At 40.0% G+C, this 54,454-nt stretch overlaps 1 protein-coding gene across 1 annotated transcript; it reads right to left on the bottom strand.

Annotated features, from left to right (window-relative positions):
• Positions 1-10,316: 10,316 nt before the first annotated feature.
• HPRT1 (hypoxanthine phosphoribosyltransferase 1) lies at positions 10,317-51,333 on the bottom strand. Its single transcript, XM_004064891.4, has 9 exons — positions 51,141-51,333; positions 37,964-38,070; positions 36,057-36,240; positions 24,915-24,980; positions 21,237-21,254; positions 17,894-17,976; positions 12,543-12,589; positions 12,295-12,371; positions 10,317-10,956 (listed from the first exon to the last, which is right to left on the bottom strand). The coding sequence occupies exons 1-9, from the start codon at positions 51,165-51,167 to the stop codon at positions 10,909-10,911; spliced, it is 657 nt and encodes a 218-aa protein (XP_004064939.1). The 5' UTR covers positions 51,168-51,333; the 3' UTR covers positions 10,317-10,908.
• Positions 51,334-54,454: the final 3,121 nt, after the last annotated feature.

Here is a 54,454-nt window from a genome sequence, read left to right as displayed (position 1 = left end):
CGGCCACAGAAGTGATTTTTATCGGATAGTGAATTCTGTCAATTCTTTGCCTTTATTGTCTCTGCCTTTGGTATCATGCTTAGAAAGGTCTTCTCCCAGCCGGGCACGGTGGCTCATGCCGGTAATCCCAGCACTTTGGAAGGCCAAGGCGGGTGGGATCACGAGGTCAAGAAATCGAGACCATCCTGGCCAACAGGGTGAAACTCCATCTCTACTAAAAATACAAAAATTAGCTGGCTGTGGTGGTGTGCACCTGTAGTCCCACCTACTCAGGAGGCTGAGGCAGGAGAATCGCTTGAATCCAGGAGGCAGAGGTTGCAGTGAGCTGAGATCACGCCTCTGCACTCCAGCTTGGGGACAGAGCAAGACTCCATCTCAAAAAGAAAAAAAAAGGTCTTCTCCCTGCCTCCCCCCAGCCCCCGCCCACCCCCGGATTAGAAAAGTGTTCACCTAAATTTGCTTCTAGTATTGTCATGGTTTGATTTTGTTTTTCATTTAAATTTTCAAGGCATCTGGAATTATTTGGTGATAATAGACATTTATAGAGTGCTTATGATGTGTCAGGTTCTGTTCCAAGTGCCTTATATTGATCATCTTATTTGAAAGCTGGTAGAAACCGTGTTTTCACAGGTGAGGAAACTTAGGGACAGGAGGTTGGGTACTTATCCAAGACCATACAGCTGGTGAAACCTGGTCCATCTAATGCTAAAGCCTACACAGCGTTCTTGTAAGGATTAGAATTGGTGTATGTAAAGTTTCTGGAATATAGGAGGCAGTCAACAGATGATAGAGTTTAATATTATTGCATAGTTCCCATAAATATAATTTTTGATGGCTGTATATTATTTTTCAAAATGGTATCTTTTAAAGTTCAGTTTATTTCTAAACTATTATTCCTTCACAAGTATGAAAAGCCTTTAGAATTCCATGGGAATAAATGAAATCTTTATGTCAAGAAAGTGTTCTCATAAACAGGGAGGGGAACAACACACACCGGGGCCTGCTGGGGAGCTGGCAGGGAGAGAGAGCATCAGGATCAATAGCTAATGCATGTGGGGCTTAATACGTAGGTGATAGGTTGACAGGTGCAGCAAACCATCAAGGCACACGTTTACCTATGTAACAAATCTGCACATCCTTCACATGTACCCCGGACCTTAAAATAAAATAAAAATAATTAAAAATAAAAAGCATGTTGTCATAAAAAGAAATTTTGGAAGGATGTACATCAACATGTTTAGAGTTTCATTGGGTAATGGAATAACTGGGTTTTCTCAAAAAAAAAAAAAAAATCTTGCCTCGGCAGGGTGCAGTGGCTCGCACCTGTAATCCCAGCACTTTGGAAGGCCGAGATGGGCAGATCAGAAGGTCAGGAGTTCGAGACCAGCCTGACCAACATGGCGAAACCCCATTTCTACTAAAAATACAAAAATTAGCCGAGTGTGGTGGCAGGCACCTATAATCCCAGCTACTCAGGAGGCTGAGGCAAGAGAATATCTTGAACCCAGGAGGCAGAGGTTACAGTGAGCTGTGATTTCGTTACTGCACTCCAGCCTGGGCGACAGAACGAAACTCCGTCTGAAAAAAAAAAAATATTGCCTCTATATTCCAGTTTTCTAGAAAGAGTGTTTTTTTATTTTGTGATCAGAAAAATAACCACAATAACTGCTATATATATGTTTTAAAGGCTATGAATGAAAGGAGGTGCGGCGTATGTAGAGAGTGACAGGCTTATAAGATTTTCTTTTTGGTAACATGGTAAGAACCTGAAGCTGATAGGAAGGATAAATGGAGAGAGGGTGGCTCTCCAGGAGCAGAAGGGCAGTGAAGGAGGGAGGGAGTTCTTTGAGGAGGCAGCAGGCAAGAGGAGGTTTATGCAGCATTTATACAATTATATAAAGACAGAAAGAATGAAAGAAAAGATGTAAAAACGGATACCCTGGTATCGGGGTAGTGGGATGATGGTTGCATTTTACTTTTATTCTGTATTTGTATCTTCTTGTGTATGTTTACTTCTTTTATACAATCCATTTCCCTCCATCCAGATACATAACTTTTTAAAATTTTTATTATTTTATTATTATTAAGATGGAGTCTCACTCTGTCACCCAGGCTGGAGTGCAGTGGCGCAATCTCGGCTCACTGCAACCTCTGCCTCCCGAGTTCAAGCGATTCTCCTGCCTCAGCCTCCTGAGTAGCTGGGAATACAGGCATGCGCCACCATGCCCAGCTAATTTTTGTATTTTTAGTAGAGACGGAGTTTCACCATTTTGGCAAGGCTGGTCTTGAATTCCTGACTTCAACTGATTGCCCGCCTTGGCCTCCCAAAGTGTTGGGATTACAGGCTTGAGCCACCGCTCCCAGCCTATTACTATTATTTTTGAGACAGGGTCTTACTCTGTCACCCAGGCTGGAGTACAATGGCACAATCACAGCTCACTGCAGGCCTGATCTCCTGGGCTCAGGTAATCCTCCCACCTCAGTCTCCTGAGTAGCTAGGACTACTGGCATGTACCACCACACTGGGCTAATTTTTTTTTTTTTTTGGTAGACACGGGTTTTCACCATGTTGCCCAGTCTGGTCTGGAACTCCTGACCTTAAGTGATCTGCCTGCCTCGACCTCCCAAAGTGCTAGGATTACAGGCATGAGCCACCATGCCTAGCCAAATCCATAACTTTTAAAATCAGGGGGAAATGTTATTTATCATGAAACCAAAAGTAGAAAATCTGTTTCCCAGTGCAGGAGGACCATAAATTAGAGGTAGCTGGGGCACCTGACTCTGGCACAGAAGCCACCCTGGAAGAAACTTTTTTTTTTTTTTTTGAGACAGTCTCACTCTGTCACCCAGGCTGGAGTGCAGTGGTACGACTTTGCCTCGCTGCAACCTCTGCCTCCTGGGTTCAAGCGATTCTCCTGCCTCAGCTTCCCAAGTAGCTGGGATTACAGGCGCAAGCGACCACACCCGGCTAATTTTTTATATTTTTGGCAGAGACAGGGTGAAACAGGAGTTGGCCAGGCTGGTCTCCAACTCCTGACCTCAAATGATCTGCCCGCCTCGGCCTCCCAAAGTGCTGGGATTACAGGAATGAGCCACCGCGCCCAGCCCACCCTGGAAGAAACTGCTAGGGCTTCCCACCCTCCAGTGTTCTATCTTTCTAGTGGCCTGTTGCGTCTGTTTTCTCTCTCAGGCCCTTGGTCCATTTCCCCACTTCTTCCCCTTTCTGATTAACAATAATTATAGAATTATCCATTTCTTCTAAGAGACTTCCATTTTAATATCTCAGACATTGGGTTGCCCCCCACCTCCCGGCTCTTATAATCAGTAGCATGTTGTAATAGACAATGTGTCATGCCACCTAGGTTCCCCTTCCTGGACAGGTCATCTTTGAGTAGTGGCTGAGAATGCTGCCAGCAGACAGCCCTCAGTGAGTGGGTGACTCTTTGGAATCACCTCTTTTGAAGAAAGCTACCTCTGCTGAAGAGATGCCCATTCCTAAGGGAGCCCACATCCAATGACCAGTCAACATGGGGATATGAAGACCCAATTCACTCACCACAAGGCAGGGCAACACTGAAGGGCCATCTCAGCTTCTCGAGCTCCCTGTGGGGTTGGCTGAGGCCTTTGTTGTGACTGCATGGCATCCCAACTTCTCCCTGTGCCCCACCAACCCTGCTTGGTTCTCCTCCTCCAGTATTAATCCCAAGGGTGTTCTCCCATAAATGTCCTGCATTCTCACCTCCTTTTGAGCCTGCTTCCCAGAGAACCCAACCTGCAATACATCCTAACTTCACTGATAGCATTTTTATTTCCTTGGTGGTACATAAAATAATGGTATATCTTATAATTGATAGCCTCTTAGATTTGATGAAACACTGGAATATTTTTTGGTCTATGAAACTTAAAATATTTTCCATGATCCCCATTTTTACCCTAACAAGCACAAAACGCCACTTTCTTGGCACTTGAGACAACAGGGGTTATTTTTGGTTGCCTACCCAACACCAAACCAATTCTCCGCTTCTTCCTTCTTCATCGAATCCTGATTCTGTTCAATGTGTCCCAAGGGAAATGGAGTCTAATCTTAGCTCCAGAAATGGACCTGATTGGGCAAACGGCAATCCCACCCCCAGTTGCCAGTGACTGGTTAAGAAATGGGTGCATGGGCCCATTCTGGCCAGTGGGACTTAAGGAGAGATTTTTCACCCCTTTTAAGAGAGTTGACACAGAAAGATTTTCTCAAAGAAACTTGCACCCAGGTTACTATTGGCAGCCCTTGTCTGACCACAAGGACTGGCCTTAGGATGAAGTTGGCTCTATGGACAGCAGAATAATGAGGTGGAAATCGCATGGGTCTTTGACATCATAATGGAGCAGTGGATCAAACTGATCTGGCCTGAGCTACCTCTGCACTTCCCAATTACATAGCCAATAAACCCCCTCATTGTTTAAGCCAGTTTGAGCTGGGCAACCTGACTGGAAGTCTAGAACATCCTAACTGGCACAAAGGCCCTCCTATCTGGCTTTCTCTCTTATCACTTCCTTCTACATCCTCTCTGCCACAACCAAATTAGAATACTCGCCATTCCCCACACTGCCCTGTGATTTTTTTTTTTTTTTTTTGAGATGGAGTTTCACTCTTGTTGCCCAGGCTGGAGTGCAGTGGCGCAATCTCGGCTCACTGCAACCTCTGCCTCCTGGGTTCAAGTGATTCTCCTGCCTCAGCCTTCCAAGTAGCTGGGATTACAGGCACCCACCACCACGCCCAGCTAATTTTTGTATTTTTAGTAGAGACAGGGTTTCACCATGTTGGCCAGGCTGGTCTCGAACTCCTGACCTCAGGCAATTGCCCGCCTTGTCCTCCCAAAGTGGATTTTCTTTTTTTACCCAGGCATTTGCCCAAGCAGACTTTCTGGCTAAAACCTTTCCCCTAGCCTTGCATCCTCTATATCCACCTGTCCAAATTTCCCTCTCTCTCCAAAGTCTCATTTTAAATGTTGCTTTTCCCTGAAGCTTCTCCTGGAATGATCCATCCCTCCCTTCTCATTCTGATCACTTCCTCTTTGAATTCCCATAGCATTAGATATGCAGCACTGAATCCAGCCTTGCCTCACATTAGAGTCACTTGTACACCTGACCTTAAGCCCCCTGAGGGCAGGGATAGTTTGTATTTATCCCAAAGTCCTGAAACAACTAGTACAGAACCTGAGACACAGAAAGGCCCCAGAATTGTCTACTGAATAGAACAATGATAGTGCTGAATTTGGTTACTCCTTTTAACCTGTATGACCCCAGACGTTCGTTTTCTATGAAGGCTCAAAACATGGTTATGTTTCCTAATTTACAAATAACTCATGTAAACCCGTGTTTTGAAAATGGGAGTGGGGAGGATCAACTGAAGGCAGCCTCTTCACCCAAGTTCCAAAGGCCAGGTGACCCATTGTGAACCTTGTTTAACCACACAGAACACATGAATAGCTAGAACAAGGGATTTAACAGTTACCAGAATGTTTTCAGAGAGGTGACTTCAGAAGTGCCAAGCTTCAGGAAGACCCGGACAGAGAAGGGATCGGACAACTTTAGGAAAGTAGGTGCCAAGCAGCCCCTTTACAGTTTACACACAGGCCTTGGTGTCAGAAAAATAGGTTTGAGTACTGGTTATGCATCAGAGATGTCACTCTGGACAAGCTTCTTATGCTCTCTGGGATTCAGCTTTCTCATCTAAAAAATGGGGATAATAGCTGGGTGCAGTGGTTCGTGCCTGTAATCCCAGCACTTTGGGAGGTCGAGGTGGGCAGATCACCTGAGGTCAGGAGTTCGAGACCACCCTGGCCAACATGGCAAAACCTCATCCCTACTAAAAATACAAAAATTAGCCGGGCGTGGTGGCTTGTGCCTGTACTCGCAGCTACTCAGGAGGCTGAGGCAGGAGAATCACTTAAACCTGGGAGGCAGAGGTTGCAGTGAGCCGAGACTGCGCCACTGCACTCCTGCCTGGGCAACAGAGTAAGACTGTCAAAAAACAAAAAAAAAAAAACAAAAAAAACAAAAAAAAAAAAAAAGAAAGAATGAAAAAAGAAAAAGGGGGGATAATAATAGTGCTTACCTCAAGAGGTTGCTGTGAACACCAAAAGAAGCAATACACACCAAGTGCCTACAGATAGTAAGCACTTGGTAAAAATGTAACTGCCATTAAAAATAAATATGATGCTCACAGGGTCAGTGGAAAGTAGGAGTGGTGGGAACAGAATAGGAGGGAACAAAGCACCTCTGAGTAGACCTTTCTGTATAGCTCTGACTCTTATTATGTTTCACCGTAATAATTCATTAAAACTAGGATATGAAGGCTGAGGGTGTATTTGTAATAAAAACACTAATGAACCAAACTGCATTATAAATAACGGCCACACTGAACGGGATGAAAAAGAAAATAAGTAATTTTGGAAAACATTATTTTGACTGGATACTGTAAGGCAAGCTTGTCCAACCTGCGACCCGGGATGGCTTTAAACGTGGCCCAACACAAATTAGTAAACTTTCTTAAAACATCATGAAATTTTTTTGATTTTTTTTTTTTAGCTTATCAACTATCGTTAGTGTTAGTGTATTTTACGTGTGGCCCAAGACAATTCTTCTTTTTCTAGTGTGGCCCAGGGAAGCCAAAAGATTGGACACCCCTGCGGTAACGCTTCGGACAACAAGATCTGTCCGCAAATAATGGACTGTAGTTAGTCGATCTGTTACAGGCATAAGGAACTACTTTATGATACTAGGGTCAAACAAATAAGAGAATAAAGTGTACATAACAAGAGCCACATTTCCCACTGCTGAAAAAGCTAAAAAGAAGAAGAGTGGCAGGCTAGGATGAAGGCTGTGGATTACAGCAGAAACATTAGTTATCAACCCATGTTTATTTTAATATGTATACAGACAGATACAGAAATAGATGTAGATGTGTGTGTATGCATGGTTAGTATGCATGTTTTATTTCCTAATCCTATCCACTGGGAGGACCTACAAACAATTTACAAATTGTTTGTATGACACTCCAATAGAAATGAGCATGCCTAGCACCAGATCCTGGTTTCTAATAGCATTCTCCAATAATGGAACCAGGGCTCCTTGAAGTAATGGCTGATTCTGGGTCAGGGTAGGGAAAACACAAGATGAGCCTGTTATGTCTTGTAGTGCCAGAAAATAGACACACTCAAAAAAGGGTAGGGGCATGACAAGAGGACACAGGGGGCAACGGGAAGATGCGGGGCAGAAAGTTCCAAGCAGAGGAAGCCACATGAAAAATAATCAAACCTTTGACTTATGTTCAGAGCTCTCAGATATTGCCATAATTAAAGGAACAGAAAAAATGTTGGGAAAGGAAGTTCTACTGAAAAGCTACCAAGTTTGAATGTCACTTCACTCATTAATCATGATGAGGAAGTCCATTATGAAGTACATCCATATTGTGTAAAGAGAAAACTTGAAACTTAATTTGGCAGTGTTTAATGCTTGAAGTTGCAAATAATAATGAAAACCATTAAAACATCATCACTCTTTCAAGTGGTTTAAAGTGTCTATAAAATTCACATTTGAAAATGGCAGAACAAGCTGAGCATGGTGGCTGATGCCTGTAATCCCAGCACTGTGGGAGGCCATGGCGGGGGACTGCCTGAGCCCAGGAGTTCTGAGACCAGCCTGGGAAACATAGTGGGACCGTATCTCTAAAAAAATAAATTAAAAACTAGCTGAGAGTGGTAGCATACACCTGGCCTGAGCCCAGGGAGGCAGAGGTTGCAGTGAGCCGAGATCATGCCATTGCACTCAGCCTGGGCAGTAGCAGAGCAAGGCACTGTCTCAAAAACAAAACAAAACAAAAAACCCAAACAACAACAACAACAAAAAAAGCAGAGTAAACACAATCCTTCATACCAGAAAGTTATTTTGTCTGAAGCTGTCCACAGGATCATAAAATAAGCCAGCAGAAAAATCTGAAGAGAATGTTGGAGAAACTCTCTTAACAGTCTTTGAAAATGCTTTTTAGTGCCAGAGGAAATCAGTTTACATTCTTAGAGATCAGCTGTGACCTCAAAAAGCTGTGTTTAATGTACAAGTCATCTGGACTTATTACATTCAATGAGCTTAATGTTTTCCTCTGTTATCAGTGTATTAATTTCTACACAAGAGCTGGGCATTATAGGTTAAGTGGCAATGAACTAAGAGGGCAGATGGTGGAATACAACTGCCTGGGTTCAAATTCCTCATCTGCTACTTACTAGCTGTGTGATCCTGGGCAAATTATGTGACCTCTCTGGACCTGCACTTCTTCATCTGTAAAGTTGGGACAATTACAAAACCCCAAATAACCTACCTTATAGGGTTATCATAAGGATTCAAAGGTGCTAAGTATCATTCCATTGCATATAGAATTCAATACATGTTAGCTATCCTTAATAAGTTTTTTTTTTTTGCTTAACATGAAAAATATTTTGCTTCTTTCTAGGTAATACAGACATTATAATTTTCAAGTATTTTAATTGCTTTTTAACTTCCTATCATTCTATCATTTATCCAACAAATATTTATTGAGCACTACAATTTTCCAGGCACTCTTGTAGGTGCTGGGGATATAGCAGTGACCAGGACTGGCAAGGTCCTGCACTCACGGAGCTGACAGCCTACTAAGGGAGACAGACAGTAAGTAAGAAAGGAAAAGATCAATTTAGTAGATGCTTCTAAGGGAACAGCTCTGCCATGAATGTCTTCACATACGCCACATAGACAAGGCCAACAGCAGTCTGACCCATCTTGGAGGAATGCCATGTGATCCTCCCAGGAACACTGTAACATAACCAGTCTTGGGAAGAAGCTGTCCCAAGGCCATTTGTCACCCACCTCCCTATGTTGTGGGAGCTGCCATAAGGCAGTTTCTCATCTGCCTCCCTGGTTCTGATAAGACATGGGACTTTCAACATTGCCTCCTCACTTAGGGCAGAGCTGCAAGGTTATACAATCATTTAGCTAGAGTCTGAAGCTGACTCCTCCAGGACATAGCAACCCACCACTTGTGGGTAAATTATATAACATGTTATTAGGTTATACGACGCCAAACTGCCTATCACCGGCCATTTTTTACCTGCAAAAATGGTAATTTCATATAGTTCAACTTACTAGAAGGTGGTAAGTGCAACTGAAAAAAAAAGAGTAAAGAGGTTCAGCAGTGGGAAGCTGGATGCAGTATTCAAGAGGGTAGCCAAGTGGACCTCAGCGGGCTGACATTTTAGGGGAAGAAGGGGATTCAGGAGTTCTGGATATTGCACTCACATGTGGTAACATCTACCTCAACCTTACATGGGTATGAAGATCAAATGAGGTAACAGAAGTAAAAATGTTTTGTGAACTAAGAAGTTCTAGGACTATAGAAAATTATTTAATTTGAGTCTCCTACTTTGTTGCTGGGAATTACAGCAAACTCTTTTTTTTGAGACAGGGTCTCACTCTGTCGTCCAGGCTGGAGTGTAGTGGCACTGTCAAGGCTCACTGCAGCCTTGACCTCCCAAGCTCAAGCAATCCTCCCACCTCAGCCTCCCAAGTAGCTGGGACTACAGTTGTGCGCCACCACACCCAGTTTTTTTTTTTTTTTTTGTATTTTTGTAGAGATGGCGTTTTGCCATGTTGCCCAGGCTGGTCTTGAACTCCTGAGCTCAAGTGATCCCCCACCCTGGGCTCCCAAAAGTGCTGGGACTACAGGTACGAGCCACTGTGCCCGGCCTACAGCAAACTTTTTAAGGAACACGTGTAAGCTAGATGGCTCCTAAGGTTGATAGTTCATACCTCACGTGGAGCAGATAAGCAATTAAGAGTTTTGGCTTAAAACTTTTCTCCTACTCCCAGAAAACAAAAGGTGTTGTTGTCATTGTTCTTAGTCAATAAAGCACTATCTACACAAAGAAGGTAATACGACATATCGGAGAACAATCTGTTGAGATGTACCTGAGATTACAATCTGAAAAACTGAACAGAATTCCAAAAGAAAGCCGTGTTATTTTAGCATAGTAAAATGTAATATAAAGTGTACCATGTGTCTGAAATTTAATGTCTCTGAAGTAGCTAGGAATTTTTGTAGCTCCACCAACCCATTCTACCACATAATCATTAAGATTACAATTAAACTAGCTACTAAAACTTAACAAACAAGGAAACTGGAACCAACAGAAAACTAAACTAGGTTAATTTGTAGAGAAATGATAACTATGCATAGGTTTTTTTAAAGAGACAGGCCTTATTTTAAGGATTTTTAAATTGAAGAATTCATAAAGCGGTTAAATTTTTGGGAATTTATTGATTTGCATTTAAAAGGGAACTGCTGACAAAGATTCACTGGTAATAATTTGAACAAGTTGGAAAATACAGTCAACATTACTGAAACACTACTAAAATAATTCCAGGACAGAAAAAAACTTCTTAGATGCTGTCTTTGATGTGAAAATTGACTGCTTCTTACTTTTCTAAACACACGGTGGTATAATTAACAATATTCAATCACTTCTATTCTTTCCTGCATATATAAAAATTAAAATACCAATTAAAAAACTAATATATCTTCTCTTTATTTCTTACAGATATGAGTTCAATGTTTCACTCAATAGTGCTGCGGTTTAAGAGAATTTTTTCATTTACAAGTTAAACAACAATCCACCCAAAGGGAACTGATAGTCTATAGGCTCATAGTGCAAATAAACAGTTTAGGAATGCAGCAACTGACATTTCTAAAGTACAAAACAGATAAAATTCTTAAAAGATACATGCAAAAAGCTCTACTAAGCAGATGGCCACAGAACTAGAACATTGATAATTTTACTGGCGATGTCAATAGGACTCCAGATGTTTCCAAACTCAACTTGAACTCTCATCTTAGGCTTTGTATTTTGCTTTTCCAGTTTCACTAATGACACAAACATGCTATAAAAAAAATCCAGAAATTCACATTTAAAAAGTATATTCTGAAATGAAAGGCAAGAATAGCATTTTACATATAAGAACACTATTAGTTGTCAGGGTTCTTACTAAACAAACAGAGATAGTACTACTGTATTTTAGATCAGTAACTTCTGGGGAGTGTATCTTTTGAAAACAAAGCAGTAGTCTATCACATTAGTTTAATTTGTTTCTTGTTTTTTTTTTTTTGAGACGGAGTCTCGCTCTGTCACCCAGACTGGAGTGCAGTGGCACGATCTCGGCTCACTGCAAGCTCTGCCTCCCGGGTTCACGCCATTCTCCTGCCTCAGCCTCCCGAGTAGCTGAGACTACAGGCGCCCACCACCACGCCCAGCTAATTTTTTCTATTTTTTAGTAGAGACGGGGTTTCACTGTGTTAGCCAGGATGGTCTCGATCTCCTGACCTTGTGATCCGCCCGCCTTAGCCTCCCAAAGTGCTGGGATTACAGGCGTGAGCCACCGCGCCCAGTCTGTTTCTTGTCTTAATACGTAGTTTTTTGTTTTGTTTTGAGACAGAGTCTTGCTCTGTCACCCAGGCTGGAGTGCAGTGGCGTGATCTTGGCTCACTGCAGCCTCTGCCTCCCGGGTTCCAGTGATTATCCTGCCTCAGCCCCCCAGGTAGCTGGGTTACAGGCACACACCACTACACCTGGCTAATTTTTGTATTTTTAGTAAAGGTGGGGTTTCATCATGTTTGCCAGGCTGGTCTCGAACTCCTGACCTCAGGTGATCTGTCCGCCTTGGCCTCCCAAAGTGCTAGGATTACAGGCGTGAGCCACCGCAACCAGCCTCAATATGTAGTTTTGAAAGACAAATCAAGGAGAGAATTTTAAGCATATCAAAGTGGGAGGCCAGTGTAAGTGGCAAAAAAAGATGGAGTAAAAAACCTGCTTTAGGTAGTGTGCTGTTGCAGTCTTCCTAAATCTTCCTCAACCATGTTCATAAACACATCCATGGGACTTCTGCCTCCAGAGTAAGAGGCAGGTATTCAAAGGACAGTGAATTAAAAGACTAAACTCGATCATTTATTTCTTACTTATGACCACATTTATCATCTGAAATAATAATGCAACAATTATTGTATATTAAAGCTGTTCAACTATTTCAGCCAACAAGAAGTGTCACCCTAGCCTGGCCAGGTTCCAGTTCTAAGGACGTCTGTACTAGACTACAGCTTTATGTGACTAATGGGAACCATCAGTCTGTTCAAATTATGAGGTGCTGGAAGGAGAAAACAATTCTCTTTCCTAAATTTTTATGTGTGTTTTGAAAAATGAGTGAGAAAAAGAAGCAATTACTTACATTCAAATCCCTGAAGTATTCATTATAGTCAAGGGCATATCCTACAACAAACTTGTCTGGAATTTCAAATCCAACAACTAAAAAGAATCATAATTCATCATTTAGATAAAGAAAACATCACTTTTAAATCTAATACTGGCAAATGTGCCTCTCTACAAATATTCTCTAAGCAATTATAAGCCATTTCACATAAAACTCTTTTAGGTTAAAGATGGTTAAATGATTGACAAAAAAAGTAATTCACTTACAGTCTGGCTTATATCCAACACTTCGTGGGGTCCTTTTCACCAGCAAGCTGTTAATTACAAAATGTGACATATAACATACAGAGAGACTACAGGGCATTACAAAAAAGAAGACTGACGTTTCTAAACACTGTTTCATTTCATCCGTGCTGAGTGTACCATGGTCACTTTTAACACACCCAAGGAAAGACTATGAAATGGAGAGCTAAATTATGGGGATTACTAGGAAGGGGCAGCAATGAGTTGACACTACAGACAAGGCACCTGGTTGATCACCTGGAACCTGAAGGACAGTTCTGAGACCTGCACCCTGACTACCCATGTGTCCATTGAAGGGGAGCTAATAAGGAGGATTAATGGGTACAGAGTGTCAATGAGCAAAGATGAAAAGGGCTCTCAGTCTAGAAACCTTGGAAATACAATCCCTAAACTGTAAAAGGGTGTGGGAGAGGTGAGCATCACCTTTTATCACAACATTCTTTTTTTTTTTTAGACGGAATCTTGCTCTGTTGCCCAGGCTGGAGTGCAGTGGTGCGATCTCCACTCACTGCAAGCTCCGCCTCCTGGGTTCACGCCATTCTCCCGCCTCAGCCTCCTGAGTAGCTGGGACTACAGGCACCCGCCAGCACTCCCGGCTAATTTTTTTTTGTATTTAGTAGAGATGGGGTTTTACTGTGTTAGCCAGGATGGTCTTGATCTCCTGACCTCGTGATCCGCCCACCTCGGTCTCCCAAAGTGCTGAAATTACAGGCGTAAGCCACCGCGCCTGGCCACAACATTCTTTTCTTTTCTTTTTTTTTTTTTTTGAGATGGAGTTTTGCTCTTGTTGCCCAGGCTGGAGTGCAATGGCTCGCCCAACGCACCACAACCTCTGCCTCCCAGGTTCAAGCAATTCTCCTGCCTCAGCCTGCCGAGTAGCTGGGATTACAGGCATGCGCCACCACGCCCGGCTAATTTTGTATTTTTTTTAGTAGAGATAGGGTTTCTCCATGTTGGTCAGGCTGGTCTCGAACTCCCAACCTCAGGTGATCCGTCCACCTCGGCCTCCCAAAGTGCTGGGATCACAGGCGTGAGCCACTGTGCCCGGCCTCACAACATTCTTTTTTTTAAAGAGATGAGTCTCGCTCTGTGGCCCAGGCTGCAGTGCAGTGGTGTAATCACAGTTCACTGAAGCCTTGACTTCTTGGGCTCTAGCGATCCTCCCACCTCAGCCTTCCGAGTAGCTGGTACTACAGATGTGTACCACTTCGCCCTGGCTGCATCACAACTTTTAGTAACTGGCTTACAAAGAGGAACTTTAGGGTAAAACAACTAGTATGCCAAAAGAACCAGTATTTATTTTTGGAACAAAAGCTGGAGGTGGTATAAGTCAACTCTACCAAAAGCTAATTTTATAACCCAAATGCTGCCTGTTGAAAAATATTCAGCCATTTAAAAAAATCTATAGAAGCTGCTTTGAAAGCCTTTATAGATGTTAAAGGCAGTCTCAAGAAAACTTATGCTTTCATACCTTCCTAGATAAATATACATGTTTAAAGAGCTGGAAAGGGCCCAAAGTGATCTCAACCTGGACTGCACATCAGAATCACCTGGGAGCTTTAAAAAAACAGAACTCAATAAACATACGTGTGTATGTTTATTGCGGCATTATTCACAATAGCAAAGACTTGGAACCAACCCAAATGTCCAACAATGATAGACTGGATTAAGAAAATGTGGCACATATACACCATGGAATACTATGCAGCCATAAAAAATGATGAGTTCATGTCCTTTGTAGGGACATGGATGAAATTGGAAATCATCATTCTCAGTAAACTATCACAAGAACAAAAAACCAAACACCGCGTATTCTCACTCATAGGTGGGAATTGAACAATGAGATCACATGGACACAGGAAGGGGAATATCACACTCTGGGGACTGTGGTGGGGTGGGGGGAGGGGGGAGGGATAGCATTGGGAGATATACCTAATGCTAGATGACGAGTTAGTGGGTGCAGCGCACCAACATGGCACATGTATACATATGTAACTAACCTGCACAATGTGCACATGTACCCTAAAACTTAAAGTATAATAAAAAAAAAAAAAAAAAAAAAAAAAAAAACAGAACTCAGCTACTCGGGCCACAGCCCTGACCAATTACATCAGAATTGCTGGAGATGAGACACAGGCAGAGGTTATCCTGGTTTTTAAACTCTCAGGTGATTCCAATGTGCAGCCTAAGTAGATAACCACTGACCTAAGCCGGAGATTCCAAGGGATCATCTAATTATGTCCCTCATGACTCTTCCAATACATGGATAGAGGAGACACTTCAATTCTATTTCCATTTAGAAAGAACATAACAAGCCAATCACAGCAAAAACCCTTCTCCCTACCTGAACTCAGGAATGCTCCAGAAAAGGTATCACTAAACTCAGTGCAATCTGTATTAGGAGTTCAAGAGAACTCAGCACTTCATATGCCTAGAGATCTGAATGTTTAATAAAGCTCCATCTCTAAGGCATGACTAGAGTTGCATCTGAAGCATTTTCCATAGTGTAAATGGGTAACCGCTCTTAAGAAGATATATGTAAATGGCCAATAAGCAGATGAAAACATGTTCAACATCATCAGCATCAGAGAAACACAAATCAAAACCACAATGAGATACCACATCATAGCCACTAGGATGGCTACAATAAAAAGGACAGTAACAAGTGTTGTCAAGGATGTGGAGATATTGGAATCCTCATATGTTACTGGTGTAAAACAGTACATATACCTTGTTAAATAGTCGGGCAATTCCTCAAAATGTTAAACACAGAGTTACTATATGACCTAGCAATTATATACTCAAGAGACCTGAAAACAGGTATTCATACTTGTACACAAACATTCAAATCAACATTATTCATAAAAGCCAACAGGTAGAAACTCAAATGTTCACCAACAGATGGATAAGCAAAATGTGATATATTTGTACAATGAAATATTATTCAGCCAAAACAAGGGATGAAGTACCGATACATGCCCCAACCTAGATGAACCTTGAAAACACTATGCTAAGTGAAAGAAGACAGGATATTGCATGAGTCCATTTATATGGAATGTCCATAATACACAAATCTGTACGGACTTTCTGTAGAAAGTAGATTAGCAGTTGCCGGGGGCTGGGAGAAGGGAGAATGACTGCTAATGGGTACAAGGTTTCTTTGGGTTCCAAAATGAAATAGTGGTAGCAGATGCACAACTCCGAATATATCAAAAACCACTGGATTGTACAACTTTAAAAGAGTGAATTTTATGGTACGTGACTCAGATCTCTGTAAAAAAGGAGTATGTTTACAGTTCCAGAACCAGCTACATATATAATGTGAAAAATATTACTATCTTCCCTACATTCTAAAACGCAATTAAGCAGCTGCTTACTACAATGAGCTCAATCACATTATAACCAACAGTGTGAAACAGTGCTTTGCAGTTAAAAAGATTTTCAAATATATTATCTCCTTGACTCATATAGTTTCCCTGAGAAAAAGATGTTAATAATCATTCCCCTTTAAAGATGAGTAAATACATTCAGAGAGATTAAATATGGAATAGTCGCTCAGATTAAGTGGCAGTGAAATGCCAGACTAAACTCCCAAGTCCATGTGTTTCTCACTTTACTGCTCTGCCTAGAACATGAAAACTGGAACTGGGTGGGAAAAACCTTAGAAGTCATCTAGGCCATGCATTCTTTTTTTTTTTTTTTTTTTTTTTGAGACAGGGTCTCACTCTGTCACCCAGGCTGGAGTGCAGTGGTGTGATCACAGTAGGCCACTTATTCTCAACAGAGGTGATATCACCTCCAAGGAAGCCAAAACTAATTCTCAGCAGGGAGAGTGGAAATATTAGACATTACAAGATTTGTGACCCTCCAAAACTCAATCCTACCTGAAAATCTTATTCCTTAGTGTTTAATTTCTGAGTATCATATAAGCAGCACTGACGTGGAGTTCAAAGAAGATACATGAAATGTATGCAAGGTCAGTGCTACAAAACTATGGTGAATAGATGACTTGGGTCAAGAAATGACCCAAGTATTCTTTGAGCATGTCCTACCTGTGGCAACACAAAATCTCTCGCTCACGAACCAGTCAATCTCAATTCCACAGCATATACCAGGAAAGAACAACAAAAGAATACCCAGAGGATTAAAGTCTATGCCACAGTAGGTTGACATTTAAAACCCTAAAGAGCATGTAGAAAAATAAGCAAGTGCACTGATTAGTTTCTATTTGGTTGGTGCAAAAGTGATTGCAGTTTTTGCCATTTCATAGGATACTAGTTAGTGTCCTATAACGTATCACTTATATACTCTCATAGTACCTGTCCCAAATCTATTTAAAAGAAAAACTCACTGATAAACACTTGAACTGGATATTAGAAAAGCCCATACAGTCAAACTGCTGACATATGACTCACTAGAAGGCTTACTCTGATTCAAAGATGCTCGACAGATACCGTGATTTTTTCAAAAGGGCTTATAAAAACCTGTTAATCACTTAGGAAAAAGCAGAAGTTAGAACATTACCTGACCCCTACATAAAAACTGCAGACTGATCAGAGACTTAATGTTTTTAATGAAATTATAAAAGGAAAAGAAAAACATATTCTTAAATGTTTGTTTGATGTCACTCTATTAAAAACTTAAGGTAGCAAAAGCATAAACTGTGAGCCAGGTTCCCTGGGTTCAAATCTCATCTCTATAGCGGACTAGCTCTGTACCTTTGGGCAATTCCCTATGCCTCAGTAACCTTATCTGAAAAGTGGGAATAATAATGCCACCCCAGGGTTGTTGAGAGATGAAACTAAAATGAGAAATAAACACAGGTAGAACTATAAAAGCAAAAGTAAAACAGCATAGGTAAGGTGAGGAGGTGAGGCTGACTTAATAAAAAAGGAAGCAGGCATTATAAAATTTCACTACAGACACAAAGAAGATGCAGCATACATCACTCAATTCCAGGAGGTCCAGATCTTCAGGGCCCACCCCTTCCTATCACTTCCTCACCCCCTTTGGAATCCTTATTCCTAATTTTGCAAGGGGGCCCAAAATCCTCTGCCATGCTACTCAGGACAAACTGATATAATTAGCATGCTGAAAAACCAAATGTTAATATTAGGCAAGGAAGTGACTGTAATTATGAGCTTTATTAACACATGACAAAATTATTTAAAAGGATTATATCTTAAGTCTTATATGAGATTACATTACTTTTTGAAGATAAAATGACAGTTGAAAACATTTATCCTTAAAAAGAAGCAATCACTTAATCCCCCTTCAAATGAGGAAAATATTCTGTGTCAAAATGTCATACATACCTTGCGACCTTGACCATCTTTGGATTATACTGCCTGACCAAGGAAAGCAAAGTCTGCATTGTTTTGCCAGTGTCAATTATATCCTTTCAAAAAAGAAGACATTGCATAGCTTTAAATTCAGAGTCACAATATAAAGTACCAAAACCCCCATGTATAACTGCAATACTGTCATTCTTTTCAGCACAGTAATTCTCACCAAAATCTACATGGAGATATTCTGGAATCTATAAATCATCTGGCCCTCAGCAAGCAGTAAGAATGCCAGCCCCCAGGACTGGATTTTGTAGGTGCAGGATCAATGACAGCAAATTTAAATATATACATGCACATTTTATTAGGGAGTTATGATGTTGTCCTTCATTATAAAAAGTATTTTAGAATTTTTCCCATAAATTCAAGATAGAGACTCTCTCCTCCCAATTCTCCAATATAGGTGGCTAACAGACTACACTTGAGAAACATGCTTTATACTATTTTTAAAGGCACCCAAATTAATAACGCTATAAAATGACTTTACATAAAAGTGAATCTCAGCTATTTAGTCAAAAGTAGGACTCTAAACAAACCCATCTTTGTTAGGGAAAATATTTTTTAAACCATAACCCTAATGCTTTTCAATAAAAATACTCTTTAAAAATGGAATAAAGCAGTGTGAGCCATCAGAAACATCATGGCTGGAGACTTGTGAAAAATGCAGATTTCTGGGCTGTGGTAGGCAGAATTCTGATGGCTCTCACAATTCCTGCCTCCTTTAGGGATAAAAGACTTTAAGACTTTTTAACAAAAAAGAAAAAGAAAAAAAAAATTCCTGCCTCCTGGTGTACACACCCGGAAGGGTTCCCTCCCCTTGAATGTGACCAGGATCTGTGAAAATAACGGGATAGCCGCTCCTGTGATTAGGTTATGTAGTAGACTAGAGCAAGATTCTCCTGCTGGTTTTGAAGAAGTCAGCTGCCATGTTGTGAGACTGTCATGGGCTAGGGCATGAGCCTTTAAATATCTGAGAGCAACCCCTGGCCAGCAGCCAGTGAGAAAACGGGCCCTCAGTCCTACAATCACAAGGAGCTAAATTCTGCCAACAACCTGAAGGAACTTTGAAGAGGATCGTGAGTTCCTTGATTCAGCTTGATGAGCCCCTGAGCAGAGGATACAGCTAACTTGTACTAGGGAAGTATAAAAAACATGCATGGGAATGATATATATCAACTTTAAGGATAATTATCATACTTCTGGGAATGAAGGGAAAGAAATGGGGCTTTAGTTGTATTATGATCTTTAATTTCTTAAAAAAAAATAAGATCAGAAGCAAATATGGCAAAATGTTAATACTTTGTGGTGGGTACGTAGGTATTCAGCATACCCTTTTTTCTGAGTTCAAAATATTTTATAATTAAAGTGAAACGCAGGCCAGGCACAGTGGCTCATGCCTATAATACCAGCACTTTGCGAGGCTGAGGTGGGAGGATGGCTTGAGGCCAGACCAGCCTGGCCAACATGGCAAAACCCCATCTCTACTTAAAAAAAAAAAAAAAAAATATATATATATATATATATATATGTGTGTATATATATGTATATATATTTATATATGTGTGTATATATACATATGCACACATATATACATACATACACACACACACACAATTAGCCAGGCATGGTGGCGCACACCTGTAGTCCCAGCTACTTGGGAGGCTGAGGCATGAGAATTGCTTGAACCTGGGAGGCAGAGTAGTTAGTGAGCTGAGATCATACCACTGCACTCCAGCCTGGTGACAGAGTGAGGCTCTGTCTTAAAAAAAATAAAAATTAAAATTAAATGCAAAAGGTCCAAGTGAATTGAAGAGGAAAGGGGTATCAAGGAAGGTTTTGTGGAGGTGACGTTTGAGCTGGGTCTTAAATGACTTAAACATGGGATAAGAAGGGAGGGAATAAGGACATTTCAGGTACGAGAAATAAGGAGCAAACAGTGGAAACAACCTAACGTCTGTCAACCAATGAATGGATAACAAAAATGTAATTCAGATGGTATCCAACTTACGATGGTTCAACATGAGATTTTTTTGACTTTAGGATAGATTTATCAAAGTAGTAAATCCATTTTCAACTTATGGTATTTTCAACTTCAGATGGGTTTATCAGGACACAGTTGAGGAACACCTGTCTATCCATACAATTTGGCAATAAAAAGGAAATGAGTGCAGATATACTCCACAACATGAATGAACCTTGAAAACATTAAGTGAGAGAAGCCAGATACAAAAGGCCACATACTGCATGATCCTATTTACACAAAATGTCCAGAATAGGCAAATCTTACAGACAGCAAGTAGGTAGATGATCAGTTTGCTAGGTGCTGGGGGAAGGGGAAATGGGGAGTGATGGCTAAGGGGATTGGGTTTCTTTGTGGGGCAATGAAAATGTTTTAAAATTGAACGTGATAATGATTGCACAATGCTGCATATATATATAATCTATAGATTATATATATATATATAGAGAGAGAGAGGCTGTTAGACAGTGATAAGTGATATATATATATATATAGAGAGAGAGAGAGAGAGAGAGAGAGGCTGTTAGACAGTGATAAGTGATCAGGAAAATAAAAGTATTGAGGAGGAATAGGAAATTGACGGTGTGAAAACGTGAGATTTTATATAGGATGGCCAGGGAAGGCCTTAATAAGAAAGTGACTTATGAGTAAAAACAAGGGATCCTAAACCTTAGCATGCATCAGAATCACTCGGAAACTTGTTAAAGCATAGCTTGCTGGGCCTCATCACAGATATTTTGATTCGGTAGGTTCTTGTCTGATATTAATACTTTTGGTCTAGGGAACCACATTTTGAGAACCACTGAGCTAAAGGAAGTAAAGGTTTCCCTTAGTTTACTAGCTGGTAACCCTAGGAAACTGCTTAGCCTCTCGGTGCTAAGATACAAAATACTTTAGCACATAATAACACATGGAAAATAGTCTATAAATTATAAATATTATTTTTTATGTACCAAATATTACATAAGACAAAATCTAAGCAAGATATATATATATACATAAAATATAAGATATATATGTATATATTATATATAGATAAATAGAGAGAGAGAGTTATGTTTAGAAAGAAAATATTTCAAACTAAAAAAAGAGAGGTAGGAAGTATACCATTCCATTATTGGTAAAAACAAATTACTAAGTAGTCTTTACAAAAAACCAATCTCACTCCTTTAGAACACAAGCCCACCATTAAAACTGATGCAGAGGAATTTCTCTCCCTGGCTTACCTTTAGGATGGTGCATACTAAGTTAGAAAAGTCATAAATGTTATATTAAAAGTAAATGTGAACTTACTTCCACAATCAAGACATTCTAGAAGAAAAAGAGAAATGAACATCAGTACAATGAATAAAACGGTATTTCCAATTATAAGTCAAATCACATCATAACAACCCTAAGGAATTATCCAAACTCTTGTTTTTAGATGCTTTATTATATCAAACTCTCCTTTAAACAAGTGGGCCATCTGCTGGGATTTGGAAGCCTGTAATACTGAAATTTTCATCATAATGGAAATTTTAAAAACAGAATTTGACCCACCTGTTTTTAAAACACTTTCATTACTTAACAAGAGGTCTAATCTTGGGCAAGTCTTGAAATTTCTCTGGCCTTAGTTTCCCATGTGTTAAATGAAACTTGAAGCAGTTGGTCTCTTATAGTCTCCTGACTCTAACATTCTAAGAATTATATTTGTACAATAACTCAAAAATCACATAATTTAATTTACCATATGGACTCCAAAATATATTTTCTCATTAGGCTAAACTTGATCTGCATTTTCTGGATGTGTCCATATTCTTGGACTACACTAAAACATGATACCAATGCTTCCTCTCACCATAAACCCTCACTTCGCTTTCTACATTTAAGAATTTTATAGCTGGAAGAGTCCTTAAGAGAAAATACCATCTAATTATTACCCCTCAAAATCGAGAAAGTCCTATCTGTTCTTATGCTAGTTATAAGAATGAGGCAGCATTTCACATAATGGTTATAAACACTGCCACAAGAAGATTCATGATGTATTGTTTATCTGTAGCTCTCATCATACTCTGTCATATAACTATAGCATTAAGATTTTAATGTTCTATATATTCTTCTAAGACAGTGTTTACCAGAGTAAGGCACAAAAGATCCACTGGTTTGCAAGAAAGATTAGAACTTTTAAATTTTTTACCTCACCTTGTTTAATCTATATTTTTGTATGTATTTTGTAACATTTATATTATTATTACCATAAATCATATATAATTTAAAATGCATATATTAGGGGTAAATGCTCAGGAAACTTTTTATAAATTGGGCATGCAAATACAAGTTTGAAGACTCACTGTTCTAGGTATTAAAAGTAAAGTTATAACCAAGTAAAGCTTCCACCTTTTCATGTCTCAAAGCAGTTTATTGTTGGAGGTAAGATCTCTTAGAAGCCTAAACAGGTCCAAGTACAGAATGAAGTAAGGCTAGCCCATAACTTGTGGCAAGCAATTCATACTATTTCTCTCATGCTGAGCTCTCCTCAGTGAAGCAGCTACTATAGACAACTGCAGCCTATTGGTAGCCTATTTTATAGGCAGGAAAAAAATTACTTTTTATTCAAAATGGAACTCAGGATATGGGGAGAAAATGAATACAAAAAATAGGGTCAATCCAAAGGCACACAGCAAATGAGTAACACAGTTATGTTTTTTTCCCATTTGTACGAGGTCCCAGTAAATTCTAAGTAAATTGCAAATTTAATAATACACTAAAAAAGCGATGCAATTGTTCAAATGAATCCCAGCATGGTACAAGGAGTACAGACACTAGAGTCTAAAAAATAAAAAGAATGCCATTATTGAGTTTTTGAATTATATCAAGTAGTTACATCTCTACTTAATAAATGAGAAAAATGAGGATAAGAGGCCATTTGATAAAATGAAAATAGCCAGGAAGTGGTATTAGAGACTTGAATACAGGTATTCGGGGTCCAAAGTTCATCTGCTCAAATACTAACTGGGAAAAAGAGGGAAAAATATTTATATACATATATATCTGCACACAAAAATACCCCCAAAAGACAAAATGAGGCCAGGCAGGGTGGCTCATACCCGTAATCCCAGTACTTTGGGAGGCTGAGGCAGGTGGATACCTGAGATCAGGAGTTGGAGATCAGCCTGGTCAACATGGTGAAACCCTGTCCCTACTAAAGATAAAAAAATTAGCCAGGCATGGTGGCGTGCGCCTGTAATCCCAGCTACTTGGGAGTCTGAGGCAGGAGAATCACTTGAACTGGGAAGGGGAGATTACAGTGAGCCAAGATCGTACTACTGCACTCCAGCCTGGGCAGCAGAGTGAGACTCCATCACAAAAATAAATAAATAAATAAATAAAATAAAATGAAACAAAGTTCAAATAATCCCATAATCTTACCACCAAGAAATAACTTTCACTCAAGTTATACTTATTGATTTTTCCATAATAAATGTACTTTACTGTGACTATCATGAAAAGAAAGTTATTTTAGAAACAGAGAACTGTTTCAGATCAAATCTATGTAGTAGAACAGAGCCATTAGGTGGGAAAGACGAGATCAAACTAAATCTCAGAAGGCCTAAAAGGCTAGGTCCATTCCAGCACTAAAAACTGACCAGACAAGTAATGGCTTCAACAGCTTCTAAATATGGACAAAGCATGCTGAAAGGGAAGGACAGGTCTAACAGTGGTATATGAAATGAACAGGAGGGGCAAAGCTCATTTCTCCTCTGAAGTTTTCCAAAGATGCTGAGGAGGACATTAGTTTGACATGACCCTGATATGGGACAAGATAATTTCACAGAAGTTTTACATGTTAAAGTTTTCTTATAGATACTCATTCAAGTAAGCAATGAACACTAAAATCTAAAGAAAGAAAAGAGCTTTAGAGTCAGGTCTGTATTCAAATTCAAGCTCTACCACTTACTGGTTCTGTGACTTCGGGCAAGTCTTTTAACCTTACTAAGTCTTAATTTCCTGATCTGTAAAATGGGGATATCGTCTCCCTCAGAGGATTGTTGTGAAACTTTTATGAGATTAATGCCTTTATATTTGGCATAGTGTAAGTAAACAATAACTGGCAGCTTCAAAAAAAAAGCAGTAGCATTCCATCATTTATTATTGGTTACTCTCAAAAAGTTTTTCAATGTACTAGAAGATAAATATTCAAATACCTTAATATCTCCATTATTTTCAGGTAAACAGCATGCTCCTGAACAACCAATGGGTCAACAAATAAATTAAAACGGGAATCTAAAAACATCTTGATATTAAACTACATGGAAGCACAATATACCAAAACCAATGGTTCACACTAGGAGAATTTTAAGGTACAAGAAAACTCTTTGAGATTTCTTAAAATAATAGTATGTCTGAATTTATTGAGTGCATTTATTTACCAGAACCTGTTGTAAGAGCTCTACTTGCATTATAGCACTTAATCCTCTTAACTCTATGGCTGCTATTATCAACCTCACCCTAACCACATATGGGACACAGAGAGGTTAAGTAACTTGCCCAAGGTCAGAGTTAGGAAGTACTAAGTCATGCTTTGAATCAGTTGTCAGGCTCCGGAACTCACACTTTCAGCCACTACATAATACTGCTTTGCTATCTTTTAGGAAACTATGTGAGTCTACCTCACATAGACTCACATAGTTTTTTTTTTTTTTTAAAGGCTATCTTTTCCCCCATCAATGTTTTTTGAAGGATCCCAAATTAGAGTCCCACAGAGGCAGACAGCAGTACTTGACAATATGGACATTTAAGGTTAATGTTGGATTCTACTGTCTTTTTACTACATGACCTAGGGAACGATAATTAACCTAGACTGCTTCCAAGGGTTAAATAACCCATTTAGTTATACTATGTAAACTATCTCTTAGTGATTGATTGAAAGCACACTGTTACTAATTGATTGGGTATGAAGTGCTTTTTTTTCTTCCCTTTCAAGATACATACCTTTCCAGTTAAAGTTGAGAGATCATCTCCACCAATTACTTTTATGTCCCCTGTTGACTGGTCATTCTAGTTAAAAAAAAAAAACTATATATATATATATCTACACACACATATGTATATGTATATCCTTATGTACACACACAAACTTCAAATTAAATGAGAACTAGAAGATTTGAGAAGTTAGCTATCTAATGTCCATAGCATTATGATATTCTAAATGATATGAATTATAAGAATTAGGTTTCCTGAAATGAATGACTAGAAAACTTTCAAGTAGAGATTAGTAAAAATTAAAAAGTCCTAATTGGCCATTACTGATTTGATGTTTTTAAGAGTCCTAAAAAATGGGTTACATCCATTTTTAAGTGGGCAGTATTATAACAGCCACCCATCTTCAATCACAGTGATTTCTGAATTGTGAGGGAAGTTATTAGCATGACAGGTGTCTGGTTCTGGCCCTGTACGATTCCCATGAGTCAAGCAAATTGTAAGGGCTGGTCTATATCACACCCAACCCCAAGGATATGTCCCTCAAAAGTCTAGCCCAGGCCCCGTCATCTTCAGCATCATCTGGGAAACCAGGTCTGATTAGTAGTCCTTTAAGGAATACCTCTTAGGCTCCCATTTTACTGCTATCACAGAATCCAATAAAACCCTTACAGGAGATTCAATGGGAAATGCTCAACATCCACTGTAGTTGGTGGTGACAATGACTATAATTTGGCTGTGCTGGATTCAGGACAGAAAATTTGGGTGAAAGAGCAGGTGAACAAAAGAGCTTCGACTTGCCCTAGCAGACAGCAAGCCATACCATACCACAAAGCCACAGCAATTACAACGGTGCAGTACCAGCACAGTAAATGAACAAAGTAGAGCCCAGAAACAGACCCAGAACTATATGAGGATTTAGTATACAATAAAGATGGTATTTCGAGTCAGTAGGGAAAAGATGAATTATTCAATAAATGATGTTTGGCCAACTAGTAACCCATTTGGGAAAAAATAAAAGTATGGTCCCTACCTCACAGCATACACAAAAATAAATTCCAGACGGATTAAAATCTAAATGTAAAAAATAAAGCCATAAGTGGACTGGAAGAAAATAGAGAATTTTTTTAACATCCGTAGAAAGGGTAAAAACCCAGGCATGACATGAACCAAAACTGAAGAGGTTCTATAACAAATACCCCCTTTTATATATTGAGCTCCAACAATAAGAACCCATAGGAAAATGGAGAATGAACACAAATAGACAATTTATAGAAGAGAAGGCTATAAGGTGTAAAATTATATCTATCTGAGAAACAAACACTAAAACAATGTGATTCTACTGTTCTCCCACCCATACTGGCAAAACTTAAGCCTGATAATATGCTGAGGGGAAATAAGCACTCTTGTTGGTGAGAGTATTAATTGGCATAGCTTCTTTTGAAAATGACATAGCAATACCTGTTAAAATTGCAAACATGCATGTCACTTAATCCAGTAATCCCACTTCTGGGAATCAATGCTACAAAAACACTGACAAGTTGACAAGTATACAAAGATACATTCAAGAGTGTTCACTGGGCTGGGTGCGGTGGCTTCATGCCTGTAATCCCAGGGAGGCAGAGGCGAGACGATCGCTTGACCCCAGGAGTTCAAGGCCAGCCCAAGAAACACAGCAAGACCCTGTCTTTTTTTTATTTAAAAAATAAATGTTCACTGTATCAGTTGTTCACAAAAACGAACCAACATGTCCATTAACAGGGAACCATTTAAATTAATCAAGTTCATCTACACAATGTAATACCATGCAACTATTAAAAAGCACCTGGTAATCCAATGCACACCGAGACAGAATAATGCTATTAAAAACACCAAGTAGTGGAACACTGTGTTGCCTATGACACCATTTTTATTCAACATTTAAACAAATTTGTAACAGCAATTACATGAGTAGTGACAATGGGGTTTATGAGACTTTTCACTTTTATGTGCTTCTATTTTTGTTATGCTTCTATATATACATCCATTTATTATGGAGTGTTACTTTCAAAAAACACAAATGGGCCAGTATTATTTGGTGTTGGAAGGTGAGCATATGACTTCTGATATCAACCTTTGCGTATTACTTCTCAATTTAGGGAAATTACAGACATCCCTTATTCTAACTAACTTAAAACCCAGCATTTCAAACATACAGAATTGATGGGGAAAAAAAAGAAAGAAGAAAGAAAGAAAAGACAACAAGCTTCAGATGACAGTGACTCACATCAAATTATTTATACTGTAAAGTCTGTTAAATAGTGCCATCTTCTGGAGATACCTGGTATTACAGTCCGACTCCAGTTGATGTCTTTACAGAGACAAGAGGAATAAAGGAAAAAATATTCAAGAACTGAAAAGTATGGAGTCATGGAAAAATTGCTGTGATCCAAAGGCTACGGTGATAGGACAAGAAACAAGAGAACTCCAAGCAGTAAGACACTGCTGTTCTATTAGCATCCAAACCTCCATACTCCTGTTTGCCCCAAGGCTTTTTTAAAAAATAGAGACAGGATCTCACTATTTTGCTCAGGCTGGTCTTGAACTCCTGGACTCAAGCGATCCTCCTGCCTCGGCCTCCTAAAGTGCTGAGATTACAGGCTTGAGTCACCATACCTGGCTATTTATTTTTTCTTAACTCTCTTGCCTGGCCTATAGCCACCATGGAAGCTAATAAAGAATATTAATTTAAGAGTAATGGTATAGTTCACTACATTGGAATACAGGTATAAGTGCCTACATTGTACACGAATGGCATACATGGATCAATTACCCCACCTGGGTGGCCAAAGGAACTGCGCGAACCTCCCTCCTTGGCTGTCTGGAACAAGCTTCCCACTAGATCCCTTTACTGAGTGCCTCCCTCATCTTTAATTATGGTTAAGTCTAGGATAACAGGACTGGCAAAGGTGAGGGGAAAGCTTCCTCCAGAGTTGCTCTACCCTCTCCTCTACCGTCCTATCTCCTCACTCCTCTCAGCCAAGGAGTCCAATCTGTCCTGAACTCAGAGCGTCACTGTCAACTACATAAAATTGCCAGAGAAGCTCTTTGGGACTACAAACACATACCCTTAATGTCTTTATTTCTATTTTGTCTACCTCTTCAGTCTAGGTGAAAAAATAGGGAGGATAATAGGGAAGAACTTTGTTTATGCCTACTTGTCCGCCCCTAGGAATTTTGAAAACCTCTAGGTAGCAATAAGAACTGCAGCATGGTATAGAAAAAGAGGAGGAAAGCTGTATAGAAATGCATAATAAATGGGCAGGAAAAGAACTGCTTGGAACAAACAGGGAGGTTGAACTATAAGGAGAGAAAGCAGAGAGGCTAATCAACAAGGCTGGGTTCCCAAGAGGGCATGATGAGACTATTACTAAGGTAGGAATTACTAAGGGCTCCATGTCCCCTTAGTGGCTTAGTACTATGTAGCTTGCTTTCTGCAGTGAACTTCAGACCTTTCTTTTAGGATCCTAGAATGGACTTTTTTTTTTTTTTTTTTTTTATCGGAAAACAGTCATTCTCTCAACATTCAAGCAGGCCCCAAGTCTACCACACTCAATCACATTTTCTCTTCATATCATAATCTCTCAACCATTCTCTGTCCTTTAACTGTTTTTCTATATCCTGATCAAATGCCAACAAAAGTGAGAATGTTAGAATCATATATTTTTAGAGGTAGACTGTATCTCAGATAAAAAAAAATGGCAGATATTCCATTTTCCAAAATATGTATGCAGAAAAAATAAGTATGAAAGGACATATGCTCAGGTAATAAGTTAATATGTTTACTTGTATTTTACGAATTCTTTTAAATAAACACATTACTAAAAAAAAACTAAAGGTTTTTGTCAGTTAAAAAATGACACTGATGAAGCACAGCCCTTACAGATCATCTAGTACTACACTGTCCCATACTGTAGCCACATGTGGCAATATAAATTAATTAAAAATTCAGTTCCTGTGTTGCACAAGATGTGTCAAGTGCTCAAAAGCCACATGTCACTAGTGGCTCTGTACCACATAGCAGAAACATAAAAGATTTCCATCCTCAAAGAAAGTTCTATTGAACAGCATTGCTCTAATTAAATAAAAAATACCATTTAGCACAACATAGTAATAGAAAAGATTGAAGAGTAAGTGCTGATACTTAAAAACCTGGTATTTTCTGCCAGGCATGGTGGCTTATGCCTGTAATCCTAGCACTTTGGGAGGCTGAGGTGGGAGGATTGCTTAAGCCCAGGAGTTCTAGACCAGCCTGGGCAACAGGGTGAAACCCCGTCTCTACAAAAAATACAAAAAATTAGCTGGGTGTGGTGGCATGTGCCTGTAGTCCCAGCTACTTGGGAGGCTGAGGTGGGAGATAACCTGAGCCTGGGAGGTCAAGACTGCAATGAGATGAGATTGCACCACTACACTCCAGCCTGGGTGACAGAGTGAGACCCTGTCTCAAAAAAAGAAAAAAACAAAAAACAAACAAAAACCATCTGGTATTTGTAAGTACACTATTTTCAAACATTCAAACATTCAGAAGTTATTTCATCCTATCTTCATGGTTTCCATTTTATGCCTGGTTTGGGATTAGGATCTGATAAAATAAACGTGTGCAACAGAACCACTTCTCATGGCTGTATAACAGATGATCAGTATGTATTTGCTGAGGAAATTATTCAATTTTCTTAATTTTTTTTCACAAAATTTGTGGTTTCAAGGGACCAACCTTGACTACTACACCTTCATGTTCTAAGAATCAGGGGACTTATATAAAACCTCAGTTACCTGATAAGGACTACATCAAAGTGAAAAGCCATGGGAAAGAACTAGAAAGTATACTTTTGAACCTAGTTCTGTAAAGTTTCCTTATGCCACAGATAATACACATCCCCATTCCTGCCAAATTCTTTCTCTCACCCCTGTCTATGGTCTCGATTCAATAAATAGGAGAAGGGCATGAATTTGCTTTAGATAGATAGATAGATAGATAGATAGATAGATAGATAGATAGATAGATAGAGAGATATAGATAGACAGAGATAGAGACAAAGATGGAGACAGAGATGGAAATAGAGACAGATTTACAGAAGATAAGTTCTAGGTAAACTAGTGTCAACATCAAAGTGGTATACCTACATCTAACTATTCTGGAGAGAAAAGTATACCTCAAAGAAATCGACTACATACAGAGAAAAAGTTTAAGCTGAAAGCTACTGCCCTCTTACATGAGACACTTTAAGAAACTACTTGGGGGGGCAAGTGAGAAAATGGGGAGATGTAGCTCAGAGGATACAAAGTAGCAGATATGTAGGATGAACAAGTCTAGAAATATAATGAACAACATGAAGTATATAGGTAATAAAATTGTGCTGTATTTGGGATTCACACTAAATGAGATTTTAAGCTCCTCTTGCCACCAAAACAAAAAAAAAATGGGTAACTATGTGAGTTGAGGGATACGTTAATTTGCTTCACTGCAGTAATCTTTTAACCATCTATATGTATCCCATAACATCATGTTGTATACCTTAAATATACAGAATACAATTTATTTAAAATAAAAAACTACTCCAATATTTTCTGCATTTTTAATATGCTCAAAGAAAGTACTAATTTGCATCTTTGATGTTAAACAGAGCCTAATCAAGTCACTATCAAGATCAAGACTAAAGTTATAGCTATTCTCTTTTGATACCTTTTGAGACACACACACACACACAAATACACATATGTGTTTGTGTGTGTGTGTGTGTGTGTGTGTGTATTTTAAGTTATCGTTTTGACCAGGTGCAACGGCTGACACCTGTAATCTCAGCACTTTGGGAGACCAAGGCAGAAGGATTGCTTGAGACCAGGAGTTTGAGACCAGCCTGGGCAACACAGCAAGATCCTATCTCTACAAATTTTTTTTTAAAAAAATAGCCATGGGTGATGGCACGCACTTGTAGTCTCAGATACTTGGGAGGCTGAGGCAGAGGATCCCTTGAGCCCAGGAGTTCAAAGCCGCAATGAGCCACTATGCCACTGCATTCCAGTCTGGGCAACAGAGCAAGACCTTGTCTCAAAAAAAGAAAACATTTCTAATTAAAGATAAAGAGTTATAGTTTTATGAACCTTGACTGCAACTGAGGGAAAATCCCGTAATTGGCAAAATGAATTCTGTCTGCTTGCAAAACTTCTGACTAATAGAGAATGAATAATAGGAAGCCCATATTACAGAATCCACATCAGTTAAAAAGTTTTTCCAAATAAGAGTGACTCTGAGTTCTGCAGAGTTAAAAGACTGGGTTCAAATCAAAGACTTGTATGATCTTGAGTAAATTACTTAATCCCTCTGTGACTCACTGTTCTCAAATGTAAATGAAGATAATTTGTAACTCAAAAAAATAAAAATGAAAAAGTTTTCTCTAAGATTGCAAATCCTAAGGATAATTTCATTTTAATATCAGTCATTTAGTCTGGATACACCATAATGCAGACTAATTTTCCCTCTGCTTAAGGTCCACACAAAAACATTTCCAATAAAATTTACTTGTGTATCAACTTTTCCTCCTGAGGCTTTGTTGTTTTTTTTGGTAAAAAAATAAAATAAAATAAAAATAAAAATAAAAAAATCACTAGACTGGATACAGTGGCCCATGCCTGTAATTTCACTTAGGGAAGCCAAGACAGTTGGATTGTTTGAGCCCAGGAGTTTGAGACCAACCTGGGCAACATGGCAAAACCCTGTTTCTACAAAAAAAATGCAAAAATTAGTCAGCTGTGGTGGCACACACCTGTGGTCCCCGCTACTCTGGAGAGTGAGGTGGGAGGATTGCTTGAGCCCACGCAGAGGTTGCAGTGAACCAAGATGGCACCACTGCACTCCAGCCTGGGTAACAGAGCAAGATCCTGTCTCAAAAAAAAACAAAACAAAACAAAACAACAACAACAACAAAAAACCACTGGCCAGGCACGGTGGCTCACGCCTGTAATCCCAGCATTTTGGGAGTCCGAGGCGGGTGGATCACCAGAGGTCAAGAGTTCTAGACCAGCCTGGCCAACATGGTGAAACCCCATCTCAACTAAAAATACAAAAATTAGCCAGGCATGGTAGCAGGCGCCTGTAATCCCAGCTACTCGGGGGGCCAAGGCAGGAATATAGCTTGAATCTGGGAGGCAGAGGTTGCAGTGAGCTGAGATCACGCCATTGCACTCCAGCCTGGGGGACAAGAGTGAGACTTCGTCCCCCCAAAAAAAAATCACTATAAAATTGAAATAAATTCACAACAAAGGAAATACATTTGCATACTTAACCTTCTTTTTATTTACTTATTTACTTATTTTTAATATTTTGAGATGGCGTCTCGCTACATTGCCTAGGCTGGTCTTGAACTCCTGGGTTCAAGCCATCCTCCCGTCTTGACTTCCCAAAGTACTGGGATTACAGGTGTGAGCCACCATGCTCAGCCCATATTTAACTTTCACTTTCTGAATATCACAGGGCAGAAAAGGTCATCAAAAATATAGTACTATATTTCATTGCTCTAAGATGCACATTCACATTTTATTAATAATAGCTCTAAAATTGATGTATTACAATTGATGGCAATTTACATTTATAACTGGTAGTGTTTTCTTTCTTGGCAGTATGAAAAATAGTGTTAAGTCTTAAAATCAGCGACATCTTTAATTAATGAAATAGGTATTTGGAATCCCCAGGCAATTTCCCATCTAGGCACTAGGTAAATAAAATCCTACCAAGCTACTTGGATTAAGAGTACGCATATGTGTGTGTGTACACAGAGAGAGAATTCTTTAGAATATTCTAAATAAAAAGTGGCAGTGATATTTGGAATGACTTAAATCCTTTATAATTTTCTGCAGTTGTGTTTTCTTTCTTATTTTTTTAAGACAGGGTCTCCCTCTGTCACTCAGGCTGGAATGCAGTTCCACTGCATTCCACTCAGTCTCGAACTCCTGCAGTCTCAAACTCCTGGGCTCAAGGGATGCTCCTGCCTCTGCCTCCCAAGTAGCTGGGACTACAGGTGCACGCCACCACGCGCAACTAATTCTTTTTGTGTAGAGATGGGGTCTCATTATGTTGTCTAGGCTGGTCTCAAACTCCTGGCCTCAAGTGATTCTCTCATCTCGATCTCCCAAAGCACTGGAATTACACGTGTGCCACTGCACCCAGCCGTATGTTTTCTAATAAGCATGTTTTCTTTAATAAGAAAAATGGAGTTTTTATTTCCAAAAAAAAATAGATGGGTGTGTTGACATCATAATGTTTCTTTATATATTCTGGAAACGTTTAATAGTTCATAGAATATTTCTTTAGGATTAGTACGGATCAGCCAGATTTTAACTCACTGTTTCAAATTGGTCAAGATCAGCATGCAAAAATCATACTGACATCAATGTTATTGATGCTGCAAACAATTTAAAATTTCCATTTTACAGTTTTACCAAATTAAGCTGCCTAATGTTTTATATGCATATATGAATATCTTACATGACAAGCTGCTGAATTATTAAACAGGGTAGAAATGCTACTTCAGGCTGGGCATGGTGACTCAAGTCTGTAATCCCAGCACTTTTAGAGGCTGAGGCAGGAAGACTGCTTGAGCCCAGGAGTTCAGGATCAGCCTGGGCAACACAGTAAGACCCAATCTCTACAAACATAAAAAAAATTAGCCAGCCATGGTGGTGCACACCTGTAGTCCCAGCTACTCGGGAGGCCGAAGTGGGAGAATCACTTGAGCCCAGAAGGTCAAGGCCACAGTGAGCTGTGATCTTGCTACTGCATTCCAGCCTGGGTGACAGAATGAGACCTTGTCTTTAAAAAAAAAACTTTACTTCAAATCAACAGATATTTTTATTTTATTATTTGTAGAGATAGGGTACTGCTGTGTTGCCCAGGCTGGTCTCGAACCCCTGGCCTCAAGTGATTCTGCTGTCTTGGCCTTCCAAAGCACTGAGATTACAGGCATGAGCTATCATCAAATCAAGAGATATTATCAGAAGAGCTTTCTCAATTTCTACTGTTTAACAGTATATGTTCCTTGCATAGCCCTATAAATATACTAAAAAGCTTGGAATTGTATAGTTAAAACATGTGATTATTATATTATATAAAATATACCCCAGTAAAGCCTTTTTAAAAAAATTAACATGTCGGCCAGGCACGGTGGCTCATGCCTATAATCCCAGCACTTTGGGAGGCTGAGGTGGGTGGATCACCTGAGGTCAGGGGTTCGAGACCAGCCTGACCAACAAGGTGAAACCCCATCTCTACTAAAAATACAAAAATTAGCCGGGCACAGTGGCAGGCACCTGTAGTCCCAGCTACTCGGGAGGCTGAGACAGAAGAATTGCTTGAACCCAGGAGATGGAGGTTGCAGTGAGCTACGATCGTGCCACTGCACTCCAGCCTGGGCAACAGAGTGAGACTCTGTCTCAAAAAAATAAATAAATAAATAAATAAAATAAAATAAACGTGTCAATAAATACCAAAAAAATACTATATCTACATAGAATTTCACATAAAATAAATTGTTTTCTATGTGAAAATTAACCTAAAAATATGCTTTGCTTATGTTTAAGATGTCATGCTTTTTATCAGTTGAGGAGTTCAGCTTAATAATCCTCTAAGATCTAAAACAAATAGGAAAAAAACTTAAAGTAGAAAATGGAAATAAAATGTCAAAGCATTTCTACCACTCAAAATTGCTCTTACAACATAAAATGCTTTTTAAAAGAAAATATTAAAGTTAAACTCCCCTATTTTGCTCGTTTTTGCTTATCTAAAATAACATTCTGCACAAATCCCCAAAGATTAGTCATAACGTAACAAGACTGATTAAGACTGATGGGGATGGGGAAGGAGGCCATAGAAGACCAAAAAGATAAATCATAACAACTCTAAGCACATGCTTTGACTCTAAGCAGCAATGTATTAAAGGCTGGCCAGTTATACTGCCAGCAGCTATAATGACTAGAATGAAGTCCTACTGTAAACCATCAATCAATCAATCAATCAATCACTTTTGTTGAGTAAAAGTCTAAATTTTGTGTTTAAACAAGTCTTTAATTCAAGCAAGACTTTAACAAGTTAAAAGGAGCTTATGGGTAGGAAGTAATGTTATGATGTATGGGCATAAAGGGTTTTAATGGGATAGTGAAAATGTCTGTAATAATACTTAAATGGCTGCCCAATCACCTACAGGATTGATGTAAACATGGAAAAGGTCAAAAACTTGGGTCACTCAAATAGATGATTAATGGAGAGGATGAGGTTGATAGTCAAATGTAGATAAGTGGTCTTATTCTCAATAAAAATGTGAACATAAGGTGAGTTTCTACAAAGATGGACAGGACTCATTCATGAAACAGCAAAAACTGGACATTTGTTCTAATCTTTGAAGAGTATGAAAAATTCCTATTTTAAAGGAAAACAGTAACTCACAGGAAATACCAACCCAACATAAAATCAGAAACAATAGTCTAAAGTAATAAAAATCAAACATTTGCACGATCAAATTATGAATGAAATTCACTAGTAAAATTCACACTGATTTTGTTTCATCCACAGTGTCAATGTTGTGATGCATTTCAATTGTGTGACACAGGCAGACTGTGGATCAAAAGTGGTTTCTGGTGCGACTTACTCTCTTGAGTATACCTGCAGTCCCCTTTCTTAAGTGTGTTAAAAAAAAAAAAGAGGGGTTTCTTCAATTCGCCAATACTCTAGCTCTCCATGTGCTTTCTAGGAAACAAGTGTTAACCCACCTTATTTGTCAAACCTAGCTCCAAAGGACTTTTGACTCCCCACAAACCGATGTAGCTCAAGAGAGGGTATCTGTCACCAGTATGTATAGTGAAAAAAGTATCCCAAGTCCCAACAGCAATTCCTAAAAGGAGTTTATTTAAAAAACCACACACACCTGTAAAATAAGTATATATCCTCCAAGGTGACTAGTTTTAAAAAAACAGTATTGGCTTTGATGTAAAGTACTAGTGAATATGTTAGAAAAATCTCACTGTAACCAAGTGAAATGAACGCAAGTATGGTTTGCAGAGATTCAAAGAAAATATAAGAAAACCTACTGTTGCCACTAAAAAGAATCATATATTAAATATACTCACACAATAGCTCTTCAGTCTGATAAAATCTACAGTCATAGGAATGGATCTATCACTATTTCTATTCAGTGCTTTGATGTAATCCAGCAGGTCAGCGAAGAATTTATAGCCCCCCTTGAGCACACAGAGGGCCACAATGTGATGGCCTCCCATCTCCTTCATCACATCTCGAGCAAGACGTTCAGTCCTACAGAAATAAAATCAGGAATTTAATAGAAAGTTTCATACATTAAACTTTATAACAAACACCTCTTAGTCATTAAACTTCCACACCAACCTGGGCAATATAGTGAGACCCCATGCCTGCAAAAAAAAAAAAAATTAGCCAGGCATGGTAGCATGTACTTGTAGTCCCAGCTACTTGAGAGGTGAGGTGGGAAAATCACTTTAGTGCAGGATGTTGAGGCTGGAGTGAACTGTGATTGTGCCACTGCACTCCAGCCTGGACAACAGAGCAAGACCTTGTCTCAAAAAAATGCATTAAAATTTTTTTAAAAAATCTTCCACGTAACACATCCTTTGCCCTCATGTTTCATAAGGTAAAAAATTTGATACCTTCAAAAAAACCAAGCATACCACTATCATAATTTTTTTTAAATGCAAATAAAAACAAGATACCATTTTCACCTATCAGACTGGCAGGTTCTGATTAAATGAAATTTCTTGGATAATATACAATATTAAAAGAGACTGTAGAAACTGGGCCAGTGGCTCATGCCTGTAATCCCAGCATTTTGGGAGGCTGGGTAACATGGCGAACCCTGTTTCCACAAAATAAAAATATTAGCTGGGAGTGGTGGCGCACACCTATAGTCCCAGCTACTCAGGAGGCTGAGGTGGAAGGATCGCTTGAACCCAGGAGGTTGAGACTGCAGTGAACTGTGATCATTCTGCTGCACTGCACCCCAGCCTGGGCAACAGAGACCTTGTCTCAAAAAAAAAAAAAAAAAAAAAAAGAGACAAATTGTGAAGAGAAAGGTACTCTCATATAACATCAGGAGTATAAAATGATTCAACTTCTTAGAGGAAAATTTGGCAATACCAAAATATTCAATAAACTCTTTCCCATTGACCCAGAAATTCCACTTGAATAAAGCTGAACAAGTACCAAACATGTAAAAGAATGTTTCTTCTAGTACAGTCTGTAAGAACAAAATAGTGTTTATCAATAGTGGACTGGTTAAATCAGTTATGGTATCTCCATAAGACAGAATGCTATGCAACCTTTAAAATATATTAGATAGCTCTAGACACACTAATATTAAAAGTGTCCAATAACATTTAAAACTATACTCATACGTTAAAATATAAATGTATATATGCACTTTTGCATATAGTATACACGCATAGCCAGTGCTTGAGAAGAAATGTGTACAGAAGGCTGAAAGGAGAGAACTTTAGTCTTCTTGTTTATGGCCTCCATAGTTAGAATATTTTATAACACAAATATTTTGATATTATAATTTTAAAATAAAAACACAGAATAGCCAGACATACAATGCAAGCATTCAATACCAGGTAAGGTTTTTCACTGTAACTGACTTAACGGAAAATTTTCAAGCTAGATGTGCATAATAATAAAAATCTGACCTTGCCTTCATGTGATTCAGCCCCAGCCCATTACCCTGTTTAGGACTGAGAAATGCAGACTCTGGCTAGAGTTCCTTCTTCCATCTCCCTTCAATGTTTACTTTGTTCTGGTCCCTACAGAGTCCCACTATACCACAACTGATACTAAGTAATTAGTAAGGCCCTCCTCTTTTATTTTTAATACAGAAGATTTTAGAAAGCATCAGTTATTTAATAAGTTGGCCTAGTTTATGTTCAAATAGCAAGTACTCAAAACAGCTGCTGACGTTTGAAATTAACACAAGAAAAAGTAAAAAACCTCATTTTAAGATCTTACTTACCTGTCCATAATTAGTCCATGAGGAATAAACACCCTTTCCAAATCCTCAGCATAATGATTAGGTATGCAAAATAAATCAAGGTCATAACCTGGTTCATCATCACTAATCTGAAAAAGAAATATAGCTGTTTCAATGAGAGCATTACAGGACACAAACATTTGATTGGATTAAGATTTTAAAAAATAACCTTAGTCTATCACAGAAATTTAGGTATAAGATGATATTAGTAACTCTTAACTTTGTAGGTATGATAATGAATTATGTAAGAAAACAACAGGCCGGGCAGGTTGGTTCACACGTGTAATCCCAGCACTTTGGGAGGCTGAGGCAGGCAGACTGCCTGAGCTCAGGAGTTCGAGACCAGCCTGGGCAACACGGTGAAATCCCGTCTCTACTAAAAATACAAAAAAAATAGCCGGGTGTGGTGACACATGCCTGTAGTCCCAGCTACTTGGGAGGCTGAGGCAGGAGAATCACTTGAACCTGGGAGGTGAAGGTTGCAGTGAGCCAAGAACGCGCCACTTCACTCCAGCCTGGGAAACAGAGCAAGACTCTGTCTCAGAAAAAACAACAAAACAAACAAACAAAAAAACAGGCTGGGCGCGGTGGCTCACGCCTGTAATCCCAGCACTTTGGGAGGCCGAGGCGGGTGGATCACCTGAGGTCAGGAGTTCGAGACCATCCTTGTCAACATGGTGAAACCTCCCCCCGCCGTCTCTACTAAAAATACAAAAATTAGCCAGGCGTGGTGGCAGGAGCCTGTAATCCCAGCTACTTGGGAGGCTGAGGCAGGAGAATCGCTTGTACCCAGAAGGCAGAGGTTGCACTGAGCTGAGACGGCACCATTGCACTCCAGCCTGGGGGACAAGAGCGAGATTTCGTCTTTAAAAAACAAAAAACAAAACCAAAAACCATGTAACTATATGTCTTAGTCATCTTAGTCAAGAATGTAGAAGTAAAGTGATAAGATATGGAATTTCCTTTAGGTCACAAAGAGAAAAAGAAAAATTTTAAAGAGCTAAGACAAACGCAGCAAAATCTTAATATTTAATAATATTCTAAACATGGGTGATGAACATACGGGTATTCATTATACTATTCTCTCCACTTTCGAGTATGTTTGAAAATTTAGTAAAACAAATTTTAACACACTGTAGTCTAACAAGATAAAATATCACACTGAACAGGAAAAACTGGCATGGTGTGGTGGCTCACACTTGCAATCCCAGTGCTTTGGGAGGCTGAGACAGGAGAGTTGCTTGAGGCCAGGAGTTCAAGACCGACATGGGGAATGTAGCAAGACCCCGTCCCTACAAAAAACTTTGTAAAAATTTGCCAGGTATGGTGGTGCATACCTGTAGTCCCAGCTACTTAGGAGGCGGAGGCAGAAGGAATCACTTGAGCCCAGGAGTTTGAGGCTGCAGTGAGCTACGATCATACCACAGCACTCCAGCGTGGACAACAGAGTAAGACCCTATCTCAAAAACAAAACAAAACAAAACAAACAAAAAAACCACAAGAAAAACTGCTGGCTGATGCAGCGGCTCATGCCTGTAATCCCAGTATTTTGGGAGGCCCAGGTGGGCGTATCATCTGAGGTCAGGAGTTAGAGACCAGCCTGGCCAACATGGTGAAACCCCATCTCTACTAAAAATACAAAAATTAGCCAGGCATGTGGCACGCGCCTGTAGTCCCAGTTACTGGGGAGGCTGAAGCAGGAGGATCACCTGAGCCCGGGAGGTGGAGGTTGCAGTGAGCCGAGATCACACCACTGCACTCCAGCCTGGGTGACACAGCAATACCCTACCTCAAAATAAAAAAGAAAAAGAAAAGAAAAATTGCTGTCCCCGCTACCCCAATCCCAAATCCAAACAGCCTCTCTCATCTCACAGTAAGGGGGAAAAATCACCCAAAAAAGCTAAGTGATCTTTTGAAAACCCAAACTCTTAGAAGTCTAAGATTATTATAGTCAACTCATGAAGTGTCATCATAAAAGATACTCTAATATTATTTAAGTAGAACCACATATTGGTTGTCTTGGTATGTCTAGCCCCTGGCATACAAAATATTTAATAACACTGATATGGTACCTGTGATGTGAAAATGTACTATGAGTACAGCTTTATAAATACTATATATGTACCTATATACAGAAAAAAAGTACAACAAAATCATAAAAGCAATTATCTTTGAAAGAGGAGTTACAGCATTTTATTTAGTTCTTTATTGCTTTGCTATATATTCTAAATTTTTTTCAATGAATATATATCACTTTTTAAAAAAAATTCAATGGTCTTTCTTATAAATTATCTTTGGCAGCATGCGTTTTTATATATACATATAAAATGTATGGGAAATTTTTAAAGGATACATTAAATTAAAGCAAAATATACAAACAAAAAATCAGAATACAAAAAGATAAAAAGATTGGGAAGGGAGGGAGGGAGTAAGGAGGAAGGGTGGGTAGGTATAGAGAAATATACCAAATAATGGTAAGAAGCGGGGTCTTGACACTTTCTACACTTTTTTTAAATAAAAAATTTTTTTTTCTCTCTCCTTTTTTTTTTTTTTTTTTAAGAGACGAAGTCTCGCTATGTTGCCCAGGCTGGTCTTGAACTCCTGGGATCAAGAGATCCTCCTGCCTCAGCCTCCCAAGGTGCTTGGATTACAGGTGTGAGCCACCACGCCTGGTCACTTTCTACACTTTAATATATATATATTTTTTCATTTTCAATGTCACTTTTATTAGTTAATTTATAATACCCATTCACCATTATATTCAAAGTCTATTTGAAGAAATAAACCAGAAAGAATGAAATACTCTAGCTCACATGCTATTCAATACTAAATTACCTTTCAAATCACATTCAAGAAGCTGATGATTTAAGCTTTGGCGGTTTCCAATAAATATTGGTCAAACCATAATTAAATCTCAATATATCAGTTAGTACCTATTGAGCATCTCCTTTTACAACCTAAGCATTGTATTAGGTGCTTAAATACAAGCAGCTTGACTTTTAATACATTTAAAAATACATATTTAAGACTTAAAATCTTATTTATGGAATTCAGTTATATTTTGAGGTTTCCAGTGCTGAGAAATTTGAGGTTTGTGTTGTCTTTCAGTCCCCAAAGCTCAGTTCTGAGTTCTCAGACTTTGGTGGAAATTCATGTATTGTCAGGTTGGCCCGTAATACCTGTGGGACAACTTCGGCACCTGTGCACATGGCCAGGAGGCTGGTTGCAAACATTTTCAGGTAGGTGGACCAGGACATGCCCCTGGTCATGGCCAGGTGGAGGCATAGTGCTATACAGCAGGCAGAAGTCAATATTGATTTGTTTTTAAAGAAACATGTACTACTTTCATAAGCAGAAAAAATTTCTATTCTTGGGGGAAAAGATTATGCCAGATCCTCTAGGATTAAATGCTGATGCATCTGCTAAACCTTCACATCATATCAGAACATATTTACTATAGAAAGAATGAAAATGGGACATTTGTGTGTCACCTATGTGAACATTCCAAAAATATTTTACAACAACTAAGTATTTTATAAATTTTATGAACTGAAATTTAGTTCAAGTTCTAGGAAAATACAAACCTTGCTAGATATCATAAAAATGATACTATATATATTCATTTCAGGCTCATCAGAATATATCTGTTATCACTTGACAAGAATGAAAATGCACCATTTTGTAGTGCTTTAAAATCAGGAAGATCCAGAGTACTAAAAATGACTTCTTCCTTGAAGCTTACTCACCAACTTCCTCCCAGTTACTCACTGCTTCTGCCACAAGCATAAACTAGGACCCAGCCAGAACTCCTTGAAATATACACTTATAACGATTACTGCATCTATCAAAATGGTTCAGTGCCTGGCTACAGGTTCTGCAGATCGACTAAGAATTTGAAAAGTCTTGTTTATTTCAAAGGAAGCCCATGTGAATTCTGCCCAGAGTTCATCCCAGATATGCAGTATAAGAATACAGACAGATCAGCAGAGATGTATTCTAAAACAGGAATTCTGTCAATATAACAAATTGATTTCCAATCAAAACAGATTTACATACCATACTTATGTCAAGAAGTTGTTTTGTTTGTTTTATTGCATCCTAGATTTTGTTTTTTTGATTTATGGTTTACTTTAAGCATAAAAAATTTGTCAATACAACTCTTCCCAAAAGGCATAAACAAAAATTCATAAAACTTGCATCACTTGAGATACTTCAGGTATGAATTCACAACTTTGTTAAAACTTACTATATATATATATATATATATATATATATATGCACACATATATATATATTTGGGTATATTGGGGGGGTTCTAATTTAAGAAATGCATAATTGGCTATAGACAGACAGTTGTCAGAACTTGGCAATGGGTACGTGCAGGTTCATTATACCAAGTCTACTTGTAGATGTTCAAAATGTATCTTAATACAAGGCCGGGCGAGGTGGCTCACGCCTGTAATCCCAACATTTTGGGAGGCTAAGGCAGGAGGATTGCTTGAGGTCAGGAGTTCATGACCAGCCTGGGCAACAGAGCAAGACCCTGTCTCTAAAAAGAAAAAAAATAATTTTTTACAAAATAAAAACAAAATGTATCATCAGATGAAATTAAGTAAGAGGCAATTCATTTAAATGACAACTTTTCCCAGCATGACATTTAACAAAAAGTCTAAGTCCTCTTAATTCATATTTAATGATCAAATATCAAATACTAATTCTTTTTTTTTTTTTTTGAGACGGAGTCTCGCTCTGTCGCCCAGGCTGGAGTGCAGTGGCGCGATTCTGGCTCACTGCAAGCTCCGCCTCCCGGGTTCACGCCATTCTCCTGCCTCAGCCTCCCGAGTAGCTGGGATTACAGACATGCGCCACCACACCCGGCTAATTTTGTATTTTTAGTAGAGATGGGGTTTCACCATGTTGGTCAGGCTGGTCTTGAATTTCCCACCTCAGGTGATCTGCCTGCCTCAGCCTCACAAAGTAGTAGCTGGGACTACAGGCACCCACCACCACACTTGGTTAATTCTTTTGTATTTTTTTTGTAAAGACGGGATTTCACCATGTTAGCCAGGATGGTCTCGATCTCCTGATCTCATGATCCTCCTGCCTCAGCCTCCCAAAGTGCTGGGATTACAGGTGTGAGCCACCCCGCCCGGCCATCAAATACTAATTCTTAAATGGTAAGGACCCACTATTCAGAACCTGTATCCTTATCACTAATATGCAAATATTTATTGAATACTTACTATGTCATGCATACTAGAGAGAGTTAGATAAATTTGATACAGCTACCCTCACAGAACTTACAGTGTAACAGATGGCATGACATGTACATGAGTAACTGTGAACAGTGTTAAACTGCTATTTAAAAAAAAAAGACGGCTGGGCGCTGTGGCTCATGCCTGTAATCCCAGCACTTTGGGAGGCCAAGGCAAGTTGATCGCTCGAGGTCAAGAGTTCGAGACCAGCCTGGCCAACGTGGTAAAACCCTGTGTCTACTAAAAATACAAAAAAAAAATTAGCCAGGCATGGTGGCACAGGCCTGTAATCCCAGCTACCAGGGAGGCTGAGACATGGAGAACTGCTTGAATCCAGGAGGCAGAGGTTACAGTGAGCCGAGATGAGATCATACCACTACACTCCAGCCTGAGTGACAGAGCGAGACTCCGTCTAAAAAAAAAAAAAAAAAAAAGATACAGGTTAAGTGTTATGGTAGTTTAAGAGAGAACTCAAACTCTGTCTCAGAAGCCTCACTTGCATGTGGACCACTGATATGAAATAATATAAATAGGTATAATTCAATAAATAGGAACTTCAGTTTTAATCATCCCAAACACCAAAACTTCCTATCAAACAGGTCCAATAAATTCAATCTCTATAAGAGCTAGACAGAAATCTACTTGGTGGCCTATAATCTTATTAGCCCTTACTTGTCCCATCTGATATTAATTAACCCCATCTAATATGGATTAGTTAACAATCCAGTGGCTGCTTTGACAGGAACAGTTGGAGAGAGTTGGGGATTGCAACATATTCAATTATACAAAAATGCATTCAGCATCTACCTTGATTAAGGCAGTGTGCAACAGAATTTGCAGGAGAGCAAAAGAATGATTATAAATTTACAACCCTTAAAGAGCTTATAGCTGGGCGTGGTGGCTCATGCCTGTAAATCCCAGCACTCTGGGAGGCTGAGGCGGGTGGATCACCTGAGGCCAGAAGTTCGAGATCAGCCTAGCCAACATGGCGAAACCCTGTCTCTACAAAAAATACAAAAATTAGCCGGGTGTGGTGGCACGTGCCTGTAGTCCCAGTTACTTGGGAGGCTGAGGCAGGAGAATCGCTTGAACCTAGGAGGTGGAGGCTGCAGTGAGCCGAGATTGTGCCACTGCACTCCACTCCAGCCTGGGTGACAAGAGCAAGACTCCGTCACAAAAAAAAAAAAAAAAAAAGAGCTTAAAATCTAGTGGGAAAGGCATATATACATACAACTAACTGTATAGCATAATAAAGCTCATAATCTGTACCAAAATCTAATTCGACAAGCCCAGAAACTTGTGATTTACCAAAAACAGTTATATATACACAAAAAGTAAACCTAGAACCCAAAGTTACCCAGCACCAATGATTCTCTCCCTAAGCAGTATCAAGTTTAAAGCAGTGATTACATTCTACTGCCTAGATTGTAAACTGAGTAAAGGAGACCAGCACCTTTCTGCTACTGAACTAGTACAGCTGTGTAAACCAACAAGGCAATGGCAGTGCCCAACTTTCTGTATGAATATAAGTCACATCTGTTTTATTATTTGTGACTTGGTGTTGCATGTGGTTATTATCAACACCTTCTGAAAGAACAACTACCTGCTCAGGCTGCCATAACAAAATACCAAAGACTGAGTGACTTAACAGAAACTTATTTCTCACAGTTTTGGAGGCTGCGAAGTCCAAAATTAAGGTACCTGCAAGGTAAGTTTCAATCTCAGGCCTCTTCTTTGGCTTGAAGGTCTTCTAACTGTGTGCTCACATGACCTCTTCTAACAAGCTCTCTGGTGTTTTTTTTTTTTTTTTTTTTTTTTTTTTGAGACAGAGTCTCACTCTGTCACCCAGGCTGGAGTACAGTGGCACAATCTGGGCTCACTGCAACCTCCAACTCCTGGGTTCAAGTGATTCTCGTGCCTCACCCTCCCGAGTAGCTTGGATTACAGGAGCCCGCTACCACACCCAGCTAATTTTTGTATTTTTAGTAGAGATGGTGTTTCACTACATTGGCCAGGCTGGTCTCAAACTCCTGACCTCGTGATCCACCCACCTTGGCCTCCCAAAGTGCTGGGATTACAGGTGTGAGCCACTGCGCCCGTCCTGGTGTCTTTTCTTATAAGGGCACTAATCCAATCAGACCTGGGCCCAACCCTCCCGACTTCTTCTAACTGTAATTACCTTCCAAAGGCCCTGTCTCCAAATACCATCACACTGGGGGGTTAGGACTTCAAAAAAGGTATGGGGGGGCGTGGGGGAGGACATAAATGCTCAGTCCATAACAAGCACCCAACATAAAAATGGCTAGAACAGATCACAAAAAAAAGGTCCTGTATGGCTTTGGGGAAGGGCTCAACCCCAAAATATCTGAGAGCTCTGGAGGGGCCTAGAAGTGGTAAATGAATGAAAACGTGGTTACTCTCCAGATCTGCCTGTCCCAAATATGGCCATTCCTGGCTGAATCAGAAATCAAAGGACAGGTTATTAATTACTAGCTCTAAGTTACTTACCATTTGCTGAGACAGTTCAGAAATCTGACTGCATCTCCTCAGAGATCTAGAACACAGTTCTCAAATTCTAACTTACTTGTGATATACTTGTGAATGATAAAAATCGCTACACGTACTTTTATTAATCTGAAAGAGTATTGAGAAATTACCTTTCATTCTGACTTTTGTCTGGAATGAAAATCAATACTTTTGCTATAATCGATTACTGAAATAATTTTACTTTCCAGTAAAACTGGCATTATAATTTTTTTTAATTTTTAAAACTTCATAATTTTTTGCCAGACTGACCCATGTAAACATACAAATTACTAATAATTATGCACGTCACATCTGTAATAATGGCCTTCACGTAAACATTTTTGTGGTTTACACATAAAATCTCTAATTACAAAGCTATATTATCTAAAATTACAGTAAGCAAGAAAATTAATCCAAGCTAAGACAATACTTGCAACATCAATTCATCATCTGTGACAAGGACTGCTTAAGTCTCTTTGTGGTTAAAAAGGAAAAAAAAAAAAAAAAGACATGTTGGCCAGTTGCGGTGGCTCACACCTGTAATCCCAGCACTTTGGGAGGCTGAGGTGGGCGGATCACCCCTGGCCTGCCCAACAGGGTGAAACCCCGTCTCTACTAAAAACACAAAAATTAGCTGGGCGTGGTGGCGGGTGCCTGTAATTCCAGCTACTCGGGAGGCTGAGGCAGGAGAATTGCTAGAACCCAGGAGGCAGAGATTGCAGTGAGCTGAGATTGCGCCATTGCACTACAGTCTGGGCAACAAAAGTGAAACTCCATCTCCAAAAAAAAAAAGACAATGTTCGTGGGTCCAAACAAGACTTAATGGAAGTGAGTCTAAAAATGAGCTATGTGGGCCAGGCGTAGTGGCTCCCACCTGTAATCCCAGCACTTTGGGAGGCCGAAGCAGGCAGATCATGAGGTCAGGAGATGGAGACCATCCTGGCCAACATGGTGAAATCCTGTCTCTACAAAAATTAGCTGGGCGTGGTGGTGCCTGCCTGTAATCCCAGCTACTCGGAAGGCTGAGGCAGGAGAATCGCTTGAACCAGGGAGTCGGTGGCTGGAGTGAGCCGAGATTGCACCACTGCACTCCTGCCTGGTGACAGAGCAAGACTCCGTCTCAAAAAAAAAAAAAAAAAAAAAAAGATAAAAATGAGCTATGTGAATTAAAAGAGGTATAACAATAGATAAACCATATTTTATTTAATTCCTAGTAATGAGTAACATTTCCAAACTTCTGGAATGGGCAGAAATTGCTAGTTGGCATATTTTTACCTTTTATATTCAGATACATTAAAATTCTCAAAAAAAAAAAACCTCAAAGCAGATGATCCGCCATCTCCTTGGATAATTTGTGTTAACTCAGGATAACAGAAAACCAAAATTATGAGTTACTGATGCAATATTCCTAAATGTAAAAATAATTAAAGCTAATAGTAGATTCATCTTCCAATTTCATATCAGTCTTACAAATAAACTACATATATAACTTGCTAGCCTTCCCTTCTGAGGGATAAAGCTGTTAGAAGAATTAAAGTCAGCATTCTTGACTATTCAACCAAGGGAGGGATAAATTATTACTCATTCTAGGGGGCTCATAACTACTATATGTGTAAGGACATGAATTTACCCAATATTACAATTTTTCCTTTTATTAGTGTGTACAGTGGAAGAATAGACATGTTCACTCTGGACAAAAAAAAAATTATACTTATCAGTTATCAGAAGCACAATGCTGAAGACAGTAGTTCCATAACAATTTGAAGTATGTGATCGAACTAGTAGATTATCTTAGTAGTAGTGAATTATTGTAAATGTTAGTAATTTGGCAGCCACTGGGCAGGAAAATAAGAATTGAGGCTCAATATTGATATTAATGGTGGTGATTGACACATAAATTTTATCAAGTCTACACAATATAAAATTACAGAAAGGTAGAAGAGTATACCAGTACAACTTCAACACATCTTCACTACAAGGGAGTAAAATGACATGGCCTAGTTACTATCTAATGAACTGCAGAAAACTAAAAGAAAACTCCAAGGCAACTCTTCTCTGCTGATCTGGTTGGTCCTTTTCCTACCTTTTGCAATACCCAGATAAAAACAATGGATAGAAAACAAAGTAGACTTGTAGTATGCAGGTCACAGTGCTAAATTCACAGAAAGAAACCCCTGAACTGAACTGCTGTATTTCCTGGTGGTCACAAAGAGTAATTCTGGTTTACACCTACAGACTGATGTCAATCTACACCCTGTTGATAACAGTGTGGCCAAGGACAAAAAAAAGTGCTCCATTTTACCAATTCTGTGAAAAATTATTGGCAGGGTAAGCTCGGCTAGGGCAGGATTACATTTCTAGGACTACCATCCCCCAAATTTAGAAGATATTATATCCACATAAAGCATATCTTTCACATTAATTTGCAAAAATCTAAAAGCTTTTTCTTAGCTCAAGTGTGTCCAAGTTTACCCTGGCAGTTTAAAACGATAGTTACAAGCAGCATGGGTTGTATCAGACACATTTGAGGGCCAATTTCATGTAAGTGATATTGGGCAAGTTACTTCAACTATCTGTGCCTCCAAGGTCATACTAGTGTTTATTTACCTAAAGGGTACCTGTTATGTAACTTTAGGGTGTTTACATTAGATAATGCCTGCAAAATATTTACTTCAACGCCTAAAACATAGTTAAGTATTCAATAAATATCTACGATTGTCACTACTAACTTAAAAGTTTAGAGATTAAGAGCAGAATCTGGGGCGAGACAAACTTAGGTTCAAATCCTAGTATTGTTGGGTAATCTTGGGCAAGTTACTTAACCTCTCTGATTTGTGTAATTTAAAAAATTAGTTAATATACATAACAGGGCTTAGAAGAGTATCTAGCACATAGCACCATTTAAGCATTTGTTATTGCTAACATGCAAACAGTTTAAGGGAAGGAAATTTTTTAAAAAGGAAGAGGGATTTGCAAACTAAAAACAATGAGTATCTTATGTTCAAAGAAAACTAACAAACAGCCAGCTCTAGCAATAATTAAATTCACTATATACTGGGGCAGGCATCACACCCCAAAGCTAAAAGCATCTACCTAGGCCAGGCATGGTGGCTCATGCCTGTAATCCCAGCACTTTGGGAAGCAGAGGCGGGCAGATCGCTTGAGCTCAGGAGTTCAAGACCAGCCTGGACAACATGGCAAAACACCATCTCTACAAAAAATACAAATATTAGGCCGGGCGCAGTGGCTCACGCCTGTAATCCCAGCACTTCGGGAGGCCAAGGCGGGTGGATCACCTGAGATCAGGAGTTCGACACTAGCCTGGCCAACATAGTGAAACCTCGTCTCTATTAAAAATACAAAAAATTAGCCAGGTATGGTGGCGGGCGCCTGTAATCCCAGCTACTCAGGAGGATGAGGTAGGAGAATCGCTTGAATCCGGGAGGCAGAGGTTGCAGTGAGCCGAGATCACGCCACTGTACTCCAGCCCGGGCAATAAGAGCGAAACTCCGTTTCAAAAAAATAAATAAATAAATAAATAAAATAAAATACAAATATTAGCCAGGGATGGTGGTGCGCACCTGTAGTCCCAGCTACTCGGGAGGCTGAAGTGGGAGAATCCCCTGAGCCTGGGGAGAATCACCTGAGCCCGGGAAGTCGAGGCTGCAGTGAGCAGTGATTGCGCCACTGCACTCCATCCTAGGTGACAGAGTGAGACCCTGTCTCAAAAAAAAGAAATTGGCAGAATTAAGTAAGTTGATGTTTAGAGATGAAAAATCAACATTTTTTCCTCAGCAACTGAATAAAAACAACAGCCACTACCATTTTTTTGAGTACCTATTAGTAGCCTATTTTTTAACTGGTATTACTCGAGAGAGAGAGAGAGCTAGGTTCGAGACTGAGCTCCTTCTCTTAATAACTGTATGACCTAGGGTATGTCTGTTAGCCTCTCTGAGGCTTCAAAGGTTCCTCATCTGTAAAATGGTAATAATCATACCATTGCTACAGGACTGTTTTGAAGACTAATTAGGACTATGTAAGTAAACATGATGATGGCTATTATTACTGTTCCCCGCCAGGGGCCATGCAAGGGTTGTTGATTCACATAGACTGTCTTACAATCCTCTCAATAACTCCAGGAGGTAGCCAGCACCTCAGATAGACATACAATGACTTAAGCCCAGAGAGGTGAAGTAAGTTGCCCACAGCCACACAACTAGTAAATAGCCCAAACAAGCTGGATTCCCAGTTAGACTCCGTTAATAGCACTGCTCTTTACCTTAAGTCATTACAATGCCTAATATGAAATAGAATCGCTTCTTTCTTAGGGTTCAAGTGGTTAATTATTTAATGTATTCATTCAACAAACCATCATCGAGGACCTCTTACAAGCCAAGTACTGTGCTAAGTGCTAGAGTTACGGCGGTGATTCCTGCCCTTAAAAAGTTTTAGTGGGAGAAACAACAGGTAACCAGGTCATTGCCAAAACAACAAAAATAATCATAATAAAGCAGGCTAAAGCATATTTAACTGGCCGGGGTTTTGACTATTTTAGCAAGCATGATCAGAACGGTTGAGGAGGGAGGCCAGCAGCTTGGCCGGTTCAACAAACAAGAAAAAACCAATGAGGGTGGAGCTAAGATACCAGAGGCTGATTACGGTTAAGAATGTTCTTGAAGGTAAGGACCAGATTCTCATTTTCTATATCCTGGGGCATCGGTCAGCATGGAATCCGGATTCTAGCACATGTGAATTTCGGCTTGAAATGACCTAATGCCTTTTCCCTAGTTCCTTCGTGTGTCAAATACGCATGGTTACCGCTATTAGAGCTGTAGTGGGGCTTCAATGAGGCCATGCGCATCTCCATAAAGATGAACTACAGTGTGTGCAAAACTAAAGGCAAAACCCGGTCCCCACACGCCCTCCCAGGTGGTCGCTTTCCGTGCCGAGGCCCCTCCAGAGGTGCCCCGAGAACCTCACCATCGCACCCCAAACTTCCAGGGAAGGGCCTCTCCCGAGAAAGCCCCCACGCCCCCACCCCGCGCCATCATTCCCGAATCTGCCCTCGGCCCCTCCCCGCAGCACGCTCGCAGGCGGCACATGTCAACCAAAACGCCATTTCCACCTTCTCTTCCCACACGCAGTCCTCTTTTCCCAGGGCTCCCCCGAGGAGGGACCCACCCCAAACCCCGCCATTCCGTCCTCCCTGCCGCCCTCGCGTGACGTAAAGCCGAACCCGGGAAACTGGCCGCCCCCGCCTGCGGGGTTCCCTGGGCCCGGCCGCCCGAGCCCGCACTGCGGACCCCGCGCCTCAGGACCCGGCCGCCACCTGCCGCGTGGGCCTGAACCGGCCAGGGCCGGCAGGCCGAGCTGCTCACCACGACGCCAGGGCTGCGGGTCGCCATAACGGAGCCGGCCGGCGCGCGGGCTGACTGCTCAGGAGGAGGAAGCCGGTGGCGGAGCAGAGGAGGCGGCGGAGGCGCAGCAAGAGGCGGCGCCGCGCGGGAAAGCCGAGAGGTTCGCCTGAGGGCTCGTCGCAGCCGCCTGAAGCTGAGGAGAAGCAGGCCCCGCCCTCTGCCCGCCCCGCCCCGCAGGCCCCGCCCCCGGCCCCGCCCGCGCGCCTACGCCGGCGCCTACCAGTTTGCAGGCTCACTAGGCAGCCGTGGGAATTTTCTCCCAGAAGAAGCCGAGGCTCCCCCAGCGAAGCCCCTTTCCCTCCCCACTCAGTCTCCTATTCAGAGGGCTCCCTGATTCCCAAACCTACCGCCGTCCGCGTTGCTTCATGGCGGCCGTAAACCGGGCCCCGGCTCTTCGGGTTCCAGTCATCGCGTGAATCCTTGGACCAGACGTCCCATTCCCAAGACCTTGCACTACCTGTGGCTTCCATTTTCCTGACTCTTGGCCCAGTGCTTCCCCAAACCCTTAACTGGTTGTAACAGTTGAGACCTAGAGTCCTAGAGTCACCCAGATCAGGGTACACATCTGAGAGGACACTTAACTGCTCTGTAGTTTTGTACAAATCAGACTCTGAGCCTCTATTTTTGCCTCACTAAAATGAGCATATTAGCCCGGCGCGGTGGCTCACGCCTGTAATCCCAGCATTTTGGGAGGCCGAGGCAGGTGGATCACCCAAGGTCAGGAGTACGAGACCAGCCTGGCCAACATGGCGAAACCCCATCTCTACTAAAAATACAAAAATTAGCTGGGCGTGGAGGCGGGCGCCTGTAATCCCAGCTACTCCGGAGGCTGAGGCAGGAGAATCATTTGAACCCGGGAGGCGGAGGTCGCACTGAGCCGAGATCGCACCACTGCACTTCAGCCTCTGCGACAGAATGAGACTCCGTCTCAAAAATAAATAAAAATAAAAATAAATAAAAATTTAAAAATAAAATGAGCATATTAACAATACATAAACGGGATCATTTTGAGTATTAGAGGAGTATAGGTATGCCTGTGTGTATGTATATATATATGCACTTAGGACAGTACAGTCAGCAAATGGGAACTACTACTATTACTACTGATCTTTATTTTTGCCTACACAAGTTCTTATATTGAATCTGAAAACAAAAATATGTTCCCCTGCTAATTAATTCTCAGATAGGTCAGGTAAGCAAGCAACAGTTGCTCCAGCAACACCATTTCTTATATACTCAACCCTATAGCTCCAGCATCCACCACAGTGCCCAGCACATAGTTGGTGGCGTCCCTCTTATTAAGGACGCTGAGGGGTATGTGATGGCAGGAGATTTGTAAAACTAGGCAAGTCATTGAGCTTCTCTGGACCTCAGTCTCTTCATCTAAAAAATGAGAATAATAAACCTGGGTAACATGGTGAGACTCAGTCTCTACAAAAATGAAAAATTAGCTGGGCCTGGTGGCCATGTGCCTGTAGCCCCAGCTACTTGGGAGGCTGAGGTGGGAGGATGGCTTGAGCCCAGGAGGTCGAGGCTGCAGTGAGCCAAGATCGTGCCACTGCACTCCAGCCTGGGCAACAGAGAAATATCCTGTCTCAAGAAAAAAAAAAAAAGAGAGAGAGAGAATAATAACTACTGCCATGAAGAGTTTTACGAGAATTCTAAAAATCATTTATGTAAAGTACCTCATATAGTATTTGCCACATAATAGGTGCTCAAGAAACAGTAGCTGTTATAATTTTAGCATGTATGAATTTGTGAAGTCCATACTTCCCTACTTTCCCTGTCTTCCCTCTTTATCCTGGAGAGGCAGCAGGCTGTAATGGAAAAGGGACGTGTGGGCTTTGGACTGAGTTCAAATCCTGGGTTCCCCACTATTGTAGCATTTTGACTTTGGGCAAGATCCTTGGTCGCTGCGTGCTTGGTTTCTTATACGTCAAATGAGGTTAATATTTCTGTCACAGAGTGTGGTGAAGATTAAACAAAATAATATATGCAAAAGTGCCTAGCATAGAGCTTAGCTCAATACATGATGATACCAATGTTATGTGTTCCATAATAATTTTGCCTTAAACAGTTCTTCACTTTCTTCTAGCCTCTAAGACTTTTTTTTTTTTTTTTTTTTGAGACAGAGTCTCGCTCTGCTGCTCTGCTGGAGTGCAGTTGAATGATCTCAGCTAACTGCAACCTCTGCCTCCCGGGTTCAAGCAATTCTCCTGCCTCAGCTTCCCGAGTAGCTGGGACTACAGGCGTGTGCCACCAGACCTGGCTAATGTTTGTATTTTTAGTAGAAAATGGGGTTTCACCATGTTGGCCAGGCTGGTCTTGAACTCCTGACCCCAGGTGATCCGCCTATTTTGGCTTCCTAAAGTGGTGAGATTACAGATGTGAGCCACCACGCCCAGCCTGCCTCTAAGACTTCTTATCCATTCCCCTGTTGATGGACATTTGGGCAGTTTCCAGGTTTGGGCTATTAGAAATAATGCTACTATGAACATTTTGTACATATCTTTTGGTGAATATATGAATGCATTTCTATTTGGCATAGAACTTGAAATTCATATTAGAACATTTTCATTACTTATCCTTTTAACAAACATTGTGTTCTATCAGGAAGTTAATTCAGAGAACTTCCGGTTATATATTCGTCCCCTGACACATGTGGTCTCAGCTACTCAAATTTGTTTCTAAATTAGGTACCCAACAATTCAGAATCCTTCCAGCTTGCCTCTGGCTTGCAGTTCCTTTCTCCAAATCCTGCAGTACCAGATACTCCTGTATTTTAATAGTGGATTTGAAACAAATAATGATAGCCAGATGATTGTAAAAACAAAGAAACAGTACTGTTCTTTCAATCTTGTCATTCTGTGTAACAATTTGGACTTTTTATTTGTATTTAAAATGGAAAACAGCAAACACTGCAATCTGCAAGATGTAAGACTTTTTCTTGGTAAGTGAAAATCTGGTTCACATATGAAATGGTTTACTGAATTTGGACATTATATTTAAAGTGGAAATGTATTCTTCTAAAATATTGTTTTCCCACTACAGACAAAAGCAAGAAAATAATTATTCCTAATTATTATATGATTATTACTGAAAACGATTTTGTCATAGAGGTGAAAAATGTTAAAAAATTATCTACTCTGGATGTCCTATATGCTAGGTATGTCACTGTTCTTTACTGGAATATCTGCATGCAGGAAGAAATAAGGAAAGCATGAGTGTAACCTAAGATTCCTCTTCCCGATGCCTTTCCAGAAACAATTTTTTTT

This window comes from Gorilla gorilla, chromosome X (genome assembly GCF_029281585.2).
Source record: "Gorilla gorilla gorilla isolate KB3781 chromosome X, NHGRI_mGorGor1-v2.1_pri, whole genome shotgun sequence".
NCBI lineage: Eukaryota > Metazoa > Chordata > Mammalia > Primates > Hominidae > Gorilla > Gorilla gorilla.
Note: the sequence above shows the minus strand (reverse complement) of the source record. Positions and strands in the feature narration are given on the sequence as shown.

Excerpts from the sequence above, each read along its gene's own strand:
- HPRT1 (XM_004064891.4), bottom strand. The coding sequence starts at position 51,167 with ATGGCGACCCGCAGCCCTGGCGTCGTG. Across the intron at positions 24,981-36,056 it reads TCAGACTGAAGAGCTATTGT|AATGACCAGTCAACAGGGGA; the intron begins GTGAGTATATTT and ends TTTTTTAACTAG. Across the intron at positions 12,372-12,542 it reads TGTTGGATATAAGCCAGACT|TTGTTGGATTTGAAATTCCA; the intron begins GTAAGTGAATTA and ends GATTCTTTTTAG.